The 72,089-nt window shown below is 44.2% G+C and overlaps 1 protein-coding gene across 1 annotated transcript; it reads right to left on the reverse strand.

The window, feature by feature from the left end:
• Positions 1-6,074: 6,074 nt before the first annotated feature.
• LOC132393821 (torsin-4A-like) lies at positions 6,075-51,676 on the reverse strand. Its single transcript, XM_059969211.1, has 3 exons — positions 51,649-51,676; positions 50,660-50,767; positions 6,075-7,256 (listed from the first exon to the last, which is right to left on the reverse strand). Exons 2-3 carry the CDS (start codon positions 50,764-50,766, stop codon positions 6,179-6,181), a joined length of 1,185 nt encoding a protein of 394 aa, XP_059825194.1. The 5' UTR covers position 50,767; positions 51,649-51,676; the 3' UTR covers positions 6,075-6,178.
• Between the last annotated feature and the right edge of the window lie 20,413 nt (positions 51,677-72,089).

The following is a 72,089-nucleotide window of genomic DNA, read 5'->3' on the forward strand; positions in this document are numbered from 1 at the left end:
CAGTCTCCCGCTGCCCGAGTCGAGAGACGTAAACTCACTCCAGTCTCCCGCTGCCCGAGTCGAGAGAGATGTAAACTCACTCCAGTCTCCCGCTGCCCGAGTCGAGAGAGATGTAAACTCACTCCAGTCTCCCGCTGCCCGAGTCGAGAGACGTAAACTCACTCCAGTCTCCCGCTGCCCGAGTCGAGAGACGTAAACTCACTCCAGTCTCCCGCTGCCCGAGTCGAGAGAGATGTAAACTCACTCCAGTCTCCCGCTGCCCGAGTCGAGAGAGATGTAAACTCACTCCAGTCTCCCGCTGCCCGAGTCGAGAGAGATGTAAGCTCACTCCAGTCTCCCGCTGCCCGAGACGAGAGACGTAAACTCACTCCAGTCTCCCGCTGCCCGAGTCGAGAGACGTAAACTCACTCCAGTCTCCCACTGCCTGAGTCAAGAGAGATGTAAACTCACTCCAGTCTCCCGCTGCCCGAGTCGAGAGACGTAAACTCACTCCAGTCTCCCGCTGCCCGAGTCGAGAGAGATGTAAACTCACTCCAGTCTCCCGCTGCCCGAGTCGAGAGAGATGTAAACTCACTCCAGTCTCCCGCTGCCCGAGTCGAGAGAGATGTAAACTCACTCCAGTCTCCCGCTGCCCGAGTCGAGAGACGTAAACTCACTCCAGTCTCCCGCTGCCCGAGTCGAGAGACGTAAACTCACTCCAGTCTCCCGCTGCCCGAGTCGAGAGATGTAAACTCACTCCAGTCTCCCGCTGCCCGAGTCGAGAGACGTAAACTCACTCCAGTCTCCCGCTGCCCGAGTCGAGAGACGTAAACTCACTCCAGTCTCCCGCTGCCCGAGTCGAGAGACGTAAACTCACTCCAGTCTCCCGCTGCCCGAGTCGAGAGACGTAAACTCACTCCAGTCTCCCGCTGCCCGAGTCGAGAGACGTAAACTCACTCCAGTCTCCCGCTGCCCGAGTCGAGAGACGTAAACTCACTCCAGTCTCCCGCTGCCCGAGTCGAGAGACGTAAACTCACTCCAGTCTCCCGCTGCCCGAGTCGAGAGACGTAAACTCACTCCAGTCTCCCGCTGCCCGAGTCGAGAGACGTAAACTCACTCCAGTCTCCCGCTGCCCGAGTCGAGAGATGTAAACTCACTCCAGTCTCCCGCTGCCCGAGTCGAGAGAGATGTAAACTCACTCCAGTCTCCCGCTGCCCGAGTCGAGAGACGTAAACTCACTCCAGTCTCCCGCTGCCCGAGTCGAGAGAGATGTAAACTCACTCCAGTCTCCCGCTGCCCGAGTCGAGAGATGTAAACTCACTCCAGTCTCCCGCTGCCCGAGTCGAGAGACGTAAACTCACTCCAGTCTCCCGCTGCCCGAGTCGAGAGATGTAAACTCACTCCAGTCTCCCGCTGCCCGAGTCGAGAGAGATGTAAACTCACTCCAGTCTCCCGCTGCCCGAGTCGAGAGACGTAAACTCACTCCAGTCTCCCGCTGCCCGAGTCGAGAGAGATGTAAACTCACTCCAGTCTCCCGCTGCCCGAGTCGAGAGAGATGTAAACTCACTCCAGTCTCCCGCTGCCCGAGTCGAGAGAGATGTAAACTCACTCCAGCCTCCTGCTGCCCGTGTCGAGAGAGATATAAACTCATTCCAGTCTCCCGCTGCCCGAGTCGAGAGAGATGTAAACTCACTCCAGTCTCCCGCTGCCCGAGTCAGAGTTGAGGATTCTCATCAGTGTTACCTGGGAGTTACACCTCAAAGTTGAGGAGTCTCATCAACTTACTGTTTACAATTTTTTCTGAATAAATTAGAATCTAATTGCTCAAGTTATATTTGCATTTTATGCACTGAGTTAAAAGCTTATTTTTTTAGGTTCAATTTGTTCAACCGCAGTATTGTATGTGGTTCAATTTGTGGTTCAAAAATTAGAAATTAGACTTCTTCATCTTCAAATGTGATATCACTTTTGTAGGGGGTGTGAACATTAATCAAACATTTCCTGGGGTGTGGGGCATAGAAAAGGTTGGGAACCATTGGTATAGAAAGATGCAGCTTAAGGAAAGAAATCAGCTTAAGGAAAGGAGCATAAGGTATATTTGAAATGGGTTGACTAATTGGTCCGTCTCCTTGGATGGTCAGACCATTTTAGGGAATCATTCTCGTGAATCTTCTCTGAACCCTCTCCAACGTCAGTATATCCTGTCTGAAATAAGGAGCCCAAAACTGCACACAATACTCCAAGTGTGGTCTCACACGTGTCTTATAGAGCCTCAACATCACATCCTTGCTCTTATATTCTATACCTCTAGAAATGAATGCCAACATTTCATTTGCCTTCTTCACCACTGATTCAACCTGGAGGTTAAACTTTAGGGTATCCTGCACAAGGACTCCCAAGTCCCTTTGCATCTCTGCAATTTGAATTCTCTCCCCATCTAAATAATAGTCTGCTCACTTATCTCTTCCACTAAAGTACATGACCATACACTTCCCAACATTGTATTTCATTTGCCACTTCTTTGCCCATTCCCCTGAACTATCTAAGTCTCTCAGCAGGCTCCCTGTTTCCTCAACACCATTCACTCCTCCACCTATCTTTGTATCATCGGCAAATTTAGCCACAAATCCATTGATACCATAGTCCCCAAATTATTGACGTACATCGTAAAAAGCAGCATTCCCAACACCAACCCCTGTGGAACTCCACTGGTAACCAGCAGCCAGCCAGAATAGGATCCCTTAATTCCCACTCTCTGCTAGTGACACTCACAGCCAATGCTCCATCACTGCTAGCAACTCCTCTGTAATTCCATGGGCTCTTACTTTGCTAAGCAGCCTCATGTGCGGCACCTTGTCAAAGGCCTTCTGAAAAGCCAATACACCACATCTACTGCATCTCCTTTGTCTACCCTGCTTGTAATTTCCTCACAGAATTGCAGTAGATTAGTCGGGCAGGATTTTCCTTTCAGGAAACCATGCTGGCTTTGGCCTATCTTGTCATGTGCCTCCAGGTATTCTGTAATCTCATCCCTAGCAATCGATTCCAACAACTTCGCAACCATTAATGTCAAGCTAACAGGTCTATAGTTTCCTTTCTGCTGCCTCCCACCCTTCTTAAATAGTGGAGCAACAGTTGCAATTTTCCAGTTATCTGCTACAATGTCAGAATCTATTGATTCTTGAAAGATCATTGTTAATGCTTCTGCAATTTCTCCAGGCACTTCTTTCAGAACCCAAGTGTGCATTCTATCACGTCTAGGAGATTTATCCACCCTCAGACCATTAAACTTCCTGGGCATCTTCTCAGTCGTAATTTTCAGTGCACGTACTTCAATTCACTGATGCTCTTGAATGTCCAGTATACCGCAGATGTCTTCCACTGTGAAGACTGATGCAAAATGCGCATTCAGTTCCTCTGCCATCTCTGCTTTTCTCATTAGAATATCTCCAGTATCATTTTCTATTGGTCCCGTATCTATTCTCAACTCTCTTTTACCCTTTATATACTTAAAAAAGCTTTTAGTATCCTCTTTGATATTAGTCACCAGCTTCCTTAGTTTCCTCCTGCAAGTTTTTAAAAATTTCCCAATGCTGCATCTTCCCACTAGCTCTGGCTTCCTTGTATGCCCTTTCTTTTGCTTTTACTTTGACTCCAACTTCACTTGTCAGCCACGGAAATGTCCTTCTTCCATTCAAAAATTTCTTCTTATTTGGAATGTCTCTGCCTTGCACTTCCCTCATTTTTCACAGAAACTCCAGCCACTGCTGCTCTGCTGTCCTTCGTGCTAGTGTCCCTTTCCAGTCAACTTTGGCGAGTTCCCCTCTCATGCCATTGTAATTTCCTTTATTTCACTGAAATACTGGCACACTGGAATTTTGTAGTTTCTCATTCTCAAATTTCAAAGTGGACTTGATCATATAGTGATCACTGTTCCCTAGGGGTTCCTTGACCTTAAGCTCTTGTTTCACCTCTGGATCATTGCACAACACCCAATCCAGCACAGCTGATCCCCTAGTGGGCTCAACAACAAGCTGTTCTAAAAAGCCATCCCTTAGATACTACAAATTCACTCTCTTGAGGTCCAGTACTGGCCTGGTTTTCCCAATCCACCTTCATATTAAAATCCCCAACAATTATCATAGCATTGCCCTTCTGACAAGCCTTTTCTATCTCCTGCTGTAATTTGTAATCCACATCCTGATTGCTGTTTGGAGGCCTGCATACAACTGCCATTAGGGTCCTTTTACCCTTGTCATTTCTCAACTCAACCCATAGAGACTCTACACCTTGCAATCGTATGTCATCCCTTTCTAATGACTTAATATTATTTCTTATACACAGAGGCATACCACCCCCTCTGCCTACTAACCTATCTTTCCGATGCACCATATATCTTTGGACATTCAATTCCCCAGTGTACTTTTGTCTAATCCGTCAATTTTGTTCGCGTTTTTGCAAATAGGTAATTGTTTTATTATTGTCACAGGTACCGAGGGATGGAGAAAACTTTGTTTTGCGTGTCAGATCATTTCAAAGCATCAGTACATCCAGCTGGTACAAAAGCGAAAGCAATCTGAGGAGGAATCTTTCCCATCTAGACAGCGATTGGAATCTAGAATGCACTCCCTGAGGGGTTGATGGAGACAGAGAGTCTCACGCATATTTAAGAAAGATCTGAACAAGCCTTTAGAATGGACAAGGAACAGAAGACTAAGGGTCGAGAAGTGGAAAATAAGGTTGGTACACATGGGTTAGCATGGGCACAACAAGGACCTATTTCCATGCTAACTGGGTCTATCAAGAGGCAAATAACTGCCTAGGTTCCAACAGTCTCACAAAAATACTTGCTACAGGGCAGAGATGCCAGGGAAAGTAATACAGAGTGCTTGTCTTCCCAGCACCCTCCTTCACTACCACATCTCTCACCTTGCTCATTAGGACAATGGCCTGAAACCAGATCCTTGGAATCCCTTTGCCTTGAGTTTGGATCAGAAATGGTCCTGCATCACAAGACCACTCTTCACTTTCCTTATCTCATTGCTTAAGCATATTCCTCTCCTTGCATTTAGCCTTAGTCCTGACGTTTCCTGTGGTCCTCCAGTCCTCATCTGCCCACCCCAACGAACATAAGCACACCCAGGACCCTACGGCTTCATCTGGCCACTGGCAGACTCACTACTACTATTTGGCACCCACTCCACAAGGAAAAGGAGCAGACACAGGCCACTTGGCCCTTCCAGCCTGACCTGACATTCGATACCATCGTGGCTTATCCATGCTGGTTTCAACACCTCCTCTGTTCCCTTCTTCCATATCCCACTACTCCATCAAATAATCCAGCTTCTTCCATCTACAGGGACAGAGAATTCCAGAGACTCACCATCCACCACCCTCTGCACCCTCTAGGATAAGAATTTTCTATGTACCTTATTTTTAAATGATCTGTCTATAGTTATGTCCTTTTACACTGGACTCCCCATCCAGTGAAAACATCTCAGCTTTTATCCTGTCAGTTGATCACCTGAAGGCAACCACTATTCTTCAAAACCCCAGAGAGATTTTGGTGCCTGATTCTCTTCCCAGCCTCACAACTCACAAAGACCATGAACAAACCCCTTCCATATCCTTGAGTTTTGCCCCTCTGTTGAGCCTTCAACTTCCTGGGCTTGTAGGCTACGTTCCTGAAACCTCGCCTGTCTCTCATTGCCATTAATATAAATCCTCACCATTCCATTCCGTGGATGATTCTCCTTGAATCTACACATGCTCCCCAGCTCTGGGTGGGTCAGTGGTTGATATGCTTTCCTCTGGGTGGGGAAATGGGTCACATATTGCCCTCTCCCCCCCTCTGGGTTTGGGTGGGACAGCGGTTTGCATATGTTCCTTTGGGTGGGACTGCAAGTTATACATTGTCCTCTCTCCCTCTAGGGCTGGTTGGGGCAGTGGGTCTCACACTGCCCTCTCCCCTTCTGGGATGAGGTGGGACAGTGGGTCACAAACTCTGTGTTCTTCCTCTACGACTGGTGGGGTGGTGGGTCACACACTGACTGCTCCCCCTCTGGGACTGGATGGGGCAGTGGGTCACAGATTGCCATCTTCTCCCCCTCCCCCCACCCCCCCAGGACCTGCTGGGAAATTCCATCAAGTGTATTTTTGGAACTGCATCACCCCCACCCCGAGTGAGCTATATGCTGCCTCACATCCAGCCCCTTTCCCATTGACCTCTCTTGATTTGCCTGACCCTCAACAGCACGGGCTTGCAGCCGTGCTTGGAATAGAGGTGCTGCCTGGCTTTGTAGTAGCTCAGACCATTGGCCATGGCCTCCGCCCGGGGGTCCTGAGGGTAGAAACCCTCCCGCTCCATCACCTGCCGGGCGCACTGTACCACGTGCAGCTGGTGCAGCGGGAAGAGGGGGATGAATTTCGCCTCCCTCCAGATTGGGTGCATCCCAGCCGTCAGCCTGGCCAGCTCTGCACTGAGCCTCTGCACCTGGCCAGTCACCCCATGGCCAAAGCCACGGTGGGTAGACTGGATGATCAGCTCGCTCCCGATGTTGGTTAGGAGGATGTAGACGGCTGTGGTGTGGTTGGGGGAGGCTACCAGCTGCCCAACAAAGTCCAGGAGCTGTGGGCCGGCATACTCCAGCTGGTCGAGCAGGAGCACCGGGACCTGGTCGGCCTGCCGAGCTCGGGAGAAGGTGTCCACGACCCGGGAGATCAGGTCCAGCGGGGAGTGGTGCTTGGCTGAGTGCTGAATGACCACGCAGGTCCCGAGGGTGGACCTGAAGTGTTTGGTGATGAGCCTCCCCAGGTAGCTCTTTCCAACGCCAGTGGGGCCATTGACAGAGAGGACCAACGGCTTGGAATGGAAGTTCGTGGCCAGGTAACCCCTCAGCAGCTTGGTCAGCTTGTTTATGGCCAGCGTCTGTCCCACGAGCTCCCTGTGTAGTGTCTTCTCGAGGTGGTCAATATCGTGGGCCTGGATATTCTTCTCCATGTCCTCGCCGTGGTACATCTGCACGGCCACAATTATGCACAGCAGATACAGCAGGCCCATCACCACCGTATCCGGGGCCAGCCACCCCTCACCACCCTGCCTCTGGGCCTGCTCCTTGACGGCAACAGTCTTCACCTTGCTCGGGTGCCGCGGAGGGTGCGGATCACCACCAACCTTCGTTCTCAAGAGGCGCCTGTGGCTGGTTAGCCGTAGTTTCACCAAGGTGCGCCGCAGGCGGTGCCTTCTCTCTGCCTCTATCTTCGATTGTCTCCTTTTGCTGAAAGGAAAGAGATGGCCTTCGTTAAAATATCAAACAGGCAAGCATGTTATGTGAAATGGTTGAGGTCAATTGCTCTGAGGTGCAGAGAGAAATATATATACACATATACACAGATTAAATCTATTGCATCTGTCATCGTGCTACCATGTGTTACATGAGCTACTCGCTTAAAGTAAACACGAAGTTAGACCTGTACTTTTGGGCTCTTGTGTATTCCTTTGAATTAGTTTAATGTTTTGAAGTTACAAAATGTAACACAGAGTTTGATGCTCGATACCCATAAGCGTCTGTAAGGCATTTACACATTCTCCCAGTGACCGCATGGGTTTCCTCCGGGTGCTCTGGTTTCTGCTCAAATTCCGACGGCGTTAGTGAGTTGAGGGAATGACATGCTGGCGCCGGAAGTGTGGTAACACTTGTGGGCTGCCCTCAGTGCTGATTGTTAACCCAAATGATGGATTTCACGGTATGTTTCAATGTATAGTAAATGTGACAAATGAAGCTAATCTTTAATGTCCATTGCGTCAGCTCTGCCATTTGATCAAGGCTGATTTATTTTTTCCTCTCCAGTTTTCTTCCCATGACACACTGACTAATTATGTATCTAGAATCTATATTCATATTTCTAGTACCTAGTACATGATATGTAACGTCTGGCATAATATTTAGTTGGCTGGGAAGATGCTGGAGTTGACTGTTAAGGATGTGGTTTCAGGGCACTTCAAGGCACATGACAGAACAGGCCATAGTCAGCATGGTTTCCTCAAGGGGAAATCTTGCCTGACAAATCTGTTGGAGTTCTTTGAAGAAATAGGAAGCAGGATAGACTAATGGAGAATTGATAGGTATTGTGTACTTGGATCTTCAGAAGGACTTTGACAAGGTGACACAGATGTGTCTGCTAAACAAGATAAGAGAAAATGATATTGCAGGAAAGATACTAGCATGGATAGTGCATTGGTGATTGGCAGGAGGCAAATAGTGAGAATAAAGGGAGCCTTTTCTGGTTGACTCGCAGTGACTAGTGGTGTTCTACAGGGATCTGTGTTGGGACTGATTCTTTTTATGTTATATATCAATGATTTGGATGATGAAATTGATGTGTTTGTGGCCACGTTTGTAGATGATATGAATATAGTGGAGGGCAGGTAGTGTTGAGGAAGCAAAGGCTACAGAACTTTGACAGAATAGGAGAATGGGCAAGAAGGCGGCAGATGGAATGCAGTGTTGGGGAGTGTATGATCATGCACTTTGGTAGAAGAAATGAAAGGGTTAACTACTTTCTAAATGAAGAGAAGATTCAAAAACCTGAGTTGCGAAGGGACTGGTAGTCCTCATGCAGGATTCCCTAAAGGTTAAATCATTGAATTAGGCTGAATCATTGGTGAGGATGACAAATGCAATGTTAGCATTCATATCAAGAGGATTAGAATATAAAAGCAAGGATGTAATGTTAAGGCTTAATAAGGCACTCGTGAAACCTTATTTGGAGTACTGAGAGCAGTTTTCAGCACCTTATCTAAGAACAGATGTGCTGACATTGGAGACGGTTCAAAGGAGTTTCACATAAACTATTCTGGGATTGAAAGGCTTATCATATGAGGAGTGTTTGATGGCTCTGGGCCTGCAGGCAGTGGAATTCAGAAGAATGAGAGGCGATCTTATTGAAACCTATTGAATGTTAATAACCCTCTATAGAGTAGATGTGGAGAGGATATTTCCTATGGTGGGGGAGTCTAAGACCAGAGGAGACAGCCTCAGAATAGCAGAAGGTCCATTTAGAACAAGAGATAAGGAAGATTTGTTTGTCAGAGAATGGTGAATCTGTGGAATTTGTTTCCACAGCTTTGGAGGCCAGGTTATGGATATACTTAATGGAGAGGTTGATATATTCTTGATTCGTCAGGGCATGAAGGGATACAGGGAGAGGGCAGGAGATTAAGGCTGAGAAGGAAATTGATCAGCCAAGATGAAATGATGGAGAGTCTCAATGGTTCAATTCTGCTCCGATATCTAATGGCTTGTGGTTCATCCTATCCAGATGCACCTCGGCTTGCTATGACAACTAATGATCTGCTGGAGGAACAGCACAGTGAGGAGCATCTATGGGGAAAAGTAACCGACAATGTTTCAATTCCTGTCTCCGCATAGATGCAGTTTGACCCACTGAATTCCTCCAGCAGATTGCTTGTTACTCCAGTGTCTGCGGTCTCTTGTGTCTTGATTGGCAATGGCACCTGCTCTCTCCAAAGCCTGAAGAAATTGGAGAGAACTGTGAACACAGCCATTCCACTGGGCAGAGCTGGTCTTCCCTCCATTGGCTCTGACTACACTTCCCACTGCCTAGGAGAAGCAGTAAATATAATCAGGGACCCCTTCCACCCCAGTCATTCTCTCTCGTCCTTCTCCCATCAGGCAAAAGATACAAAAGTCTGAAAAATCCAAGAACATATTATAAGTCTCAGGACAACATAGGACAAGAGATCAGGACAAGAGGTCAAGACTCTTTCCAGACTCTTGAACAGACTTCTTGAGCAAAAAGAGGAATCCTTACTCTTGACCTCCCACTTAAGCTTGTCATGGTGATTTCTTGTTACAACTCTACCTGTGCCTACCTGCAACAGCACTTCCAAAGTAACTGTAACATGATATTCTGCAATCTGTTTACTTTTTATTGCTCAATACAATTACAGATGTTGTAATCTTTCTGGAAGGCATGGAAAACAGCTTTTCTCTGAAATTTGATATACAGTATGTGGTAACATCATAATTAATCATTCGGCCCCCAAGGGAAGCTAATGGAATATTTCCTGGGCATTTTTACAGATTGAGTGAGATCATAGCATCTGGGGCACTGAAAAGATCACACGAGGTACTGTGTTCAGTATTATTCTCCTTCGAGTTATATACTGTATTGAATTGATTCTTGGAACAGGGAAATAGAAAACGTAGAAAACCTGCGGCACAATACAGGTCATTTGGCCCACAAAGCTGTGCCAAACATGTCCTTACCTTAGAACCACCTAGGCTTGCCCACAGCCCTCTATTTTTCTAAGCTCCATGTATCCATCCAGGAGTCTCTTAAAGGACCCTATCGTTTCCGCCTCCACCACCGTCGCCAGCAACCCATTCCACACACTCACCACTGTCTACGTAAAAAACTTACCACTGACATCTCCTCTGTACCTACTTCCAAGCACCTTAAAACTATACCCTCTCATGCTAGCCATTTCAGCCCTGGGGAAAAGCCTCTGACTATCCACATAATCAATGCCTCATTGCCTCTCATTATCTTATACACCTATATCAGGTCAACTCACATCCTCTGATGCTCCAAGGAGAAAGGGCCGAGTTCACACAACCTATTCCCATAAGGCATGCTGCCCAATCAGGCAACATCCTTGTAAATCTCCTCTGCGCACTTTCTATGTTTCCACATCCTTCCCATAGTGAGGTGACAAGAACTGAGCACAGTACTCCAAGTGGGGTCTGACCAGGGTCCTATATAGCTGCAACATTACCTCTTGGCTCTTAAACTCAATCCCACGGTTGATGAACGTTAATGCACCGTATTCCTTCTTAACCACAGAGTGAACCTGCACAGCAGCTTTCAATGTACTATGGACTCGGACCCCAAGATCCTGTTGGTCCACACTGCCAGGAGTCTTTCCATTAATGCTACATTCTGCCACCAATGTGATCAGGTTTGGGCCATTTTTCTTAGAAGGGATATGCTGAACCTGGAGAGGGTTCAAAAGAGGTTCACAAAAATGATTCCAGGATTGTCATAGGAAGAGCATTTGACGGCTCTGGGTCTGTATTCACTAGAATTCAGAAGAATGAGGAGAGACCCCTTTAAAGCCTATCAAATAGTGAAAGCCCTTGATAGAGTGGATGTGGAGAGGATGCTTCCTATGGTGAGAGAATCTGAGACCAGAGGGCACTGCCTCAGAAAAGAGGAGAGTCCTTTTAGAAGGGAAATGAGGAGGAACTTCTTTAACTAGAGAGTGGTAAATCTGTGGAAATCTTTGCTACAGGAAGCTTTGTTTGACAAACCTTTTTGAATTTTTTGAAGAAGTTACGAGGAATGTTGACGAGGGTAAGGCAGTGGATGTAGTCTATATGGACATGGAAGGTTAGTTAAGAAGGTTCAGTCATTAAGAAGGTTAAGAAGGTTAGTTAAGAAGGTTCAGTCGTTAGGTATTAATGCTGGAGTAATAAAATGGATTCAACAGTGGCTAGATGGGAGATGCCAGAGAGTAGTGGTGGATAATTGTTTATCGGGATGGAGGCCGGTGACTAGCGGGGTGCCTCAGGGATCTGTTTTGGGCCCAATGTTGTTTGTAATATACATAAATGATCTCGATGATGGGGTGGTAAATTGGATTAGTAAGTATGCCGATGATACTAAGGTAGGAGGTGTTGTGGATAATGAGGTGGGTTTTCAAAGCTTGCAGGGAGATTTATGCCGGTTAGAAGAATGGGCTGAACGTTGGCAGATGGAGTTTAATGCTGAGAAGTGTGAGATTCTACATTTTGGCAGGAATAATCCAAATAGAACATACAGGGTAAATGATAGGGCATTGAGGAATGCAGAGGAACAGAGAGATCTAGGAATAACAGTGCATAGTTCCCTGAAGGTGGAGTCTCATGTAGATAGGGTGGTGAAGAAGGCTTTTGGAACGCTGGCCTTTATAAATCAAAGCATTGAGTACAGAAGTTGGAATGTAATGTTAAAATTGTACAAGGCATTGGTAAGGCCAAATTTAGAATATTGTGTGCAGTTCTGGTCACCGAATTATAGGAAAGATATCAATAAATTAGAAAGATATCAATAAATTAGAGAGAGTGCAGAGACGATTTACTAGGATGTTACCTGGGTTTCAGCACTTAAGTAACAGAGAAAGGTTGAACAAGTTCGGTCTCTATTCATTGGAGCGTAGAAGGTTGAGGGGGGATTTGATCGAGGTATTTAAAATTTTGAGAGGGGTAGATAGAGTTGACGTGAATAGGCTGTTTCCATTGAGAGTAGGGGAGATTCAAACGAGAGGACATGAGAGTTGGGGGCAGAAGTTTAAGGGAAACATGAGGGGGTATTTCTTTACTCAGAGAGTGATAGATGTGTGGAATGAGTTTCCTGTAGAAGTAGTAGAGGCCAGTTCAGTTGTGTCATTTAAGGTAAAATTGGATAGGTATATGGACAGGAAAGGAGTGGAGGGTTATGGGCTGAGTGCGGGTAGGTGGGACTAGGTGAGATTAAGAGTTCGGCACTGACTAGGAGGGCCGAGATGGCCTGTTTCCATGCTGTGATTGTTATATGGTTAAGCTGTGGAGGCTGTCTTTATGTATATTTAAGACCATAAGACATGGGAGCAGAATTAGGCCATCTGGCCCATTGAATCAACTCCGCCATTCAAAAATGGCTGATCCTTTTTTTAAAATCTCCTCCTCTACCCCAGTTGCTGGCCTTCTCCCTGTAACCTCTGATGCCATGTCCAATCAAGAACCTATCAATCTCTGCCTTAAATACCCCCAACGACCTGGCCTCCACAGTTGCATGTGGCAACAAATTCCAGAAATTCACCACCCTTTGGCTAAAGAAATTTCTCCACAACTCTGTCTCGGCCTTTCAACATTCAAAAGGTTTCAATGAGATCTCCCCTCATCCTTCTGAATTCCAGTGAGTGCAGACTCAGAGCCATCAAAAGTTCCTTGTATGATAACCCTTTCATTCCTGGAATCATCCTTGTGAACCTCCTCTGAACCCTCTCCAATGCCAGCACAGCTTTTCTCAGATGTGGGGCCCAAAACTGTTCACAATACTCAAGGTGAGGCCTCATCAGTGCCTTATAAAGCCTCAGCATCACATCCTTGCTCTTGTATTCTGAATGAATGCTAACATGGCATTTGCCTTCCTCACCACTGACTCAACCTGCAAGTTAAAGACAAAGGTTGATAGAGTTTTGATCGGTCAGGGCATGAAGGGATACAGAGAGAAGCGAGGAGACTGGGGCTGAGAGGGAAACTGGATCAGCCGTGATGAAATGGCAGAGCAGACTTGATGGGCCAAATGGCCTACTTCTGTTCCAATATCTTATGCTCTTTTGGAATTGCACAAGCAAGTAGTGTAGCTGTTAGCGTAATGCTTTGCAGTGCCAGTTTCACCAATCAGGATTCGATTCCTGCCATTGTCTGTAGGGAGTTTGGTTAGAAAGGTGTACGGTTAGGGTTAGTAAGTTGTGCCAGTTGAGTCCAGCACGATCTTTGCTGATTTGGTTTGACAAAACTGAGGGACAACTTTTTTTTTATCCTGAGCAACTGAGTGCAGGAGGAACTCAGCAAATCAGGCAGCATCTATGGAAATGAATAAATAGTCTCTGTTTCGGGCCGAGAGCCTTACTCAGGACTGGATGGCAAGGGGAAAGTCACTAAAATAAAAAGGTGAGGGGAAGGGACATAGGATACTTAAAAAGTGACAGTAAAGCCAGGTGGGTAGGAAAAGGGCTAGAGAGGAAGGAATTTGATAGGAGAGGAGAGTGGACCATTGAAGAAAAGGAAGGAGGAGGTGATAAGCAGGAGAGAAGAGGTAAGTGGCCAGAATGGGGAATAGAATTAAAAACAATAATGGTATTTAAAGGCACTTGGTCTGGTACATGGATAGGAAAGGTTTAGAGGTTTAAATACAGGAAATGGGACTAGGTTAGATGGGAATCTAAGCTGGCATGGGCCAGTTTGGCTGAGGGTCTGCTTCCCTGCTGTATGATCCTCTAAGACAGCAATGGTCATACCAAATGGCAGAGACAGCTTGAGGGAGAGGAGGACCTCTTCCTGCTCCTGATACATGTCCATTTGATCAGGGACTCTGCTGCATGTTTTGGAAACAGACTCAATCAGAGGGGTAGTTATAGAGGCAACTGGGGAACAACAGGCTGCACAGCTAGTGGGGAAAGGACTGCAATGAGGAGAATTTGGTGCGATTGTCAAGCCTGGTCTACCAAGAGCTAGCACAGACACGAAGGGCCAAAGGGCCTCCCACTGTAATTCCAGGATATGCTGGGTGACCGAGGTGCTCACCTGTATCTAGACAAATGTCTGGCAGCCTTCACCTGCAGGTGGCCCTGCAAGAAAATGTTCCTTTTGCTCAAGGATCTTCTGGATTCCAGCCTCTGTCCTTCTCCAAAGGGGCTTCGATCCCAGCTGGAAATCTGTCCGTAGGACATATTCCAAGAAGGAGACTAGGTAATGTGACTGCAAACCCTCTTCTTCCTTAATCTAATGGCAGTGGCATCAAACTTCTCTCTGGACCTCAGCACTAACTCCTGAACCTCTTGGAAGACCCTACCTCTCCCACAATGAGCGTTGTCCTCACTTGGCTCACACAAAGTCTTTTGCTGGTCATTCTAGAAGCAAAATGTTGCCAGTGTTTAACAATAACCTTTTGTTCCTTTTATGAACTAAAGTAACTTCCTCTTATGTAACCTAATGTTCCTGCGCTAAGGGTCCCCAACCACCCACTTTCGATCACCAGCTCTGTCTTGAACTTTTTTGCTGGTTAAACTTCTGTACAACCATGTTGGAGAAATGTTGTTCCTTGGTGGGGAGCTGAGGATCTGAATGAAGTACATAGAACAAAGCAGCAATGATCAGGCCATTCACCTCAAGATTATATGCTGATCTTGATGCCCTGCCACCAACATATCCTCCTGTGTATCATCCGTATCCCCACTTCCTGATTTCCGCAGGGATTGCTCCCTACACGACTCCCTTGTCCATTCGTCCCTCCTCGCAGATCTCCCTTCTGGCACTTCGCCTTGCAAGTGGAACAAGCACTACTCCTGCCCCTACATCTCCTCCCTCACTACCATACAGTGCCCTAAACAGTCCTTCCAGGTGAGGTGACACTTCCCCTATGAGTCTGTTAGGGTTATCTACTGGATTCAGATACCACTTCACTGAGTACTTATGCTCCGTCGTCCAGAAAAAGCGGGATCTCTCAGTGGTCACCATTTTAATTCCACTTCCCATTCCCATTCCGACATTTCGGTACATGGCCTCCTCAACTGCCATGATGAAGCCTCACTCAGGTTGGAGGAGTAACAGTTTATGTTCCATCTGGGTAGTCTCCAACCTGATGGCATGAACATCAATTTCTCAAACTTCCAGTCATGCCCCACCTCACCTTTCCCCATTCCCACTCTCACCTTATCACTTCCCTCTGGTGCTCCTCCCCCCTTTTCTTTCTTCCATGGCCTTCTATCCACTCCTATCAGATTTCCCCTTCACCAGCTCTCTATCTCTTTCACCAATCAAGTTCCCAGCTCTTTTCTCCAACCCCCCTCCTTCTCGGTTTCACTTATCACCTTGTGTTTCTTCCTTCCTTCCCTCCACTCCTCATCTTTTTTTTATCTCGTCCTGATAATGGGTCTTGGCTGGAAACATCGGCTATACACTTTTCCATAGATGCTGCCTGGCCTGCTGAGTTCCTCCAGCATTTTGTGTGTGTTGCTCAGAGCTCCAGCATTGCAGATTTTCTCTTGTTTGTATCATCCATATCCCTCCATTCTCTGCATATTCATGTGTTTATTCAAGCTCCACCAAATTGCCTGCTTCCATTAATACCTGTGGTAAACCATTCCAGGCACCTGACACTCTCTGCCTGTAAACTTCCTCCCTCTAACCTTGAAAACACGTGCTCTGGTGCTTGACATGTCTATCCTGGGAGTCTACCTCTCTGTGATACACTTCTTTCATGCTCCCTTCCCCCAGCCTCCAACACTCTCGGGAGAACAACACAAGTTCGTCCAACTCTGAACTCCAGGCAGTAACCTAGTGAACCTGTTCTGCCCCCTCTCCACGCTCTCCACATCCTTCCTGTTAAGAGGGGACTGGAACTGCACACAATACTCCAAGTGTGGTTTGACTGAAGCTTTATATTTCTGGTAAGATGGCAGTGTGTTTGATTGCAGCAGCTTCTAAGGGGTCAACCAAAGATGTTGTTATCCTTTTTAAATGTAATTTTTTAACGATCGCAAGAGCCTGCTGGACCTTAAGGAGTTAAAGTACTGCAGGTCAATTCCATCAGCGAGTTACTTGTTGGTGAAGAAGCTGCAGGAGTTGCACGTTGCGGATGATACCACTGACTGCATCGCAGAGGAGTCAATGGGCAACAGCAGTGGACAGTCTAATGGTGGGTTGCTTTTCTTGTGATTGCAAGACCCCATTGGACGTTTACTCATTCATTGGCGAACTGCGTAGCCTTGATCATTGTGAGGACTAGCCCTCAAGCCGAGATGCTGCCTGTTTACAGCTGCCCGGTATAGAGGCGTTGGAGTCGAAGATCTCCGCCGGAGGCAGTGTGGCGCGGTGTCCAAACTGGAGTCAGTGCTGCCTCCTAGTGTTCGCTTGGCAGAAGTCAAGCCGTATTGTCTTTCACAGCAGACTGCTGCAAAATTCATGGACTCAGGGTCTTGGGCTGTATTTTTTTGTGTGATTGTATTTTACTGCTATCTTTTATGTGCTAAAATACAGAAAGGTGTTGGGAAAAGGCCAGCAATACCATGAAAGACCCCACACACCCTGCTCATGGTCTGTTTGTCCCACTCCCATCAGGGAAGGTGCTACGCAGCATGAACACCTCCCTCAAGCCATCAGGCTCATCAACACCTCCACCAATTAACCCACGCTATTTCCACTACAACACTACATACACATCACCCACATCTAAGCACATCTCCCTCAGGGCTCTTCATTACCACTCCTCCAATGCCCTGTCACTTTAAGAAACTCCACACCTCATACCTACACCAACACAGTCACTATCTTAATGTGTTTTCCATATGCCCTTCAGTTATCCAGAAGAATTCCTTTTGCCAAGAGTCACTTAATCTCTCTATCATTTTTCGTCATTCATCTTATGTACAGATACTCCCACACCTAGAGTCACTTTATGCATATACAATTAGTCCATGTAAATAAGTTAAACACACAGTCACACTCAAACTTGTACATTGGGTTGTACAGGATTGCTTTTATATTTATTGTATTTTTCTACTTATTGTGTTTTTTATGCCGTACTCGATCCAAAGTAACAAAGATTTCATGCCCCTTTACACTTGAAGAATGACAATAAACAATCTTGAATCTTGAAAGGAGAATCCTTAACACAATTTAAGATTAAAGTACTTGGTCGACAACGTTCCCTCTGAGGTGTACGCATGTACACATCTTTTGCTGCTGGAGCACAAAGGAACTTAAACTGCGTTCAAATGGTTGTTACCCTCTACCTCATCGGCATATTCAGTATATTTTCACGATTGTACATAGTCACATTTCCTTTTCTGGTTTCTGAGGCTGACGGTGTTAACAACATGGAGTTTGCGATGATTTGTCTGTGGATTTTAGAACTGGCTGATTTATATTGTTTTATTGAAGAAGTTATTCCGTGCACACAAGTTGTTGTCACTGGGCAAAAAAAATTGCACAGCACAAGATTTTATTGCACACTGGTCATTACAAATTAGAGAACATTGGTGGTCATAACATTTTTTCATGGTAGGGGCATCAAAAACAAGAGGGTGCTGGTTCAAAGTGAGAGGAAGAAGTTTTAAATGGGATCAGAGGGGTAAATTTTTTACAAGGACATCAACTGATACCTGGAACATGCTGTCAGCGGAAATGGTGAAAACAGCCACAATTATGATGCCTTCCATTTGTCTTATATTCAATATCTCTGGAGGAACTCAACAGGTCAGGCAGCATTAGGAAGATCTCGGCTGAAACATTTTCTGTTTATTCCTCTTCATAGATGCTTCCTGACCCGCCTAAGTTCCTCCAGCATTTTGTGCGTGTTACTGTCGACTTGCAGCATCTGTACAGTCTCCTGTGTTTAAATGTCCCTAGTGTAAATGTGTCTGGAGTACCGACCCGGCAGTGCGTTCTATGCACTCACCACTCTCTGTGCAGAAAAAACTTTGCCCTGTCATACACCCCCACCCCACCCCCCCAAACTTTCCTCACATTGGCTTAAAGTTATGCCCTTGTACAAGCTATTTCTGCTCTGGGAACAAATCTCTGGCTGTTCACTCAATCTATGCTTTTCATCAACTCTATCAAGTCTCCTCCCATCTTCCTTTGCACTAGAGAGAAAAGCCCTAATTCGCACAGCCTTTCTTCATAACGCACGCTCTCTAATCCAGACAGCATCCTGGCAAATGTCCGCTGCAGTCTTTCTAAAGCTTTCAGGTCCTTCCTATAATGAGGTGACCAGAACTGAACACAATACTGCAAGTGTGTTTTATCCTTTCATAAAGCTGCAACATTACCTTGAGGCTCTTGAACTCACTCCCCTGACAAATGAAGGCCACACACCATATATCTTCTTAACAACCTTATCAACTGCCTTGGCAACCTTGAGGGATCTATGAATGTGATCCCTGCTGAACTGGGGATTCCCACCATTGGCCCAGTGTGCTGCCTTCAGATTCAACCTTCCAAAGTGAATCACTTCACACTTTTTAGGGTGAACTCCATCTGCCCTTTTCCAGCCCAGTTCTGCATCCTGTTAGTGTCATGTTGTAACCTATGGCAACCTTCTATATGATCCACAACTTTCTACCTGACCTCTCTATCATCTGCAAACTTACTAACCCACCCTTCATTTATAAAAACTACAGAGAGGAGGGGTCCCAGAATAGATCCTGGTGGAACATCACAGACCAGCAGGCAGAATATGCTCCATCTACAACCATGCTCTGCCCTCTATGGGCAAACCTATTCTAAATCCACACAGCCAATATTCCCTTGATTCTGCAGCACTGAATGAGCCTACAATGGGGAACTTTATCAAATAAATGCCTTTCAAACATCCATATCCTCCAGGAATACAGGGCTTTGTGATTTGGCTTTGATCAGGTCACCCATATGAAAGAAGTCAAAGGGTAGGGGCCAAATGAAGAGTGGTTCAGCTCAGCACTAACAACCCTGATGGGTCAAAAAACAACTTGTTAAAGAAACAGCAATGAAGAATCCTCCTTAATCTTTGTGTGTAGGTACGGACGGAGATGGAGGTCCTTTATTGCTGCCTGGAATGATCGTGATGTAATTGGCAACCTATATCATCCATATAGGTTGAAAGCACAACAATGGTAAGGAAGAATATGTCCCAACAGTATTCTCTGCATATATTCAGAATGAAGTATAATTTTAAAGTAAGAGCAAGGAATGTGAGATCAAGAATCAAGTGAGGCTTTGCACTTCAAATCTGCTGCTCCACTGATTAAAATCATGCTGAAACTAGTCCTGTACTCCACTCTCCTATCCAATATGTAGATTAAAACTCAGTTATTTTGGTTTTGGTATTTCCTAACACTCGTCTTCAACGGTACTGAAATGATATGGATCTTCAGCTGACAGCTGCAAAATGATATTAAACAAAAGATGATTCACCAGATAAAGTCGTTCATGGTACTGCAGGTTCAGTAACTGTAAAATGTTAGACTAATTCAAAGGAAGACACAGGAGTCTGAAATGTGAGTCTAACTTCAAGTTTAAACTTTAACTTTAACTTCATGTTTACTTTAAGCGAGGTGTGCACATATCACATGGCAGTGTGGTAACATATGCAATGTGTACGTTATTATATATAACCCCAAATTAATTATTTAAAAAAACAAGGATGCTTAATCAAACAATACATATACAAAATTGCTGAAATATTACTGAAATGTAAAATACCCTGCTTAGCTGTAAACAACTCAACAGAGAATGCATCTCAACTATATACACATTTTATTAAATAATACAATTACTTTATACAGACTTCCATAGCAGAGTAGATCTTAAATTGTCCCATTCAGGCCTAAAGATGTAATCACTGTGGAGGATTTCTTATTCTTCTAGGAAAATGACTTTCCTGATGGGAGATGGGGGATCACTCCGCTTGGCATGTGAAAAATTCTTCGGTTCTGGGAACTCCTCCGTGGCAGTTAATTCTGAGACTGCAGGAAGTGGTTCTAACAGCTCTGGACACCTTCTCGTTTTCTCTCTCTGGATCTACTTACCTCCCTTTCTTTTTCACATTCCTTCACTTTCACACCATTCTCTTTCTCATTAACACTCTTTTTCTCCATCTCCTCCTTCCTTTTCCTTCTCATTTGTGCATCTTGATCTTCGCTGGAGTATTCTCTTATTAATCTTCAGACCATAAGACCATAAGACATAGGAGCAGAATTAGGCCATTCAGCCCATTCAGTCTGCTCTGCCATTCCATCATGGCTGATCCCGGATCCCACTCAACCCCATACACCTGCCTTCTTGCCAAGTCCTTTGATGTCCTGACCGATCAGGAAACTATTAATATCCTCCTGGAATATACCCACAGACTTGACTTCCACTGCCGTCTGTGGCAGAGCAATTCACAGATTCACCACTCTCAAGCTAAAAAAAAATTCCTCCTTACCTCTGTTCTGGAGGTCACCCCTCAGTTTTGAGGCTGTGCCCTCTAATTATGGATACCCTCACCATTGGAATCCTTCTATTGCTCCCTTTACAATCTGATCTCTCCTCTTGGTTTTCTCATCCACAAAATTATCTGATGAATCCTCTGCTTTTGTATCTCCTTTGACTCCTTTCTTTTAGCCTTCCATTCACCCAGCTGGGGCTTGGACTTTGCATCTACTTTTACCAGCAGCCTTACCAGCAGTTGAAATTCATGCATGCAGAGTGGATTCTGGGTCTTTATACTCACAAAATCCAAATACTTGCCTCTTTCCTGAAGCTCCTTGAACTCTCCTCTGGCTTAAAACCAAGCTACATTTTTCAAGTAACTGCCTTGCAGAAGTTTTCTCAGATATGTCGCCTATGTTGACTGATGGTTGGACCACTGCTTTAGTCACTTTCACAGTTCTGCTGCGCAGCATGGCCCTTCCTTGGCTCAACTTGCTTTCCATCCAGAGGCACAGAGTTCGGCACCAACTCCTATTTGTCTACCGTTGGGCAACATGAAGACAGTTGTGACCTCATCTGGTACTTTTCTTAATTTGCTTTCAGTCGGCCTCATTGCAGGGTATGTGGCATGCAAATGGTGAATGGATCTCTAATCAAATTGGATTTGTATCAGCCAATCATGCCCCCAACAATACTGGTCCTTCAGTTTTTACTATATTTAAGCTCAATGTGGCTTATTGATGGTGTATTTCAGTGTTACCGATGGGAGTTGGGGGTCTTCTCTTTTCTCCAGTGTAAGTTCTTAGTTGGATATCAGCAGGCTTCAGTTCAGTATCTCTGAAATTCTGTTCAAACATATTCTGTGGGATGACTGAAGCAGCCAACCTGGCCTCCAATTCCATTTTAACTAATTTGCCATTCACTCTGGTGTAGGCCATATTGCTTGTCCATTCTTAATTTTCACATTGTAAATGTCAAAGCTACACAGTCCTGGGTCACTCTCGTCAGTATCAGATTAGTGCTCTTTTTGAAACTACAACTTGCACTTTTATCTTTTTCTCTTCTCTGTGCAGTCCATTTATTTTTATTTGCCCAACATGCTCCATAAGACACAGGAACAGATTCAGCCCATTGAGTCTGTTCTGCCATTCCATTATGGCTGATCCTGGATCCCACTCAACCTCAAATATACCCGTGGACTTGATCTCCACCACAGTCTGCAGCAGAGCATTCCACTGAGTAACTACTCTCAAGCTAAAAAAAATCCTCCTTACATCTGTTCTGAAAGGTCACCCCTCAATTTTGAGGCTGTGCCCTCTAGTCCTGGTTACCCCCACCACAGGAAATGTCTTCTCCACATCCACCCTATCTAGTTCTTTCAACATTTGGTAGGTTTCGACGAGATTCCCCTGCATTCTGCTGAATTCCAGTGAGCACAGGCCCAAATTTGCCAAATGCTCCTCATACTTTAACCTCTTCATTCTCAGAATCATCCTTGTGAACCTCCTCTCGACTCCCTCCAATGACAACACATCCTTTCCGAGATATGGGGCCCAAAACTGTTGACAATAATCCAGGTGTGGTTGACCAGTGTCTTATAAAGGCTCAACATTATCTTTCATGCTTTTAGTATGTATCCTACTTTGTTGGATTTTCTGCAAGTTTTGCCTTTAAATCTACTTTTGTTTGCTATACATAAGCCCCTGCCACAATGGTAATACAATTTGCTTGGCCAGGCCAGTTACTGTATAGGCAATGGACTTTCATTCTTGATAGCAACTCAATGGCGTCTCTGTCTGTGGTTACCATTGAGACAGCAATTTCCCCTGCTGTTTTAAGTGTAAGCTGTGCTTCAGTTTGGGGCCATTTTTGAATAGGCCCTTGTAAGATTCCACAAACTAGACAATCTCTTAGTGCTTCACTGAGCTCATTATCAAACGGACAATGCACAGACAATGTCTTCAATTCAGCCACATAAAATGGACTCCTTTTTGATTCCACTTCTGAAACCTAAAGAATTCTGCAATCAACAACAGCTTTAGTTCTAAGTGATCCTGTATCACTTTTACAATAGCAGCAAAGATCATTTCTGCAGGCTTGATTGAGTCAAACTTCAAAGCCAAATGTATTGCCTAACAGAATTGGCACTTGCTTCACATTAGCTATTTCATTTGCTTCAAAATACTGTTTCAATAGCTCAGCTTACATGAGCCAACTACCTGTTGTGTAATCAAATTCATCAAGTTTGCCAGTGTAGTGGGTACCACTTCTGCTTTTTTTTAATGATTATCACTCACTCTTTATGAACCCATGAATTCTTCCGTTTTTAAAAATCTTTTGTTTTAAACTCAGCCATGCCTTCCCTCTGAATATGAGCTGTGCTGCTTTTATAACTCGACCATCTGCATAGCTGGGCTGCCTTATTTACGTAATGTTCTTCGCTGCATTTGTTTTAGTTCAAATGTCCCATTACACAAATCGGTAGCCATGTCGAGTTTGTTTTCAAAATACCTCATTGCCAATGTTATATCTTGTAACCTCAAAACATCAGACTAATTCAAAGGACGATATGGGGGGTCCAAAATGTGAGTCTAACTTCGGGTTTACTTTAAACGTGGTAAGCACGTACCATGTGGTAGCGTGACGATGTGTGCGATATATGTGTTTTCAATCCATTATAACCTGTAAGTCATTATTTAAAGAAATATGAATGATTAATCAAAGTATATATACACACACACACAAGATTACTCAAATATTATTGAAATATTAAATACACACCAATTATGTTTGTCAACTTTTTGTAAATCCTTATTTTTTAGTAAAAAGTGATGGAAAATTACGCGAAGCCTAGATGATGTAGATAGTCAGAATCTGTGTCAAATAGCAGAGGGAAAAGCTATTGGTGAGAAGAGGAATACTTAAAGCGAATTAACAGGCAAATTTGTTTACACAGAGTTCAAAGTCCAAATGATCCAAAGTCCAAGTATGAATAGGCCACCAAATGCTACCCTGAGATTCATTTTCTTGCAAACATTCACAGTAGAATAAAGAAGTGCAATAGAATCAATGAAAAGCTACACACAAAACTGACAAGCAACCAATGTGCAAAAGAGATGAAATTTAAAAAGAAACTAGTAATTATCATAATGATAATAATAACAATGAAAAGAAAAAAAAGAAAACAATCCAGCACATTACAGGATCCTGTAGCAGTTTAACTCAATCTGATTACTTGCATAGGCAGAATCAAGTGGCAAACGTCATCCACCAAAATCTTGCTTTAAAATACAAACTTGTAAAAGAAATCATACCTTACTATAAATACAAGCCTGATTTAGTTTTAGAATCAGAATACCACAAATTATATTCTGACCGATCAGTTATTACAGATAGTACAATTCATAATAGCCATACAGATAGAGCATAAGCCAGTAAGGACAACATAGAACAGAGAACATAAAAATCTACATCACATTACAGGCCCTTCAGCCCACAATGTTGTGCCAACCAGATAACCTCCTCTAGAAGCTGCCTAGAATTTCCCTACCACATAGCCCTCTATTTTCTAAGCTCTCGGAGTCTTTATCGAAAAGCCTCTTAAAAGACACTATTGTATCTGCCTCCACCACTGTCTCTGGCAGTGCATTCCATGCACCACCACTCTGTGTGGAAGAACTTGCCCCTGATGTCCACTCTGTACCTACTTCCAAGCACCTTAAAACTATGCCCCCTCATGTTGGCCATTTCAGCCCTGGAAAAACACCTCTGCTGTCCGCACCATCAATGCCTCTCATCATCTTATACACATTTTTAATAGAAGTTGCCATTCCAAACACACATAACTTACAGAAAGCAATAAGCAAAAAACACCAGAGTTATGTTGAATTAAAAGAGGAAATTTAAAGACTTTGGAACATGAACAGGGTACATACATTGTCCTGATGGTAATATCTGCAAATGGTACCATGCCAAAGGCACTACACAATTGCTTTAAACAATTCAGCCTACACAGCAATCTCCAGAAAGCCACAATACTAAGCACCATGAGAACAGTCTGAAAGCTCTTAGCAAATGATCATGCTTAGTCTTGCCTGTATCTTAGGTTTTACCAGCTTGAGCTGAGAAAAAGTAGAAGTAATACTGGAATAGATAAGTAAATAAATAGTGCTGAGAACATGAGTTGTAAAGTCCTTAAATGTGAGTCTATAGGCTGTGGAATCAGTTCAGTGTTGAGGTGAGTGATTTCAGAGGCCTGATGGTCGTAGGGTGGTAACTGTTCCTGAACCTGGTGATATGGGATCTAAGGTATGGCACCTCCTTTGTGAGTGGCACATGCCGCGAATGTGCTGCCATGGGTGGTGGTGGTGCTGAAAGCAAATAAAATGGCAACATTTAGGAGGCACCCAGACTGACGCAAACAAATTTACAAAGCAAGCTCTTTTCACACTGAGCGCGTTAGGTGGCTGGAACTTGCTGACATGAGAGGTGGTTAACGTTCCCCCTCATTTGTAATAACCAGTGTGCACAAAAATCTTGTGCTGTGCGATGTTTTGCCCAGTGGCAACAACTGGTGCGCACTGAATTTTGTATGTAGAGGCATTCGTTTTAACAGCTAGCAAAATATCGTCAATAAGAACTTTGATCTCTTCTGGGTTTGATCATTTTCTCTCTCATTCACCTCCACTCTCACAAAGCATATGCAGCAGGCCTCCAACTGGTAATGAAGGATTTTCTTGCCAGAGCTTTTACACACCGTCCATATGTGATTTACGTGCTAAATAATGCTTTGAAAAGTCAAGTTTCCGAATATCACTCCACTTCTTCCCACTTGCAAATTCTCCAGCAACTTTTGCATTGTGACAATACATGCAGGTAACAACTTTCTGTACTGTACATAAATATTTCTCATAGCTGTACGTTCCTGACCTCATGAGCTTTCAGTGCAGCCATTTCTACTGTTTCATTAAGCCATTTCACTTTAAATAAGTTGGCATTTCTTTTGCACTTCACGCTCTTTGGAATTTGACATAGTGAACCAATAATTTCTTCAATAAAAACAATGTAAGTCCACCAGTTCTAAAATCTGCAGACAAATAATTGCAAACTCCACGTTGTCAGCATCAGAAACAGTAAAAGGAAACGTGATTGTGTACAATCATGAAATATACTTAACATGCCACTGAGGTAGAGGGTGATGAACTTTTGTGCGCAGTTTTAATTGCTTTGTGTGCTAGTAGCAAAAGCACACACCTGAGAAGGAACCTTGGAGGTGGTGGCAGCAGATATAATAGCAAGGAATAATACAAGTGGCATTGAGACTGGGAGGGACTTGAACAAACAATGAAGGGATGTGGGACCATGTGCAAATACATGGGATCAGTTTAATTTGGCAGCATGGCTGGCATAGGCATTGTGGGCTGTAATTCCTGCTCTTGCACCTTGCTGTTCGATGTTCTAAAGTGGTTTAACTATCTGATGGGAGGGCAGTGGACAAATTGAAAGAGAGCTTCACTGTACAAAGCAATGCTTATTTCAAAGTTCAAAGTAAATTTATTATAAAAGTACATCTGTCACCGTATACTGCCCTGAGATGCATTTCTTTTCACAGTAGAATGAAGAAATACAACAGAATCAATGAAAAACTACACACACAAAGACTGACAAGCAACCAATGTGATAAACTGTGCAAATGCATGGATGGGATGGCTATGGGCCAGAGCAACATACATAAAATGCCAAAGGAACTCAGCAGGTCAGGCAGCATCTATGGAAATGAATAAACAGTCGATGTTTCAGGACTAGAAAGGAAGGGGGAAGATGCCAGAATAGAAAGGCGGAGGGGAAGGAGGAGAGCTAGAAGGTGACTGGTGAAGCCAGGTGGGTTAGAAAGATAATGGGCTGGTGAAGAAGTAATCTGATAGGAGAGGAGAACGAACCATAGGAGAAAGGGAAGGAGGGGTGATAGGCAGGTGAGAAGAGGTAAGAGGCCAGACAGTATGTGTTTTAGAGTCCTTGAAAGTGAATCCATAGATTGCTATATGATGTAGCAGCTTTACAGGGACACAAGAATGCTGCAATCGAGCACAAAACACAAGCGTTGGAAGAACTCAACGGGTCAGGCAGCATCTGTGGAAGGTAATCCACTGTCCATTTCCCTCCACGGATGCTTCCTGACTTGTTGAATAATTGATAGACATGGTATTAATGAGCATTTGTCTGCTTACAAGTTCGCAGTGACCACGTCACATTGTAGCAAACAGAGGGCTGGGATTGGGAATGCCAAGAGAGGCTGCCAAGGCGAAGGTGGAGGGAATGACTTCAAAATTGGAACCAAGCTCTGCATGGAAAGGGGAATATTGAGCTCTCACCCGGAGAACTGAAGGCAGGACTGGTAGGATGAAGGGATTGACTGTCACAGAGTGATTTATGGTGGAAACGAGCCCTTCAGCCCATCGAATCTGCACTAAACATCAACCACCTATTTGTTGTTCTCCAGCAGGAATCCATTCTTTTTTTTATTCCTGATTTGTCTGTTCACAGACACCCTGGGGAAATTTAAAAGTGGCCAATTAACCCACTGACCCACCTGTCTTTGGGATATGGCAGGAAAGCAGAGCACCTGGTGGAGCCCGCAGGGTTACACGGAGAACGGGCAAACTCCGGCACAGGGAGGCTGAGGTGGGTATCGAAGGTGGGTCTCTGGAGCTAACAGGCAGTGGCTCTATGAACTGCACCACCATGTCACTTAGCTGTTCCTGCTCCCAGATGCAACCTTTTAGAATAAAGAACAGCAAATAAAGATTGGGTTCTTCAGCCCATGATGCTGTTCTGACTTTTAAAGGCCATGATCAACCTAACCCTTGTCTCCTACACAGCCCATAAACCATCATTTCTCTTTCTTCCATGTGCCTATCTCAGAGTCCCTGGTGTATCACCACCACCTCCTGCAGTGTGCTTCAGGCATCCACCTATGGGCCATCACCCTCCTCTAAGACCTCCTCCTCCTTCCCTTTCTTCCATGGCCCACTGTCCTCTCCTATTAGATTCCATCTTCTGCCCTTCTAGCTATCCCCTACTGACTTCTTAATTCCATCCCCCCTCCCCCTCTCACCTTTGATACCTTCCCTTCCCCCTCACCGGGCTTCACCTATCGCTTTCTAACATGCCCCTTCCTTCTCCCCCCCCCCCGCTTCATATTCGGTTTCTGCCCCCTTCATTCCCAGTCCCGATGAAGGGCTTCAGCACCAAACATTGATTCTTTCTTTCCTCCAGTCCGGCACAAGCCCAAGGAGCAGCTTTTCCAGGAGTGGTAGACTCGGCCGGTTCTATCACAGGGATCGCCACTGAGGGGATGTCCATCAGCAGGAACCCCCACCATCTGGGCCGTACCCCCTTCTCAAAGAGCTGCCACCAGGCAGGTGGTACATGAATTTGAAGACTCACACCTCACGGTTTAACAACAGCTTCTTTGTCATTGGCATCAGCTTCCTGAACCCACTTGGAAATCCCTAAAAATACCTTGGGCTCTATTTTCCTTTTCTCTCCCTTAACTGGCACTCTGTTCATTTTGCATGTGTGAGCAATGTGTAATTTATACTCATCTATTATTTTTATGTTTTTTCCAAGATACAGCATGTTAACCGGCCCAATGAGCCTCCGCCTATTTGACCAATTAACTCACTAATCCATACATCCTTGGAATGTGGGAAGAAACCAGGGCACTGGGAGGAAACCCACACATCACGGGGAGATAATCCTAATTCCTGACTGACAGCAATGGGATTGAACCCCAGTCACTGGCATTGTAACTGTGTTACACCAACTGCCACTCTACCATGCCAACTTTAGTTTATGTTGAGTTTGATGCTAACTTTTGTCTTGTAATATGCTGCACATTTGCTACAGAAAGATAGTTTTCGTGGTTTGTATCCCACATGCTGACGTCTTTAGCAACATACTATTGAACAGAATAGTAAACGGGGTGGTGGGATTGGCTGGGGTGGAAGGATGCAGAGGGGTACACGTGCATTGCTCCCTCTCTCACCCCCATGCTTCCACTGCAGAAAATCAGAACATAAAGGATCAATAAAGAAAGCAACTTTGAGTGATTTCTTCAAAACAGGCCCGAAGATGTTCGGCCAAGGGGAATGATTACGCTCTCTGCACTTAACCTGTGGACTGGGGGCACTCTACCCTCTGCAAGTTGAGTGCAATGACCCTTCAAACTAGTAAATTGGTCTATTGTTGTCACATGTACAGTGAAAAGCTTGTCTTGCTTAGCATCTATACAGATCAATTCGTTACTCAGACCACTGAGGTAAAACAATAAGAGTACAGGAGGAAATCTAGTAGTTTCCGAGAAAGTGCAGTGCAGGACTTCTCCATGGATTGTCACCTTGTCGTGGTGGAGAAGCTTGTGTGGTCCTGAGATCCCAAGAGTGATGCCATGCCATCTGGGGCTATGCTCCTGGTAGGGTCACCCATGGAGGTAAGGTCAAGGGTGAGGTCCCTGACAAAGAACAATGCTACTAAGACCTCAATGGTGGAACAGGTGGACAAAGTTACTTTGAACTCAACGGCCATCCTATTGAAACAGTGAAACATTCAATTGTCTCTTAATAGTTGGGTAAAAGCTGCCCTTGAGCCTGGACGTATGTGCTACCATCAAAGTGGGGGGGGGGTGGTACAGAAGCCTGAAGACACATGCTTAGCAGTTTAGGGACAGCTTGAGGATGGGGCGGGAGAGGTTGCGGTGGATTGGAGGGTTGCAGATGTTGTTTCCTTATTCAAGAAAGGGAGTGGAGATAGCCCAAGAAATTATAGACCAGTGAGTCTTACTTCAGTGATTGGTAAGTTGATGGAGAAGATCCTGAGAGGCAGGATTTATGAACATTTGGAGAGGCATAACATGACTAGGAATAGTCAGCATGGCTTGTCAAAAGCAGGTGATCCAGAACTGGCTTGCCCACAGAAGGCAAAGAGTGGTTGTAGACGGGTCATATTCTGCATGGAGGACAGTGACCAGTGGTATGCCTCAGGGAGCTGTTCTGGGACCCTTACTCTTCATGATTTTTAAAAATGACGGATTAGTGAAGTTGCTAATGACACAAAGGTTGAGGGTTTTGTGGATAGTGTGGAGGGCTGTCAGAGGGTACAACGGGACATTGATATGATGCAAAACGGGGCTGAGAAGTGGCAGATGGAGTTCAACCCAGATAAGTGTGAGGTGGTTCACTTTGGTAGGTCAAATATGTTGGCAGAATATAGTATTATTGGTAAGACTCTTGGCAGTGTGGAGGATCAGAGGGATCTTGGGGTCCAAGTCCATAGGACAAGCAAAGTTGCTACGCAGATTGTCTCTGTGGTTGATGCATTGGTATTCATCAATCGTGGGATTGAGTTTAAGAGCCGAGAGGTAATGTTGCAGTTATATAGGACCCTGGTCAGACCCCACTTGGAGTACTGTGCTCAATTCTGGTTGCGTCACTACAGGAAGGACGTGGAAACTATAGCAAGGGTACAGAGGAGGTTTACAAGGATGTTGTCTGGATTGGGGAGCATGCCTAATGAGAATAGGTTGATTGAACTCAGCCTTTTCTCCTTGGAGCGAAGGATGACGAGAGGTGACTTGATAGAGATATACAAGGTAATGAGAGGCATTGATCAAGCGGATAGTCAGGGGCTTTTCCCCCAGGGCTGATTTGGCTAGCACTAGAGGGCACAGTGATAAGGTGCTTGGAAGTGGGTACGGAGGAAATGTCAGGGGTAAGTTGTTTTACGCAGAGAGTGGTGAGTGCGTGGAATGGGTTGCCAGCGGCAGCGGTGAAGGCGGAAACAATAGGGTCTTTTAAAAGACTCCTGGATGGCTACATGGAGGTTAGAAAAATAGAGGGCGATGAGTAAAGCCTAGGTAGTTATAAGATAGGGACATGTTCGGCACAGCTTTGTGGGCTGAACGGCCTGTATTGTGCTGTAGGCTTTCTATGTTTCTAGCTTCTCCTCCTCTACCATCAGATTTCTGAATGAACAATGAACCCATGGACATTAACTTAGTATTTTCCCCTCTCTTTTTGCACTACTTATTTCATTTGTTTGATATATATCTATGCCCCTATATATATGTGTGTGTATATATATATATATATAGTATACCTTGTAGTAATTTATATATATATATATAAAAATTTATACTAATTTATTGTTTTTGTTATCATGTATTGCACTATACTGCTGCTGCAAAAGAACAAATTTCCTGATATATGCCAGGGGTATTAAACCTGATTCCGCTGTCAGGGTTCTGTATCTTCTGCCCGATGAGAGAGGGGAAGGGGGAGCAGAGAGAATGTCCAGGGACGGGGGGGTCAGGATCTTTGACTGTGCTGGCTACTGAGGCAGCAGACAGACAGCGTCCGCGGAGGGGAGGCTGGTTCTGGTGAGGTGCTGAGCTGTACCCACGATGTTCTGCAGTTTCTTGCGGTCAGGTGCAGAGCAGTTACCGTACCAAGCCATGATAGAATTCTTTCCATGGAGTATCAACACAATTTGGTGAGGGTCAACAGGGACATATCTCATTCTCCGTCACTTCAAGGAGAAAAGGCCGAGTTCACTTATGTTTTCATAAGGCATGCTCCCCAATCTAGGCAACATCCTTGTAAATCTCCTCTGCACCCTTACTATAGTTTCCACATCCTTCCTGTAGTGAGGTCACCAGAACTGAGCACAGAACTCCAAGTGGGGTCTGACCAGGGTCCTATATAGCTGCAACATTACCTCTTGGCTCCTAAGTTCAATTCTACAATTGATGCTTCCTGTAAATCCATTTGAGTCCTGTCCAGCAACCCCTGTGGCAATGAGCTCCACATTCCCACTACTGACCCGATAAAGGGCTTCCTGCTGTAACAAACAACAGAAAATCTGCAGATGCTGGAAATCCGAGCAACACATGCAAAATGCTGGAGGATCTCAGCAGGCCAGGCAGCATCTAGGAAAAGAGTACAGTCAATGTTTTGGGCCGAAACCCTTCGGCAGGACTGAGTTGCTCCTGCATTTCCTTTTGTACGACTTTATACTTGTAGATGATATTTTCTACGCATAGTCCTTATTTTTAAACTTGGACTTAATGTGATAAACTTCCTTCATTAATCTTTAAAGAACAGAGTGAACTGTCCTGGTCATTCTGGAGATGAACTTTGTGTTCTGGGAAAATCCTATTGCAATTGCCACTAACCTCCGCAGATGAAATGATTAGCGTATGCGGAGAGATTAATGCCTGTGCTGGGACTCATAGTGCATGATACAGAAGAGTACGGCATGGGAACAAGCGATTTGGGCCCACAGCTTTGAGCCAAACTAATTAAACATCTAATCAAACTCATCCTTTCTGTCTAGATCATGAAGATATCCCTCTGTTAGGGTGTTTTTTTGGGATTAGCACATATAGCAAATAACTTCAGCAACTGACTTCAACAACTAATCTTCAAATATGAATATGGGCTGTAGATTAAATTTAAAATGCAGCTCTGAACAGTGGATTCCTAAAAATTGTGAGGCATACATTGGTAATTGGAAGATCAGGCGAGGAAGGAGGTGCAAAGGCTCTGTGTAGTTGAAAGGAAGCATTGTGGATGCATTGTTAATACGGAATTGTCGTTTGATTTTTAGCATATGAAATATCATGTAGTGTTGGGTCAAGCAGGCCCTTTTCCTCCGAAAGGGGTCTCAATACAATGCCTGGTCAGTCTCATTTTGTTGAATAAAAAGGCTGCTTCATATCTACCAGTACTTCTCTCCGGTGACTTTATTCACACGGCAACATAATTCTCAGTGCCTACCTGAGAACATTGATGGAGATCAGAATGATAAGAGCATATAGATAAAGGTCTGTCTGGGTAGAGTGGATGTGGAGAAAATGTTTCCACTAGTCGGAGAGTGTGAAATCTTAGGGCACAGCCTCCAAGTAAAGGAACATCCCTTTAGCACAAGAACATAAGAACATAGGATCAAGGGTCAGCCATCTGGCCCGTCGAGCCTGCTCCTCCATTCAATAAGATCATGGCTGATCTGACCATGGACTCATCTCCATCTACCTGCCTTTTGCCCATAACCCTTAATTCCCCTACTTTGCAAAAATCTATCCAACCTTATCTTAAATATATTTACTGAGGTAGCCTCCATTGCTTCATTGGGTAGAGAATTCCACAGATTCACCAGTCTCTGACTGGGGGCGGGGATCAGTGCCTTGCTGGGGGGGGGGGGTGATCATTCCCTTGCTGGGGGGGGTGATCGTTGCCTTTCTGGGGGGGGTGATCATTTCCTTGCTGGGGGGGTGATCATTGCCTTGCTGGGGGGGGGGGGGGGGTGATCATTGCCTTGCTGGGGGTGGGTGATCGTTGCCTTGCTGGGGGTGGGTGATCGTTGCCTTGCTGGGAGGGGGGGGGGATCGTTGCCTTTCTGGGGGGGGGTGATCATTCCCTTGCTGGGGGGGTGATCATTGCCTTGCTGGGGGGGGTGATCATTGCCTTGCTGTGGGGGGTGATCGTTGTCTTGCTGGGGGGGGAATGATCGTTGCCTTGCTGGGGGGGGTGATCATTCCCTTGCTGGGGGGGTGATCATTGCCTTTCTGGGGGGGGTGATCATTGCCTTGCTGGGGGATGATGATCGTTGCCTTGCTGGGGGAGGTGATCATTCCCTTGCTGGGGGGGGTGATCATTACCTTTCTGGGGGGGGTGATCATTGCCTTGCTGGGGGTGGGTGATCGTTGCCTTGCTGGGGGTGGGTGATCATTGCCTTTCTGGGGGGGGTGGTCATTGCCTTTCTGGGGGGGGTGATCATTGCCTTGCTGGGGGATGGTGATCGTTGCCTTGCTGGGGGATGGTGATCGTTGCCTTGCTGGGGGTGGGTGATCGTTGCCTTGCTGGGAGGGGGGGGATCATTGCCTTGCTGGGAGGGGGGGTCATATGCCTTGCTGCTGCCTTTGCATCAGATGGGGAGCTGGGGGGGTTTGGTGTTTTAACATTTTAGTTGTCTTTCATTCTTTGGGGGGCACCCCTCTGTTTTTGTGGATGTCTGCAAAGAAAAAGAATTTCCGGATGTATATCGTATGCATTTCTCTGACATTAAATGTACCTATTGAACCTACTGAAAACCAGTTCCTCCTCATCTCTGTCCTAAATCTACTCCCTGAATCTTGAGGCTATTTCCCCTAGTTCTAGTCTCACCTATCAGTTGAAGTAATTTCCCCCTCCATCTTATCTATCGCTTTCATAATTTTATGTGCTTCTACAAGATGTCCTCTCATTCTCCTGAATTGCAGTGAGTACAGTCCCAGGCAACTCCATCTCTCAGAGAGAAGGAGAAGGGATTTCTTCGGAGTGCAGTGAAGCTGTGAAATTCACTGCCACCATGGGCTGTGGATGCCAAATCACTGGGTGTCTTTAAGGCAGAGGTTGATAGGCTTCTGACTGATTAGCAGGTAAAGGGGTATGTGGAAGAGGAGGGAGAATCAGGTTGCGAGAGAGAAAAATCTCTCATGATTGGATGGCAGGGCAAGTATGAAGGGCTGAATAGTCTTACTCTGCTCCTATACCTTTTGCTCTTATGAAATGTGCATTCTGTAAATATACAGTGGCAGAAGCTGAGGGAGCTTCTGACTGAAGTTTATTTTTTACATGTCAAAATGGCTGCCACGGTAGCACAGTGGTTAGCTCGACACTATTACAGCTCAGGGCGCTCCAGAGTTCAGAGTTCAGAGTTCAATTCCAGCACCGTTCTGTAAGGAGTCCCTGTACTCATGGAATACATGGGTTTTCTCTCATCCTCTGGTTTCCTCTGACAGTCAAAAGAAATACCAGGTAGGTTCATTGGTGTTCATTGGTCAGTGTAAATTGTCCTGTTATTAGGTTAGGGTTAATGGAGTTTGTTGGGGTTGCTGGGGTGGAATGACTCAAAGGGCCTGAAGGGTCCACTCCTCCCTATATCACTAAATAAAGTAAAATAAACTTTATTTATTATAAAAAGTATAAATCATGCAATGCCTTTCCATTCTCACATTCATAGTCAATGATGTCATAGTAGTGTTTGATTATATCTGTGATTTAGGAACAGTTTCTTCCCTTCTGCCATCTGACTCCAAAATGAACATTAAATCCCACTTTTTCATATATTGTTCTGTTTTTGCACTTTTAAAATTTAACTACTTAATATAATATATATACTTACTGTAATTCAGTTTTTTTCTATATCGTCATGTATTGCATTGTACTGCTGCCCCAACATTAACAAGTTTCACGATATATGCTGGTGATATTAAACCTGATTCTGATATTCCTTAAAACTAATGGGACTTTTGCCAATCATGAGGACCCTGCTGTGTGATAGACAAGGTTTATAAGACTATGAGAAGCATAGACAGAGTGGACAGCTTGTAGCCTTCTATCTGGGCCAAAATGCCAAATACTGGAAGGCAAACATGAGGAAATCTGCAGATGCTGGAAATTCAAGCAACACACACAAAATGCTGGTGGAACGCAGCAGGCCAGGCAGCATCTATAGGGAGAAGTACAGCTGATGTTTCGGGCCAAGACCCTTCGTCAGTACTAACTGAAAAAAGAGATAGTAAGAGATTTGAAAGTGGGAGGGGGAGGGGAGACCTGAAATGATAGGAGAAGACCGGAGGTGGAGGGATGATGCTAAGAGCTGGAAAGTTGAAAGGGGGTGTATCATAGGACGGAAGGCCTTGGAAGAAAGAAAGGGGGAGGAGAGCACCAGAGGAAGATGGAGAACAGATAAGGAGTTTTTGTGAGAGGGAAAGACAGAGAAAAAAATTAGGACGGGGTAAGAAGGGGAGGAGGGGCATTAACAGAAGTTAGAGAAATCAGTTTTCATGCCATCAGGTTGGAGGCTACCCAGAAGGAATATAAGGTGTTGTTCCACCAATCTGAGTGTGGCATCATATTACAGCCGAGGAGGCCATGAATAGAAAAATCAGAATGGGACTGGGACGTGGAATTAAAATGTGTGGCCACTGGGAGATCCTGCTTTCTCTGGCAGGCAGAGCATAGGTGTTCAGCGAAATGGTCTCCCAGTCTGCGTCGGATCTCACCAATATATAAAAGGCCACACCGGGAGCACTGGACACAGTATACCACACCAGCCGACTCACAGGTGAAGTGTCGCCTCACCTGGAAGGACTGTCTGAGGCCCTGAATGGTGGTGAGGGAGGAATTGGAAGGGCAGGTGTAGCACTTGATCCGCTTACAAGGATAAGTGCCGGGAAGGAGATCGGTGGGAAGGGATGTGGGGACCGAATGGACAAGGAAGTCACTTAGGGAGGGCATACATTTAAGTTCAGAGGCGTAAGTTGAAAGGAGATGTGAGGGACAAGATTCTTCTATAACACAGAGACTCATGGGCATCTGAAATGCACTACCTGGGGTGGTGGAGGAGGCAAAAACAATAGGCGTGTTCAAGATGCTCTTAGATAGGTACATGAATATACCAGGACTGGACAAATGTGCAACTTGTGGAGGCAGAAGGGATTAGTTGAATTAGGCATACAATCACTAGCTTAATTAACACACACAAGATGCTAGAGGAACTCAGCAGGCCAGGCAGCATCTATGGAAAAGAGTAAACAGTCAACGTTTCAGGCCGAGACCCTTCATCAGGACTGGAGCGAAAGATGAGAAGTCAGAATAGGAAGGTGGAAGAAGTGATAGGTGATAGGTGAAACCGGGAGAGGGGGAGAGGGTGAAGTTGAGAGCTGAGAGGTAGACTAGTGAAAAAGATAAAGGGCTGGAGGAGGGGGAATCTGATAGAAGAAGGTTGAAGACCATGGAAGAAAGGGAAGGAGGAGGAGCACTAGAGGGAGGTGAGGGAGGGAAACAGGAATGGGGAACAGAGAAGGGAGGAGGTGGGGCAGTTACTGGAATTTTGAGAAACCGATGTTCATGCCATCGGGTTAGAGGCTACCCAAAAGGAATATAAGGCATTGCTCCTCCAACCTGAGTGTGGCCTAATGTAATTCACTTGGGACAGCATCCTGGGCGCGTTCCTGCGTTGCACAGTTCTACGTAGTATGTGAATCCTCCAAGTACAGAAATCTGTCATCCCAAAGGAAATAACTCAAGGGGCTTACTGAATTGACTGACACCTGTCAGTCACCATGACCACTCAAACCCTTCAGCAAAATGCACAATTTACAGGCAGCACTGCAGTTAGTTTCCCGGGCTGTTCCCTATATAGCTCCACGAGGTACAACTTTGCACTCCTCACCTCTGGTGCTGCCTACCCAAAATTCTGACCACGTGGAGTCCCACCACATGCCCAGTTTCTTTCCCTCTTCCAAAGGCGTGCAGGTTGGTAGGTTAACTGGCTGCAGTAAGTGCTTTGGTGAGGGGCAGATTCTAGGGGAAGGTGGTGGGAACATGGGGAGAGTAGCATAGGACTATGGTGGTCAATGATTGATGGCATGCACTCGATGGGCCGAATGACCTCTCTGCATGCTCTATTACTCACTGATTGCACACTACTAAGGACAAATGGAGCAGGTACAGAACATATATTTTAGGAACAGCGTGGCCAGGTGTTTAAGGCGTTGATCTAGTGATCTGAAGGTCGCTAGTTCGAGCGTCAGCTAAGGCAGCGTGTTGTGTCCTTGAGCAAGGCACTTAACCACACATTGCTCTGTGACGACAACGGTGACAAGCTGTACCTGCCCTTGCCCTTCCCTTGAACAACATCAGTGGCATGCAGAAGGGAGACTTGCAGCATGGGCAGCTGCCGGTCTCCCAAACAAACCTGCCCAGGCCTCCTCCCTGGAAACGTTCCAAGGCGCAAATCCATGGTCCCTCGATGCCTATTATATATATCATCCTCTCAGCCATCAGATTTCTGAATGGATGATGAACCAACTCATGAACACGGTTATTTGTTTTTGCTCTCTTTTTTTATATTTACAGCGGATTCTGGTTAACCGGGATGCATTGTGACCAGTACATTTTGGCTTAATTAAGTGGCTGCCCTATTTAGTCAAAGTTTCGTGGAAATAGTTAAAAGGTATGTTAAAAAAAACTACTGTTTAACTGAGTAGCAAGTTGTTTATTAAATGAAATACAGAACAAACTAGAACACTACTAATAACTGCAGTACTAGAAAACTGTGTATTAGTGCCTAATAGTTATCGAGGGAGGAATTCATCTGCCATGTTCATTTGATTCACTGTAAATGAACAAAATCAATGCACAGACATAATGCAGATAATTGGCTGCCTTCATCGAACACTTTCAATGAATACATACTCAAAATCTTCATTTTCCTTGTGACATTCAAGATGATTGAATATACTTTATTATTTCCTAACCTGTTGAAGTAGTGAAATCAGATTATTTTCACTCCCAACCGTTTCTGGCAAGTCTAAGCCAGAACTTTTCCTAACCTGTTGAAGTAGTGAAATCAGATTAATTTCACTCCCAACCGTTTCTGGCAAGTCTAAGCCAGAACTTTTCCTAATCTGTTGAAGTAGTGAAATCAGATTATTTTCACTTGCAGCTGCCTCTGGCATGTCTAAGCCTGAATGCTTGGAACCCCAGTGAGAAAAACAGTTCTGAATTGTCGTAATGCTTATTTCTTGCTGTCGATCAGTGACAAAAATCACTGCTTTTTGAACACAAACACACACAACTGGCACTTTTTAAAAAGTGATCATGCTGAGCATGGTGTAGTGCCAAGTGGATGCAATACCTTACCTGCTCCTTCATCATCCCAACTGATGACCAGATGAGAGAAAAATGCTAGAATAAGACAGCAAATGCCTGGGAAATAAGTTAGGTTCTGAGGAGGAAATTAAAGAGAGAAAGAGAGAGAGAGAAAAACAGGGAAAGAGAAAGGGAGTGAGAGAGATGGAGGTAGATAAATATAGATTACGTTTGTGTGTGTGTGTATGTATATGTATATATATATATAGAGAGAGAGAGAGAGAGAGTCAGTTATGATCCTGGCGATGGAGCTACAGGAGCCTAAAGACCCACACTCAGTGATTCAGTAACAGCTTCTTCAAAGTATGAAGAAGGATCAGGATTAATACCACCAGCATATGATGTGAAGTTTGTTGACTTTATGGCAGCAGTATAATGCAATTCATAATAACAGAGAAAAAAATAGTGAATTACAGTAAGTATAATTAATTACATTAAATAAGTAGTGGAAAAATAGAAATTAAAAACTAGTGAGGTTGTGTTAATGGGTTCAATGTTCATGTGGAATTCGGATGGCAGAGGGGAAGTTATTTCTGAATCGCTGAGTGTGTGCCCTTGGGCTTCTGTACCTCCTTCCTGATGATACGAATTAGAACAAAGCACAACCTGGGTGATGGAGGTCCTTAATGATGGATGCTGCCTTTCTGAGGCATTGTTCCTTAAAGATGTCCTGGATACTATGGAGGCTAGTACTCATGATGGAGTTGACAGAGTTTAAAGCTCTCTGCAGCTCACTTTGATTCTGTGCAGTAGATATTTGCGAGTGCTTTTGGTGACATAGAAAATCTTCTCAAGCTCCTAATGAAATATTGCTGCTGCCATGCTGTCTTTCTAGCTGCTTTGATATATTGGGTCCAGCTCAGATCCTCAGAGATATTGACACCCAGGAACTTGAAACTGTTCACTCCTTCCATTTCTAATCCCTCTATAAGGACTGGTATGTGTTACCTCATGTTACCCTTCCTGAAGTCCACAATCAGTTCTTTGGTCTTACTGATATTGAGCGCAAGATTGTTGCTGTGACACCACTCAACGTTGATATATCTCACTCCTGTATCTCTGCTCATCACCATTTGAAATTCTGTCAACAATGGCTGTAGCATCAGCAAATTTATAGATGGCATTTGAACTGTGCTGATCTGCACAGATTGTGGTCTTTCAGTTATAGGAGGTTAAGGATCCAATTGTAGAGAGAGGTACAGAAGCCCACTTTCTGGAGCTTTTTGACCAGAACTGTAGAAATAATTGCGTTGTGCTTGAGCTATAGTCAATAAATAGCATCCTGAGGTAAGTACTTATATTGTTCAGGTGATCCAAGGTCACGTGAGGAGCCAATGAGATCATGACTGAAATCGACCTTTTGTGGCGATAGGCACAATGGGTCCCAGTCTTTGCTGAGATAGGAGTTCATTCTAGCCATGGCCAACCTCTCCATCACCATTAGACCTGAGTGCTACTACATAACGGTCACGCTGAGGCAGATCACGCTGCCCTTCTCGGGCACTGGTATAATCGTTGCCCTTTTGAAGCAGGTGGGAATTTCCTACTGTAGCAGTGAGAGACTGCAACTGTCTTTGAACAGCTGCACCAGTTAGTTGGCACAGGTTTTCAGAGCCCTACCAGGTACTCCATCAGAGCCTGTACATCCGGCACTGGACTTTAGAACATTTCAAGAATCAATTTACGTTATTCTATATTTTTGCATGATATTTTTTGTTATCTGCAGATACTTTATGTCATTGCACTCCCCTGCTGCCACCAAACAACAAATTCCATGTCATATAAGACAGTGATAATGAACCCGATTCTGTTCAGTTTCAGAGGGAGGGAGAGGTAGTGGAAACTAGTTGATAAAAAGAAATGAAAAATGACAGGTAAAATCATGAAGGGCTGTCAGGCTAGAAATCATGGATCGCATACAGGTGAAGTCTCAACAAGCCATAATTTGTCAGAAGCCAGGATTACGGAGGAGAGTGACTTCTGTCTGATGTCATATCAAGAGAATCAGTTTTGAAATAGGCCCTCTAGCCATTGCAGTTCACAGTGACGTTCATATTATAGACAGATTGACTTTCTTGGATTCCATATGACTTAACTTCTAAGTAACATATTCAGACTCTTTGTCTGCCTTGGTTGTTCGCCAGTCTTTGGCTATATTTTTAGCGAATTATACTGTGTTGATTTTCTTACTTTTAAATACCTGAAAGAAATTCAATCTCAAGGCAGAGTATGATAACATCAGGATACTTTGATGATAAATCTGTTTTGAATGTTGAACTTTGAATGTCTTCGACATTGGAAGAAGTTGTCACAGAGGGCAGAAGATGGCACTGGACCTTTGAGAGTGCATGACCCATTCCCACGTAGCCACCGTCCCAATTTGTATTCCCTTTCTGCATTCTCCCATCGGAATTCATTGCCTTTCTGCTGATGAATCTCTGAAGCAACAGAATGGGGCTCCACCAGCATTCGATAAGTTCCCGTGCCCAGGAGCTGATGGCTATCTTGAGCTCCCAAACACAAGTTACTTCGATCCACTTTGTATTCCCATGCTCACATGTCTGTCCTCAGCCTTCTCCAAACATAGACAGTCCTGTAAACCCCAGAACGAACCCCGTTCCACTCGCACTCACACCCACACACATAGACAGTCCTGTAAACCCCAGAACGAACCCCGTTCCACTCGCACTCACACCCACACACATAGACAGTCCTGTAAACACCAGAACGAACCCCATTCCACTCGCACTCACACCCACACACGTACACAGTCCTGTAAACCCCAGAACGAACCCCGTTCCACTCGCACTCACACCCACACACATAGACAGTCCTGTAAACACCAGAACGAACCCCATTCCACTCGCACTCACACCCACACACGTACACAGTCCTGTAAACCCCAGAACGAACCCCGTTCCACTCGCACTCACACCCACACACATACACAGTCCTGTAAACCCCAGAACGAACCCCGTTCCACTCGCACTCACACCCACACACATAGACAGTCCTGTAAACCCCAGAACGAACCCCATTCCACTCGCACTCACACCCACACACGTACACAGTCCTGTAAACCCCAGGACAAACCCCATTCCACTCGCACTCACACCCACACACATACACAGTCCTGTAAACCCCAGGACAAACCCCATTCCACTCGCACTCACACCCACACACATAGACAGTCCTGTAAACCCCAGGACAAACCCCATTCCACTTGCCCTCACACCCACACACATAGACAGTCCTGTAAACCCCAGGACAAACCCCATTCCACTTGCCCTCACACCCACACACATACACAGTCCTGTAAACCCCAGAACGAACCCCGTTCCACTCGCACTCACACCCACACACGTACACAGTCCTGTAAACCCCAGAACGAACCCCGTTCCACTCGCACTCACACCCACACACGTACACAGTCCTGTAAACCCCAGGACAAACCCCATTCCACTCGCTCACCCACCCACACACATAGTGACTAGTGGAGTACTGCAGGGATCTGTACTGGGACCCCTGCTCTTTGTGATTTTTATAAATGACCTGGATGAAGAGGCCGAAAGATGGGTGAGTAAATTTGCAGATGAGACAAGGATTGGAGGAGTTGTGGATGGAGTTGCAGGTTGTAGAAGGTAACAAGATGTAGTCTGGATGTAGAGTTGGGCAGAAATGTGGCAGATGGAGTTCAATCTGGATGAGTGTGAGGTGATGCATTTTGGAAGGATAAATCAGAAGGCTGAGTACAGGGTTAATGGTTGGTTACTTAAGAGTGTGGATGAACATAGGGACTTTGGGGTTTAAATCCATACATGCCTGAAGGTCACTGCACAGGTTGATAGGGTAGTTAAGAAGGCCAATGGGATGCTAGGCTTCATTAGTAGGGGGATTGAGTTCAGGAGTAGATAGGTCATGTTACAACTCTACTCTAAGTGTGGTGAGACCAAATGACTCATAGGAAGGATGTGGAAGCTATGGAGAGGGTGCAGAAGAGATTTACCAGGATATTGCCTGGATTAGAAAGTCTTATGAGGCAAGGTTAGCAGAGTTGGGACCTTTCTCTTTGGAGCGTAGAAGGATGAGAGGGGACCTGATAGAGGTCTACAAGATTATGAGAGGCATAGACAGGGTGGATAGCCAGTACCTGTTTTCCAGTGCAAAAATAGCAAACACCAGAGGGCATATGTACAAAGTTAATGGAGGGAAGTTTAGGGGAGACATCAGGGGTAAGTTTTTTTACACAGAGGGTTGTGAGCGCCTGGAATGACTTGCCAGGGATGGTGGTGGAGGCTAAAACATTGGGGGTATTTAAGAGCCTCTTGGACAGGTACATGGATGAAAGAAAAATAGAGGGTTACAGGGTAGTGTGGGTTTAGTAATTTTTTAAAGGAATATATGGGTCTGCACAACATTGAGGGCCAAAGGGCCTGCACTGTGCTGTAGTGTTCTAGTGTCTAGTGTCTAGTGTCAATGATTCAGGCACAACCTCTTCCCCTCTTCTATCAGGATTCTGAATTCACCATGAATACTGCCCCGCTATTCCATATTTTTTGTACTCATTTTTTTATAATAATTTCATATGTTTTGTACATATTTTATATCTTTGCACCATTCAATCAATTCCATGTCACATAAGACTAAGATAGTAAGCCTGGTTCTGATTCTGACTCAGAGGTGGTGGGGGGCGGGGAGAGAAAAGCTCCAGGAGAGAGAGTCAGACAAAGGAATGGAAAATGGCAAGTAAAATCATGTAGAGCTGTAGGGTTGAAATTCTTGAGTCCTGGACTGGTGAAATCTCAGCAAGCCATAATTACTCAGAAACCAGGATTATGGAAGAGAGTGGTTTTCATTTGATATTGTATCGAGAGAAAACCATGAGCAAACAACCCTCTGGCCATTGTGCTTTTGCCAAGCCAAATTTACATCAATCCTTCAAATCCCTAGAATGCTATTTTAACCCAATTTACTCTCCCCACATTCCTGAGATATTTTACCGATTAAATTTACAAGAATAGGGCTGGGACATGAGGACCTGAGTTACGGGGAAAGGGTGAATTAATTAGGGTTTTATTCCTGAGAACATAAGTGAATGAAGGGAGACTTGAAAGTGGCGTGCAAAATTATGAAGGGTACATATAACCATATAACAATCACAGCGCGGAAACAGGCCATCTTGGCCCTCCTAGTCCGTGCCGAACCCTTAATCTCACCTAGTCCCACCTACCCGCACTCAGCCCATAACCCTCCACTCCTTTCCTGTCCATATACCTATCCAATTTTACCTTAAATGACACAACTGAACTGGCCTCTACTACTTCTACAGGAAGCTCATTCCACACAGCTATCACTCTTTGAGTAAAGAAATACCCCCTCGTGTTTCCCTTAAAATTCTGCCCCCTAACTCTCAAATCATGTCCTCTCGTTTGAATCTCCCCTACTCTCAATGGAAACAGCCTGTTCACGTCAACTCTATCTATCCCTCTCAAAATTTTAAATACCTCGATCAATTCCCCCCTCAACCTTCTATGCTCCAATGAATAGAGACCGAACTTGTTCAACCTTTCTCTGTAACTTAATTGCTGAAACCCAGGTAACATCCTAGTAAATCGTCTCTGCACTCTCTCTAATTTATTGATATCTTTCCTATAATTCGGTGACCAGAACTGCACACAATATTCCAAATTTGGCCTTACCAATGCCTTGTACAACTTTAGCATTACATCCCAACTTCTGTACTCAATGCTTTGATTTAAACATGTCATGTCGAGTAAATGCAAGCAGACTTTTTCAATATTTTTGCTTAAACTAGAATAAAAGGTCTTCACTTCTTCACTGTGACTGCGAAATGAGCTTCCAGTGGAAGTGATGAATGTGGGCTTGATTCCACCAGTTAAGAGAGATTTGTAAAGTACCTGGAATTATGATGTTGTAGCTATTAGTGAAACATGGTTGCAGGAAGGGTGTGATTGGCAACTAAATATTCCTGGATTTAGTTGCTTCAGGTGTGATAGAGTAGGAGGGGCCAGAGGAGGAGGTGTTGCATTGCTTATCCGAGAAAATCTTATGGCGGTTCTTTGGAAGGATAGATTAGAGAGCTCCTCTAGGGAGGCTATTTGGGTGGAATTGAGGAATGGGAAAGGTGTAGTAACACTGATAGGAGTGTTTTATAGGCCACCTAATGGGGAGCGTGAGTTGGAAGAGCAAATGTGTAAGGAGATAGCAGATATTTGTAGTAAACACAAGGTGGTGATTGTGGGAGATTTTAATTTTCCACATGTAGATTGGGAAGCTCATTCTGTAAAAGGGCTGGATGGTTTAGAGTTTGTGAAATGTGTGCAGGATAGTTTTTTGCAACAATACATAGAAGTACCAACTCGAGATGGGGCAGTGTTGGATCTCCTGTTAGGGAATGCGATAGGTCAGCTGACAGATGTATGTGTTGGGGAGCACTTCAGATCCAGTGATCACAATAGCATTAGCTTCAATATAATTATGGAGAAGGACAGGACTGGACCTAGAGTTGAGATTTTTGATTGGAGAGAGGCTAACTTTGAGGAGATGCGAAGGGATTTAGAGAGAGTGGATTGGGTCAAGTTGTTTTATGGGAAGGATGTAATAGAGAAATGGAGGTCATTTAAGGGTGAAATTATGAGGGTACAGAATCTTTATGTTCCTGTTAGGTTGAAAGGAAAGGTTAAAGGTTTGAAAGCACCATGGTTTTCAAGGGATATTAGAAACTTGGTTTGGAAAAAGAGGGATGTCTACAATAGATATAGGCAGCATGGAGTAAAGGAATTGCTCGAGGAATATAAAGAATGTAAAAGGAATCTTAAGAAAGGGATCAGAAAAGCTAAAAGAAGATACGAGGTTGGTTTGGCAAATAAGGTGAAAGTAAATCCGAAAGGTATCTACAGTTATATTAAAAGCAAGAGGATAGTGAGGGATAAAATTGGTCCCTTAGAGAATCAGGGTGGTCAGCTATATGTGGAGCTGAGGGAGATGGGAGAGATTTTGAATGATTTCTTCTCTTCGGTATTCACTAAGGAGAAGGATATTAAATTGTGTAAGGTGTGGGAAACAAGTAAGGAAGTTATAGAACCTATGACAATTAAAGAGGTGGAAGTACTGGCGCTTTTAAGAAATTTAAAAGTGGATAAATCTCCGGATCCTGACAGGATAGTCCCCAGGACCTTGAGAGAAGTTTGTGTAGAGATAGCAGGAGCTCTGACGGAGATCTTTCAAATGTCATTAGAAACGGGGATTGTGCCAGAGGATTGGCGTATTGCTCATGTGGTTCCATTGTTTAAAAAGGGTTCTAGAAGTAAGCCTAGCAATTATAGACCTGTCAGTTTGACATCAGTGGTGGGTAAATTAATGGAAAGTATTCTTAGAGATAGTATTTATAATTATCTGGATAGACAGGATCTGATTAGGAGTAGCCAGCATGGATTTGTGCGTGGAAGGTCATGTTTGACAAACCTCATTGAATTTTTTGAAGAAGTTACGAGAAATGTTGAAGCGGGTAAGGCAGTGGATGTAGTCTATATGGACTTCAGCAAGGCCTTTGACAAAGTTCCACATGGAAGGTTAGTTAAGAAGGTTCAGTCGTTAGGTATTAATGCTGGAGTAACAAAATGGATTCAACAGTGGCTAGATGGGAGATGCCAGAGAGTAGTGGTGGATAATTGTTTATCAGGATGGAGGCCAGTGACTAGCGGGGTGCCTCAGGGATCTGTTTTGGGCCCAATGTTGTTTGTAATATACATAAATGATCTGGATGATGGGGTGGTAAATTGGATTAGTAAGTATGCCGATGATACTAAGGTAGGAGGTATTGTGGATAATGAGGTGGGTTTTCAAAGCTTGCAGGGAGATTTATGCCGGTTAGAAGAATGGGCTGAACGTTGGCAGATGGAATTTAATGCTGAGAAGTGTGAGGTTCTACATTTTGGCAGGAATAATCCAAAAAGAACATACAGGTAAATGGTAGGGCATTGAGGAATGCAGTGGAACAGAGAGATCTAGGAATAACAGTGCACAGTTCCCTGAAGGTGGAGTCTCATGTAGATAGGGTGGTGAAGAAGGCTTTCGGAATGCTGGCCTTTATAAATCAAAGCATTGAGTACAGAAGTTGGGATGTAATGTTAAAATTGTACAAGGCATTGGTAAGGCCAAATTTAGAATATTGTGTGCAGTTCTGGTCACCGAATTATAGGAAAAATATCAATAAATTAGAAAGAGTGCAGAGACGATTTACTAGGATGTTACCTGGGTTTCAGCACTTAAGTAACAGAGAAAGGTTGAACAAGTTCGGTCTCTATTCATTGGAGTGTAGGAGGTTGAGGGGGGATTTGATCGAGGTATTTAAAATTTTGAGAGGGATAGATAGAGTTGACGTGTATAGGCTGTTTCCATTGAGAGTAGGGGAGATTCAAATGAGAGGACATGATTTGAGAGTTAGGGGGCAGAAGTTTAAGGGAAACATGAGGGGGTATTTCTTTACTCAGAGAGTGATAGCTGTGTGGAATGAGCTTCCTGTAGAAGTAGTAGAGGCCAGTTCAGTTGTGTCATTTAAGGTAAAATTGGATAGGTATATGGACAGGAAAGGAGTGGAGGGTTATGGGCTGAGTGCGGGTAGGTGGGAATAGGTGAGATTAAGAGTTTGGCACAGACGAGGAGTTTCGTGTCCTAGTGTAAATATAAGAAAGGATGTGCTGGTGTTGGAGGGGACCAGAAGTGGTTTACAAGAATCATCCTAGGAATGCAAAGGTTAACATATGAAGACAATTTGATGATTCTGGACCGCACTTAATGGAGTTTAAAGGAATGACAGGAGATCTCATTGAAACCTATTGAATATTGAAAGGCCTAGAGACAAGTGGACATGGAGAGGACGTTTTCAGTAGAAAGAGAGTCTAGGACGAGAGGGCACAACTTACGATTGGAAGAATATCCCTTTATAACATATGGGGAAGAATTTAGTTTGCCAGTGAATCTGTGGAATTCATTGCCACAGATGGCTGAGGAGGCCAAGTCATTTAAAGGAAAGATTGATTAATTAGTAAGGGTGACAAAGGTAATGAGGAAAAGCCAGGAGAATGGAGTTAAGAGGGAAAATAACTCAGTCATGGAACAGGCGTAATGGGCTGAAAGGCCTAATTCTGATTTGAACATGTTCTTATAGATGCCTTCATCCTGCACATGTCCCTATTGCTCCAGTCACATGCTTATCTACAAGCTTCTTAAGTGGCACTGTTGTATCTGGCTCCAGCACCACCCCTGGCAGGGCATTCCAGGAACACACCACTCTGTCATGACAGAAATGTTTCCCTCAATGTCAATTAAAATAGCTCGGTATTGACTTCAGAAAGTGTGTGTGTGTGTGTGGGTGGTGGGGGGGTGGTGGGATGGTGCCCATATTCCTGTCCACAACAATCATGTTGAGATTGAGTTGAAAGGCGTGGACATCGTCAATAGTCTATCCTAGGCCAATCGTGCTGATATCACCCTAAACATTGGCTGCTTACTCTTTTCCATAGATACTGCCTGACCTGCTGAGTTCCTCCAGCATTTTGTGTATTAGCTCACAGTCAGGAAGCTGTCTGGTGAGCCTAGAGAAAGTGATGGGTACAGCCCAGCCCATCACAAACAAAGCCCTTTATTTTACTTTTTACTTTATTGTCGCCAAAAATTGATACTAGAGCGAACAATCATCACAGTGATATTTGATTCTGCACTTCACGCTCCCTGGAGTACAAATCAATAGTCAATATAATAAAAATTTAAATTATAGATCATAAATAAAAAATAGAAAAGAGAATGTAAGGTAGTGCAAAAAAAAACTGAGAGACAGGTCCGGATATTTGGAAGGTACGGCTCAGATCTGGGACAGGATCCATTCAGCAATCTTATCAAAGTTGGAAAGAAGCTGTTCCCAAATCTGGCCGTATGAGTTTTCAAGCTCCTGAACCTTGTCCCGGAGGGAAGTGTGTTGGTTGAGTGGGTCGTATCCTTGATTATCCTGGCAGTCCTGCTCCAACAGCGTGCAGTGTAAAGTGAGTCCAAGAATGGAAGATTGGTTTGTGGGATGTGCTGGGCTAGGTTCATGATCTTCTGCAGCTTCTTCTGGTCTTGGACAGGACAATTTCCATACCAGGTTGTGATGCACCCTAGAAGAATGCTTTCTACGGTGCACCTATAAAAATTAGTGAGGGTTTTAGGGGACAGGCCAAATTTCTTCAGCTTTCTCAGGAAGTAAAGGCACTGGTGGGCCTTCTTGGCAGTGGACTCTGCTTGGTTAGACCAAGTCAAGTCATTTGTGATATTCATCCGGAGGAACTTAAAGCTTTTGACCTGTTCCACCTGCGCACCACCGATGCAGATGGGGTTGTGCGGTCCGCTACTCCTTCTGAAGTCAACAACCAATTCCTTCGTCTTGCTAACGCTGGGGATAGGTTATTGTCTTTGCCACCAAGTTCTTAATTTCCTTCCTGCAGTCAAACTTGTCATTACCTGAGATATGGCCTACAATTGTGGTGTCATCAGCAAACTTATATATTGAGTCTGATGGAAACTTGGCTACACAATCATGGGTGTACAGTGAGTACAGCAGGGGGCTGAGTACACAGCCTTGTGGGGCACCGGTGCTCAGAGTGATTGTAGAGGAGAGCTTGTCCCCTATCTTTACAGCCTGGGTCCTGTCTGAGGAAGTTGAATATCCAGCTGCAGATCTGAGTGCTGAGACCCAGGTTCCAGAGCTTAGGTATCAGTTTATTTGGAATGATGGTACTAAAGGCAGAGCTGTAGTCAATGAAAAGGAGCCTTACATCTGCATCTTTATTCTCCAGGTGTTCCAAGGAGGAACGTAGTGCCAGAGAGATGTCATCTGCTGTTGACCTGTTGCTCCGATAGGTGATTTGCAAAGCGTTGAGGTTGACCGGTAGGCTATGGTTGATGTGTGCACTTCATAGCAATTGATGTCAGAGCCACAGGACCCTCCCCATCAATGAGCACGTTTGTAAGGAGCACTATCACAACAACGCAATATCCATCATCAAGGACACTCACCATCCAGTCCATGCCCACTTCTTGCTACTACCATTGGACTAAGGAATGGAACCTTAGCTCCCACCCCACCAAGTCAGGGAGAGTTATTACACTACAAGCAACAGGCTCTTGAACTCGTGTGGATAACTTCATTCACCTTGTTATGTACCAGCAGCAGTAGATCACAAATTGATGTTTTAATGATTTTAATGTTAAAACTACTATATTTATTAGTATCTACTCAAAAATATAGAAAATTAAACAAAATGAACAGAAGTTATCAGTGTTATGTTTGTGTGTGGCTCCCAAACTGTCAGGCTTGGGAACAGTTCTTAAAGTCTTAGGATGCCAAACTAGAAAGGTCCAGTAATCCAAGGAATAAGTGAGGGAGGGACTGGTAAATCCACGTTTAAATGTAGAGAGGAGGCGATCACAAAGAATTCCATAGGTTCTACGCTGGGAAAACGAAGTAGCAGTCGCCAAAGATCTTATCCGTTCAGTTACCCGGAAATCCACATAGAAATATCACAAGGTGACAGTCACAGAATATACCATAGCACAGGTGGTTAAGTGACAGTCTTGTTAGCAGCTTGCAGTCCAAAACACTTACTTACTTTCTCTCTCTCTGTCTCTCCTCTCTGCCTCTCCCCCCCCCCCCCCCCATAGTCCAGCCTCACCCAGGCATTTTAAAGTAACACCCACAGTAAACAAAACAGTGGTCACTTTAACAAACTCAACTCCGAACTGATTTTATGACCTACAGACTCACTTTCAAGGACTCTTTACAATTCATGCTCTCAGTATTATTTTCGTCTGCACATTGTACGGTTGCCTGTCTCTGCTTATGTATAGTTTTTCATGCATTTTATTGTATTTCTTTATTTTCCTGTAAATTCTTGCAAGAAAAGCAGCAAGGGGAATTGAACCCGGATCACCTGTACTGAAGAGTGGTGTGCTAACCATTATGCTATCTTGCCACCCGTATACCTGTGTGTACTTTGATAGTACATCTCTTTGACTTTGTTTTTGAATTGTGGTCACTGTTCTACTGTGGGAGACATAGCAGCCAGTTCACCTAGGGGACATCTGAGCTGTGGGAAGTTAGGTGTATTCATTGGCAACCCCCTGATTGAACTTCTAAATTTTTACCTGGGAGTTACTTCTTTCTCTGACCTTGTAACCTCCTGGGCAGACTCATGGAGTGGGGTCCTCACAACATTTCGCTCCCGCCTTGTTTCTGCTGTTCTGCTTTCCATCCTGCAGATTAGAATCGAGCTGTAGTCATAAGTAGGGTGTAGTAGTCGGATGATTCTGGCCCTGAGAGTCAGCAGATTGTGTTCACACCCTGTCCCGAGGCTGATTCCTGCACTTTAATGGAAAACAAGCTTCTGAGGAAATTGGACACTTCCAAAGAGCTGTCAATCACTGTGTTCCCATCACTCCCCCGGCACTGTATTCCCTCCTAAACTTCTTACACCTCTCCCCTCTCTCTTCACCACTTACCCTCAATCCTATCCTCATGGGAAATCTACCTCTGTTATGGGGTATTGTTTTCCTGAAGACTCAAGAGACCATTAGACTACAAGACATAGGAGCAGCAGAGTTAGGCTATTCAGCCCATCGAGTCTGCTCTGTTATTCAATCATGGCTGTTTTATGTTCCCTCAACTCCATTCTCCTGCCTTCTTTTTTATGCGCTTATTAATATATTTAACTCCACTTTAAATTTACCCATTGCTATCTGTGGCAATGAATTCCATAGACTCACCGCCCTCTGGCTAAAGAAATTCCTCCTCATCTCTGTTCTAAAGGGACATCTTTCTGTACCAAGGATGTGCCCTCTGATCCTAGATCCACACACTATTGGAAGCATCTTCTCCACATCCACTCTATCCAAGCATTTAAATAGTTGGTAGGTTTTCAATGGGAGTAGGCAGTTTAAATAGTTTGGCATGCACCCAGGTCCTTTCCTATGACTTCTATTTTCAATGAAATTGGATGCGCCTCACGTGTTAACCCTTTCCTTCCCAGAATCACTATTGCAAGCTTTCTCAGGATCCCCTCCAATGCCAACACATCCTTCCTTAGATATGGGGCACAAAACCACATGCAGTATTTCAAATATGCGCTGATAAATACCTTATAAAGCTGCAGCACTACGTCCTTGCAGTCCTCGCAGGATGAATGCTAACATTGCGTTTCCTTCTGGGACTACTCCTCCGTAGGAGGAGCTCACTGTGGTTGAGCTGCTTCGTTGGGGCGGGGTGAGAGGTTGTTCTCTGCATTCTATGTTTTGACCCAGAATGTTGACAATTGTACCCTGGAAGTCTAATCAACTACTCTAGTTAGCCACCCCACCCTCCCCATCTACTACCTCGGTCACTGCACTGTAAACACTTTAAAACACTTTTCACAGTGCTGTTTACATTGTAAATATGAGCTGGTACTTATGCATTTATGCACATTTTATTCCACATCCATATTTTAACCTCTAAGCTCTATTCTTATAAATGGTTCCTTAAGGGTGTTAGAGCTGGGGTGGTAATGGAGCCAAGCTCCCACTATCTAGTAAATGCTCCCAAACTTGATCTGACTGTACGTACATCTACACAAAACAATTATACAAGCTTGGTGCTTGGGCAATATCCTCCCACATTTCCCCTCTTTATTGCTTGAACAAAGCGACGGAAATGCAAGATAACGATTTTTACTCCCTCATACTGTGAGATGGTTGTAAGAAATAAAGTTCCAATTCTACTTCTAATTCAATGGTGTGCGCCTCAGATAGCTTTTGTCAACCAAGTCCAGCTTCTAGCCTTCACATGTGGCTTAGCTACTAAGTCCAGTGAGACCGTTTCTCCTGACACGAGAAGTGGCAAAGGCAGGTTGCCGGCACCTTAAAACCAGTTGCTTCAGGCAGATGGGGCTCGCCTGAATGGGATTGGCAGCTCACCTAGGAGAAGGAAAACTCTGATCTCAAGCCTCCACTACCTAGCGGCTGGACCCACTCATGGGAGGACATCCTGAGAGAAATATCCAGAGCTGCAGCCCCTAAGTCAGTCTTACGTTAAGTTCAACACTGATTGGCAACTCCTGCGATGCTGCTGCTAACAAACTGTACCGGTCGCAGCCGTTCCTTTGGGTTCATCACATGCGTAGAGAGGTGGAGCCAGCTATATGGGCAACAGTTTGCTCTTCAGTCGTGCTGCCCAGCAACCCCCAGTTTAATCCTAGCCTAATCAAGGGACGATTTACAATGACTAATTAACCCACCAGCCAGTACATCTGTGGACTGTGGGAGGAAACCGGAGCAGCTGGGGGTAAACCCACACCAGGGAAGGGGCACCAGGGTTTCGCAGTCAACCCCCACTGCTGATTTCACAAGACTGCTTCAGAATCTTGAAGTTAGTTGCTTTCAAAAACCCTGGCATCCAACTGAACAGTATCGCTTTACAACTCACAGAATTCACTCAGGGCTCTAGGGGCTGCATCTTGCTTACCATTCATAGGGAACAATTCTTTGCACAGAGCATTGAGACAGAAAAGGGCACAACAACAGCAATGCAGAAAAGAGTGTGACAGCTACAGAGGAAGTACAGAGCAGGTAAATGATAAGGTGCAAAATCATAATGAGCTAGTTCTGAGGCTAAGAGTCCAACCTGTTGTACTGGGGATCTATTGAATAATATTATAACAGTATTGTAGAAGGGGTCCTTGAACTTGGTACTATTTCTCAGGCCTTTGTATCTTCTGCCTGATGGGAGGGTGAAGAAAAGAGAACATCCAGGGTGGGTGGGGTCCCTCACTGAGGAAGCTGGAAGTATAGACGAGTCCATTGAGTGGAGGCTATTTCCTCTGATGTGCTGAGATGTGTCCACAACTCTCTGCAGCTCCTTACATCCTTGGGCAGAGCAGCTGCTGTGCTAAGCCATGATAACTTGTCATCAGAGTTAAAACTAACCATGACACAAGGAGAGGCCATTGGGTCTATCAAGTTGATGGTAGCCCATCAATCCAACTCCCTTCTCCTTATTTACCTGTAACTCTCCAATTACTCTCCACCCCAACTCCCCCTCAGATTCTTCCCCTCACAAACACACACCAGGGGCAATTTACAGCATCCAACTAACCTACTGGCCCATACGTTTTTGGGATGTGGGATGACACCGGAGCACCTGGGCGAAATTTAGCCGGCCACAGGGAGAACACGCCAACTCCACACTGGCAGCACAGGAGCTTGAGACAGAACCGGGCCCGAACACCCACAATGAGGCAGAGGTACCGCCTGCCGCCACACTGTGTCACACGTTCCATCTGAGGCCAGCAGGCCAGGCACGGAAGGGTGAACAATCTGCAGGATTATAGGTGAGAGCAATGCAGCAGCACTGGGTGGGATTAGGGGATTGTTCTGCAGGAGGTTAGCATAGACATGATGGGCAGGTTGGTCTCGTGTTGTGGCAGGTGATGAATGCTTGGTTCTGATGAAAGGTCATTAACATGTCTCTGGCTCCCTCCCAGCAGACTGTTATAGAATATAAGATATAGGAGCAGAGTTAAGCCATTCAGCCCATCAGGTCTGTTCCTCCATTTTCAATCATGGCTGATCCTTTCTCTCAACTCATTCTGCTGCCTTCATCTCATAACCCTTAAACCCCCTACCAATGGAGAACCTGCCCATCTCTGCCTTGAATAAACCCTCTGTGGTGGTAACAAAGTCCACAGATTCCTCACCATTTAGCTGAAGAACTTCAACTTCTTCCTCACATCAGTTTTGAAGGGACAGCCTTCTATTCTGAGGCTGTGCCCTCATATCCTAGATTCTCCTACTAGCTGATACATCCCCTTCATGTCCACTCTATCCAGGCCTTTCAGTACCCAGAGGGATCCAATGAGATTTCCCCAGCGAGTACAGGCCCAGAGATATTAAATGCTCCTCACTCTGAGGTCCCCTCTGAACCCTCTCCACGGCCAGTGCATCTTTCTGAAAAGCTTCCTCTGTTAGAAGCCAGCATGCAGCCTGTGGGGAGAATGGTCTCCATCTGCTGCCCACCAATCTGAGCTTTCCATATTGGGTCCTTCATGTCAGTGCAGATGGAGCAAAGGGTACCATAGGAAGCAGCTGACTTAAACTCCTTCTGCCGTTTGCCTTAGGGTCATGAACGAGCATCTGTCAGGATGTTGGGTCATCGATGATTTGGAGCTTACGCAAGGGTTGGGAGCCGGAAACGTGTTAGCAATTTCACCTTGTTGTCATCACTCAGTTCCTCTGATCAACCTCTTAGTTAGCTCCCGCCCCTCAGCTGACTGGAGCAGAAGTACGAGAAGAAAGGTTATGAACGCTTTCACCACACTGTCCTAAGTGGCCAGCGTCCTACTGATAGCCACGTCCCACCCACACCCATTACGCTGGCCCACACTGGTAGAGTTGTAGAGGATACTGCACACAGAAACAGGCCCTTTGGCCCAACTCATCCATTCTGACCAAGTTTGGCCCACTCTATATTATGTCCCTGCACGAATGTGCTTTAAGTGTTGCTGTGGAGTCATAGAGCCATAGTCACAGAAATAGGCCCTTCAGCCCATCAAGCCAGTGCCAAACCATTAATTAGCCTAGTCCCCATCGACCTGTACCCGTACAATAATCCCTGCCATTACCCCTCCCATTGCCATCCATTACAGCATCTATACCGATTTCTCTTAATTGTTGACATCAAACCCATGCCCACCATGTGATAGCAGCTCATTCCACATTCTCACCATTCTCTGCATGAAGATACCTCTCATGCTGCCCTTAAACATTTCACCTTTTATCCTTAACCCATGACCTCTAGTTGTCTCATCCAACCTCAATGGAAAAAACTTGCTTTCATTTACCCCTCATAATTTTGTATACCTCTATCAAATCTTCCCTCAATCTCCTACATTCCAGGGAATAAAGTCCTAACTAATTCAATCTTTCCTTGTAACTGAGGTGCTCAAGTCCCAGCAACATCCATGTAAACTTTCTCTGCACTCTTTCAGTCTTATTTACATCTTCCTTGCAGGTAGATTACCAAAACTGGACACAATACTCCAAATTAGGTCTCACCAACATCTTATCCAGATCCTGCTGTAAGCTCTGATGTGGGGGAATGTGTTTGGAATATTATCTAAAGTTATAGATGTGGATGTTCAACCTAATTCACTTACAGCAATTTTTGGGATTATTCCAGAGGAAGCAAGCAAAGTGTCTGCTTCCGCCCAACATCTGATAGCCTTTTCAACTTTACTGGCTAGGAGAGCTATTTTGCTACACTGGAAAGAACCTAACCCACCTACTGCTTCTTATTGGCTCTCCTCCATTATGTCATGTCTAAGCTTGGAGAAAATTAGAAGCTGGACATTTGATACATCCTTTAATTTTGAACAAGTCTGGCAACCCTTTATTTAATACTTTCACATGATTTAATTTATTTTAATTTATTTATTTTTCCTTACTCTTTTTGGAAAATCCTTATCCGTGAAGGTTCGGAGATGACTGGAAAGATGTTTTTTTTTCCCCCTCTCTCTTTTTTAAATTTTATCCTCAAGTGGACTGCACAATCTTTCTTTTTCTTTCTTTTTTCTTTCTCTTTTCTTTCGTCTTAGTTAGTTAGTGGGTTTTTTTCCCTTTGTCAAATAAAATTTCCGATCTTTTTTTTATGATTGCTATGAGGAGTTGTAGTTTTTTTTTGACCATTGTATATATAACAGCGTAATATTTTACCTATCTGATTCTGACATTATATATTTTCTGTTTTTTTATTGCTGTTTATATGTCTTTTATATAATCTGTTTGCTAAACTCTTCCTCTGATCTGTATATTCTTTATTTAAAAATCAGTAAAAAGCTTGATGAATGAAATGAAATTCTGACTCTGATGGTCGTCCACTACACCTCCAACCTAGCAAATTTGCTGATCTAGTTCACCACATTATCATCCAGACCATTGATACGGATGACAAACAACAATAGACCCAGCACCGATCCCTGCAGCACATCACTAGCCTCAGGCCTAAGGTCAAAGAGGCAACCATCTACTACCATTGTCTGGCTTCTCCCACAAAGCCAATGCTAATCCAATTTACTACCTCATCTTGAATGACAAGTGACAGAACCTTCCTGATCAATCTCCCATCTAGTACCTTGTCAAAGTCCATGTAGACAATATCACTGCCTTGTCTTCAGCAACTTTCTTGGTTACTTCTTTGAAAAAGTTTATAAGATTAGTTAGACACTGGCTAACACATACAAAGCCATGCTGACTATCCCTAATCATTCCATATTCATCCAAATACTCTTAGAATACCTCCAATAACATTCCCACTATTGATGTCTGGTTCACTGGCTTATAATTTCCTGGCTATTTTTAGAGCCTTACTTAAAAAAAAACTCACATTAGCTTTCCTCCAGTCCTCTGACAGTGCACCTGTGGTTAAGGATGTGTTAAGTATCTCTGCTAGGGCCTCTGCAGTTTCTACACTTGCCTCCAACTGGGTCTGAGGGAACACCTTGTCAGGCCCTGGGAATTTATCCACCCGAATTTGCCTCAAGACAGCAAACACCTCCTCCTCTGTAATCCGTATCGGGCCCATGACTTCACAGCCACACTTTCTCACATCTGTAAACTCTGTGTCACTCTCCCTAATAAATACAGATGCAAAAATATCCACTTACCATCTCCGCTACCTCTTTTGGCTCCACGCATAGATTACCATTTTGACCTTCCAGAGGATCGATTTTGTCCCTTGCAATCCTTTTCCTCGTAATATATCCTTAAAGGCCCTTAGTATTCTTCTTCACCTTGTCTGCTGGAGCAACTTCATGCCTTCTTTCAATCCTCCTGATTTCTTTCATAAGTATTCTCTTGAATTTCTTATACTGCTCAAGTACCTCATTTGTTCCTGCCTACATATACCTGCTATCGTCTCCTTATTTTTCTTAATCAGAGCCTCAATATCTCTTGAAAACCAAGGCTTCCTAAACCTGTTATCCTTGCCTTTTATTCTGACAGGAACAAACAACCTCTGTACTGTTAACATTTCGCTTTTTATTTGGTAAGGTCCACTCACCAGCACACTTTTGCCAGAAAACAGCCTGTCCCGATACACATTTGCCCCGATACACATCTGTTCTGATACTATCAAAATTGGCCTTTTTTGAATTTAGAATCTCAATCCAATAACCAGACCTTGAAACTAATGGCACTATGATTATGAAATTCAAAGTGCTTCCCTACACAAACTTCTGTCACCTATCCTGTCTCATCCCCTAACATGATTATCTGGTATCACACTGTCTCTCGTTGGGATGTCTATATATTGTCTATGGAAATTTTCCTGACAACTTTTGACGTACTGTTTCCCATCCTGCAATTTTACAGTGTGGGAGTCCCAGCCAATATCTGGAAAGTTAAAATCACCTACTATCACAACCTTGTGTTTCTTGCAACAGTCTGCAACCTTTCTACAAATTTGCTCCTCCAAATCCTGCAGACTGTTGGGTGATTTTTAATATAATCCCATTAACGTAGTCATACCTTGTTTCTCAGTTCCACCAATAAAGGTTCACTAGTCCCTCTCTCCTGTCTGTCCTGATTGATCACAGCTGTGACATTGTCATTATACCTGACTCTAACACTTCCTCTGGAAGCCTGTTTCAAATACAGACCATGCCCTGCATGAAGAGGTTACCCCTCAGGTTCCTTTCAAACCTTGCCCATCTCCCCTTAAACCTTCACTCTCCTGTTTTTGATGCCCCTTCTCTGGGGAAACGATTGTACGCTCACCCTATCGATGCTCCTCGTGATTTTACACACCTCTATCGAGTGTTCCTTCAATCCCCCACATTCCGAGCAGTGGAGCCCCAGCCAGCCCCAGCTCTCCCTATCTCAGGCTCTCAAGTCCCGGCAATATTCTAAAGTTTGAAGGGTTTCAACCCAAAATGTTCATTTTGAGCACCATCCCTGGCAGTGCATTCCAGGCACTTAATATGTCTATCTTAAAAAACTACCTCTGGCATCTCCCCCTATACTTTCCTCAAATTACTGTATCTTAAAACTATGCCCTCTTGTAGTAGCCATTTCTTCTCTGGGATAGAAGTCCTGGCTGTGCACCTAATTTATGCATCTTATGTACTTATACACCTCCAGCAAGTCACCTCTCATGTTACTTTGCTCCAGGGAAAAAGCCCAAGCTTGCTCAACCTTTCCTCAGAAGACATTCCCTCTAAGACAGGCAGCATCCCGGTAAATGCCCTCCGCACACTCTCTAAATCTTCTCTATCCTTCCTGTAATGAGGCGGCCAGAACTGAACACAATACTCCAAGTGTGGTCTTACCGAGGTTTTATAGAGCTGCAACGTTACCACGCGGCCTTTGCACAAATCCCCCGGTTATGAAGGTGAACCCACATCGGGTGTTAACCACCCGATCAGACTGTGGCAACGTCAATGGGCATGGGCCCCAGAATCCCTCTGTTTCTCCACACTGCTAAGAATTCTGCCATTGACCCTGTGCTCTGCCTTCAGGTACCTGATGTACAGCACAGATATGATGGACCAAAGGGCCTGTTTCTGTGCTATTCTGTACATTATCTATTACCATTAAATCATAGGGATCCATGGGGTTAGAATGAGGCCATTCATACTACTGTGCCTATGCCATCTAAAGGAAGAGCTGGAGAGACGAGTCCAACCCCGCCCCCCCAGTTAGAAGATTATCCAGGCTTGTAATATGAAAGCCTGAGAGCAGGTTATAGGATTATTGAACCACCATCCATCCTAGGCTGCTCTTTACCTCACTATCTACCTCATTGCGATCCTTACTGCCTACCCGCACTTCTCTCTCACTGTACCACTGACAGTCTGTTTTCCTTTACACTGTCTCACTTCATCCAAAATATTTTGAGATTTGTTCTTTGTTCTTTCCTGATCCAGCAGCAAGAAGTATCAGCAAACAAACGAGCCTCTGCACATAGTTTGAAGGTTAGAAACGTAGAAAACCTACAGCACAATACAGGCCCTTCAGCCCACAAAGTTGTGCCAGACATGTCCTTACCTTAGAACTACGTAGGCTTACCCATAGCCCTTTTTTGTTCTGAGCTCCATGTATCCATCCAGGAGTCTCTTAAAAGAACCCTGTCATTTCCGTCTCCACCACCATCGCTGGCAGCCCATTCTACACACTCGCCACCCTCTGCGTACAAAACCTATCCCTGACATTTCCTCTGTACCTACTTCCAAGCACCTTAAAACTATGCCCTCACATGCTAGCCATTTCAGCCCTGGGGAAAAGCATCTGACTATCCACACAATCAATGCCTCTCATTATCTTGTGCATCTTTATCAGATCACCTCTCATCTTCTGTCGCCTCAAGGAAAAAAGGCTGAGTTCACTCAACCTGTTTTCATAAAGCATTCCATAACAGGTTATAACAGAGTATATTACAGTCATAGAAAGAATATAACACAATAGAAAGCAGAATGGTTAGTGAAGTGGTGAAGGAAACAAAATAGTAACTATTTTAGGCTGCCACAGAGCCAATCTATACAATGTCAGAGGGAAGCGTAAGTGTCTTACAGCCTTTTGCTCCCTCTCTCTCACCCACACACACTCTCTCTCTCTCACCCACACACACTCTCTCTCTCTCTCTCTCACCCACACACACCTCTCTCTCTCACCCACACACTCCCTCTCTCTCACCCACACACTCTCTCTCTCACCCACACACACTCTCTCTCTCTCTCTCACCCACACACACACTCTCTCTCTCTCTCACACCCACACATTCTCTCTCTCTCACCCACACACTCTCTCTCACCCACACACACACTCTCACTCTCTCTCTCACCCTCACACTCTCTCTCTCTCTCTCTCTCTCTCACCCACACACACTCTCTCTCTCTCACCCACACACACTCTCTCTCTCTCTCTCACCCACACACACACTCTCTCTCTCACCCACACACACTCTCTCTCTCTCTCACCCACACACACATTCTCTCTCTCTCACCCACACACACACTCTCCCACACTCTCTCTCTCTCTCTCTCTCTCACCCACACACACACTCTCTCTCTCTCACCCACACACACACACTCTCTCTCTCTCACCCACACACACACTCTCTCTCTCTCTCCCGCACACCAGCTTTGATCCACGTTCTCTTTCTCACCCATTCTCTCTCACCCACTCTCTCTCACATTCTCTCACTCACACTCTCTCTGTCACCCACACACACTGTCTCTCACATACACTCTCTGCCATTGTCTATACCCCGTCCTTGCCCTGCAACTACCCTCCACACCTCCACATACCAACTGCTTGTGTTGTGATCTTCACCTCCCCCAGCCCACACCTCCACCAACTCCCCAGTCATCATGGACTCACCTTCACTCCTGCGCGGGTGAGAAGGGCTCTGGGGAAACTCAGACACGGCAAAGCACTGGGATTGGATGGTGTGACTCCCAGGGTCCTGAGGGAGTGTGAGGAGCAGCTGTGCGGAGTTCTCCAGCGCATTCTCAGCCTGGAAAGGGTCCCAGCTGTGTGGAAAACATAACGTGTGGTCCCAGTACCCAAGAAGGGCTGACCGAAGGTCTTGAATGACTACCATTTAGTGGCCCTGACCTCACACGTCATGACGACCGTAGAGAGGTTGGTCCTGGCTCACCTCTGACCCCTGGTCACATCAGCACTGGAATCTGTGCAGTTTGCCTACCAGGAGCACATTGGAGACGATGATGCTGTCATCTGCCTGCTGAACAGAGCCTCCTCCCATTAGGACAGGCAGGCCAGCACTGTGAGGATCATGCTTTTTTTATTTCTTAAGTGCCTTCAATACCACACAGCCCTCATGTCTGGGGGAAAAGCTCCATTCAATGTAGGTTGTCACTTCCATTGTATCCTGGATAATGGACCACCTGACTGGCAGACCACAGTTTGTGCGGCTTCAGAGCTGTGTGTCAGACATGGCTATAAGCAGCACTGGGGCTTCACATTGACTCCCTTCCTGTTTCGCTTGTACACCTCAGACTTTAGATACAATAGACAATAGACAATAGGTGCAGAAGTAGACCATTCAGCCCCTCGAGTCTGCACCACCATTCTGAGATCATGGCTGATCATTCACTATCAATACCCAGTCCCTGCCTTGTCCCCATATCCCTTGATTCCCCTATCCATCAGATATCTATCTAGCTCCTTCTTGAAAGCATCCAGAGAATTGGCCTCCACCGTCTTCCGAGGCAGTGCATTCCACACCTCCACAACTCTCTGGGAGAAGAAGCTCTTCCTCAACTCTGTTTTAAATAACTGACCTCTTATTCTCAATCCATGCCCTCTGGTACTGGACTCTCCCAACATCTGGAACATATTTCCTGCCTCAATCCTATCAAATCCTTTAATTATCTTAAATGTTTCAATCAGATCCCCTCTCAATCTCCTCAATTCCAGTGTGTACAAGCCCAATCTCTCCAATCTCTCTGCGTAAGAGCCCTGCCATCCCAGGAATCAACCTAGTGAATCTACGCTGCACTTCCTCAATTGCCAGAATGTCCTTCCTTAAACCTGGAGACCAAAACTGTACACAATATTCCAGGTGTGGTCTCACCAGGGCCCTGTACAAATGCAAAAGGACATCCTTGCTCTTGTATTCAATTCCCCTTGTAACAAAGGCTAACATTCCATTTGCCCTCTTCACTGCCTGTTGCACTTGCTCATTCACCTTCATTGACTGGTGAACTAGGACTCCTAGGTCTCTTTGCATTTCTCCCTTACCTAACTCTACACCGTTCAGACAATACTCTGTCCTCTTGTTTCTGCTTCCAAAGTGGATAACTTCACATTTATTCACATTGAATGACATCTGCCAAGTATCTGCCCACTCACCCAGCCTATCCAAGTCTCCCTGTATTCTCCTAACGTCCTCTTCGCATGTCACACTGCCACCCAGTTTAGTATTGTCAGCAAACTTGCTGATATAGTTTTCAATGCCCTCACCTAAATCATTGACATAAATCGTAAAGAGCTGTGGTCCCAATACAGAGCCCTGTGGTACCCCACTAGTCACCTCCAGCCAGTCTGAGAAACACCCATTCACTGCTACCCTTTGCTTTCTATCTGCCAACCAGTTTTCAATCCATGTTGAAACCCTGCCCCCAATGCCATGAGCTCTGATTTTACTCACCAATCTCCTATGTGGCACCTTATCGAATGCCTTCTGAAAATCTAGGTATACAACATCCACTGGCTTACCCTCGTCTAACATCCTTGTTACACCCTCAAAAAACTCCAACAGATTAGTCAAGCATGATTTGCCCTTGGTAAATCCATGCTGGCTCGGCCTAATCCTATTTCTGCCATCTAGATGTGCCACTATTTCGTCCTTAATAATGGACTCAAGCATCTTCCCCACGACTGACGTTAGGCTAACAGGGCGATAGTTCTCCGTTTTCTCCTTCCCTCCCTTCTTGAAAAGTGGGATAACATTAGCCACTCTCCAACCTTCAGGAACTGATCTTGAATCTAAGGAACATTGGAAAATGATTACCAATGCATCCGCAATTTCCTGAGCCACCTCTTTTAGAACCCTTGGATGCAGACCATCTGGACCCGGGGATTTATTAGCCTTCAGTCCTACCAGTCTACTCATCACAGTTTCTTTCCTAATGTCAATCTGTCTCAATTCCTCTGATATCTTATGACCCTGGCCCATCCATACATCTGGGAGATTGCTTGTGTCCTCCCTGGTGAAGAGAGATCTAAAGAATGCATTAAATTCTGTTGCGATTTCCCTGTTTCCCATAACAATTTCTCCCAATTCATTCTTCAAGGGGCCAACATTGTTCTTAACTATCTTCTTTCTCTTCACATATCTAAAAAAGCTTTTGCTATCCCCTTTTATATAATACAATGCCGTCATTTCATCTGCAGAAATTCTGTGACGTCTCAGCAATAGTTGGGTGTATAAAGGGAGGACGGGAGGATGAACATGGGGCCCTGGTGGAGAACTTTATCAAATGGTGCAAGCTGAATCATCAGCAGCTCAACACCAGTACGACAAAGGAGATGGTGATGGACTTTAGGAAGGCCAAGCCTGCACTGCTCCATGTCACTATTGATGGTGAAGATGTAATGTGGTCAGAACCTACAAGTACCTGCGGGTGCAGCTGGATGACACACTTGAGTGGAGCACCAACACGGAGTCTGTGTATAAGGAGCGCCAGAGCCTGAGGGGATTAAGGTCCTTTGGAGAATGCAGGCCTCTCCTTCACATGTTCTACCGGTCTGTTGTCACCAGTACAATCTTCACTGTGGTGGTGTGCTGAGGCAATGGCATCAACATGGGTGATGCCAACAGGCTCAATAAACTGATCAGAAAGGCTGGCTGGCTCAGTTTTAGGAGTCAAAATGGACACACCGGAGTTTATAGTAGAACAAAGGACCCTACGGAAGATCCTGGCAATTCTGGAGAATGTTTCTCACCCTCTGAAAGCTACCTTGGCTGAACAGAGGAGCACGTATAGTAACAGACTAAGACATCTGTGCTGCTCCAAAGAGCGCTATACAAGGTCATTCTTACCCTCGGCCATTAGGCTCTATAATGAGTCAGCCTAAAGCTGGGGAAGTGATGACCCCTCCTGTTAGACCGTTTGTGGTCACTTATTTTTTATTCTTTCTTACTTCTCTTCTAATGTTTATATCTGTGCATTGGTGATGCTGCTGTGACACCATAATTTCTTTTGGAATCAATAAAGTATCTATCTATCTATCTATCTATCTCACCTCTCTCTCTCTCTCTCTCTCTCTCTCTCTCACCCATTCTCTCTCACACTCTCTCTCACTTCCTTGCTATCTCTCTCTCCCTCCTTATCTCTCTCTCCCCCTCCCTTTCTCTCTCCCTCCCTCTATCTCCCTCTCTTTATCCCTCTCTATCTCCCTCTCTCTTACTCCTTCAGTCTCTTTCTCAGTCTCTCACTCTCGTTCTCTCTTCGCATATTTTTGCATCATTTGTGACCCAGATGAAGAGAAAATCCTCAAAGATTCCGAGATGTACACAGAAATTGCCCCATGTTTATACCCTTCAGAACCCCTTACCGCAGTACTTTGCCAAGCAGCACTGTAGCATACCAGTTAATCTAACACTATTACAACACCATTGATCCAGGTTAAATTCTGACACTGTCTGTTAGGAGCTTACGCACTCTCCCCCAGTAACTATGCGTCTTACCTCTGGGCGCTCCGGTTTCCTCGCACAATGCAAAGGCGTAAAGATTAGAATGCAGAGTACCTGCTAGGTTAGCACCCGAATGTTACTGACAGCCGAGGGCAGCTCCCATCACATTCTCCTTAACGCAAACACCGCATTTCTCTGTAGCTTCCAATCTTTCAGCATGGTCCGCCAAGTAAAGCTTATCTTTCTTTACCTTTACTTTCCCATGGCACAGTACCTGGTGGAACCTGCACCTACACAAACATGTTCCTTTCACCAAAAAAGCATGGCTTTCACCGTTATCTACTCTCAGAGCTGTAGGCTCATGCTCTTGCTCGTTCTCAGAGCTCTCACTGTGGAATGGTCCCCTTTTACTTTCTCACAACAGCTCCACATTTCAGGCAAACGCCACTTTATCTTAGAAATCTCCAATTTTGTGTTATACTGATCCATGTACCAAGATCATAAGACATAGGAGCAGAACTAGGCCATTCAGCCCATCGAGTCTGCTCCGCCATTCCATCATGGCTGATCCTGGATCCCACTCAACCCATACACCTGCCTTGGCGCCATGTCCTTTGATGTCCTGTCCAATCAGGAAACTATCAACTTCCACCTTAAATGTACCCACAGACTTGGGCTCCACCACAGTCTGTAACAGTGCACTACTCTCTGGCTAAAATATGACTTCTGGCAAATTTAACTCTTTCCTATTTTATGACTTTTGCTTTATCTCGAAGGCCGATTCTCCTGCCTTCCCTTGTTTAGGAGACTAGTTTCAAATGCTTGGGGATGTTGAGGATGAACTCTTGACCTCACAATCTACCTCGCCGTGTCTCTTGCACCTTTTTGTCGTCCTGTGCCGCACTTTCTCTGTAACGGTAACACTTTATTCAGTGCTCAGTTATCAGTTTTCCCTTGTGCTGATGTGGGGAAATGGTCAGTCAATCTTCAGGCCAGGCCGCTCAGGGACTTGTGCTAAGATTATTTTCTGACGACTGTATGTGCTGGATCGTAACTATATGTGCTGTGTGTGACGGTCTGTACTGTGTTTTGCACCTTGGCCCAAGAGGAACGATGTTTCGTTTATCTGTCTACACGTGTACGGTTGAATAGAAATTAAACTTAAACTTGAACTTGAAGATCTATATGGACTGCATGCAAAATAAAGATTTTCACTCTCCCTCAGTACCTGTGACATCAATTGACTAATTTACCAATGTCTTTACAGAATGATAGAACAGGCACGAGAGGCCGAATGGCTTTTTATTTGCTGTCATTCCTTCCACTAATTTCTTGAGTTATTGACCCCCTTCTGCCTTGTGAAAAACGTCCAACGATATATGATACAATACTTACGTCTGCAGTCACCACACTACATCACACCTGACCTTCTAATACTACCTGGTACGATCTGAGACATCACGATAGCGACACAGGAGACTGCCTTTGCCAAGTGAGTGAAGTGTTTGGAATGAGCACTCCCTTTAATGAAACGAGGGAACCCACTCCTACGCAGTGTGTAACTCTTCATTCCATTATTTCAAAAATAAACTTGATTCACATCTAAAGGTATATATGAAAGAAAAACAGTGCAAGATTCTTTGCATTCTTAGTATTAGTTAGTCAATACATTTCACAATGTTAACTCAATTGCATTTACAGATGCGTGGTAGCCTAGGGTGGTGGGGTGGGAATGTGATTCTACCGACAGAGGTGTGAGGTGCTCCTTCCCTCCGCTAGCCTGCAGGTCACCCTTGGGCAAAGTGTAGCACCTGCTTAGCCCTCCCGCTCAGGGTCATGTGAACACGTGGGAACACATAGTGGATGAACATATGAGAAGCTGGTACATGTCAGCTTGCCCTCATAGCATTACTGAAATCGGGCTTGAAGACACATATCTAAAACATTTCTTCCCCTCGGCAGTGAAGATGATCAACCATTCTAACTGAATGAACCCACTACCCTCGATCTATTATGTCAGTCACTGCACTGTAAGCACCTTAAATCAATTTACATAATGATGTTTACATTGTAAATACTTGCTGTGTAATGTATTTATGCACAGTTTAGTCTGTATCTGTGCTTCTAACTTTAATTTTATATCATTCTTTATTCTACATGAATGTTGCTGTTTCTTTGAATCAGAATCAGGTTTGAAATCACCGGCATAATTGTTGTTATGTGGCAGCACTATATAATAATAAAACTGTGAATTACTAAGAGGTATAAGTATTAAAAAAGGTAAATTAAATAAGTAGTGCAAAAAATAGTGAGGTGGTGTTCGGGGGTCCAATGTCTATTTAGAAATCGGTTGGTAGAGGGGAAGAAGCTGTTCCTGAATCGCAGAGTGCTTGCCTTCAGGCATCTGGACATCCTTCCTGATGTAGCATCGAGAAGAGGACATGCCTTGGGTGATGGGGGTCCTGAATGACGGATGCTGCCTTTTTGAGGCATCGCTCCTTGAAGATGTCCTGGATGCTGGGGAGGTCAGTGCCTGCGAAGGGGCTGGCTGAGTTTACAACTTTCTGTAGCTTATTTTAATCCTGTGCAGTGGCTCCTCTACTCTTCCAGACGGCAATGTCAGAATGCTCTCCATGGTACATCTGTAGAAATTTACAAGTGTCTTTGGTAACAAACCAAATCTCCTAAAATTCTTGAAGAAATATAACTGCTGTTGGGCCTTCTCCTTCATATCGATATGTTGGGCCCAGGATAAATCCTCAGAAATGCTGACACACAAGAACATCAAGTTGCTCACTCTTTCCAATTCTGATCCCTCGGTGAGGACTGGTGTGTGTTACCTCGTCTTACCCTTTCTGAAGCCCACAGTGTTCTTTGGTCTTACTGATACTGAGTGCAAGGTTCACACTGCAACACCACTCATCCAGCTGATATAAGACCATAAGAGATAGGAGCAGAATTTGGCCATTTGGCCCATCAAGTCTGTACCAGCATTTCATCATGGCAGATCCATTGTTCCTCTCAGCCCCAATCTCCTGCCTTCATGTCCTGACTCATCAAGAATCTATAAACATCTGCCTTAAAAGTACATAAAGACTTGGCCTCCACAGCCGCCTGTGGCAATGAATTCCACAGATTCACCATTCTGTGCCTAAAGAAATTCCTCTTCATCTTCATCCTAAAAGGACTCCACCCTCTGTTCTGAGGCTGTATCTTCCGGTCCTAGACTCTCCCACCATAGGAAACATTCTCTCCACATCCACTCTATCAAGACCTTTCTACATTTGATAAGTTTCAATTAGGTCACCCTCATTCTTCTGAATTCTAGTGAATACAGGCCCAGAGCCGTCAAACATTCCTCATGTGACAAGCCGTTCAATCCCGGAATCATTTTCATGAACCTCCTTGGAACCCTCTCCTGTGTCAGCGCATAAGGAACCCAAAACTGCTCACAATACTCCAAGTGAGCCTCACCAGTCTATTGAACTGACTTTATTTCTTACATCCTTCACATACATGAGCAAAAATCTTTACATTGCGTCTCTGTCTAAAGTGCAATGTCTCTGTCATATAAAGCCCCAACATTATGTCCTTGCTCTTATATTCTAGTTCTCTTGAAATGAATGCTAAAGTTGGATTTGCCTTCCTCACCAGACTCAACCTGCAAATTAACATTTAGCAAATCCGGCACAAGGACTCCCAAGTCTCCTTGCACCTCGGATTTTTGAATTTTCTCTCCATTTAGTCAATAGCCTACTCTTTCATTTTTTATGACAAAGTGCATGATCATACACTTGCCAACACTGTATTCCATCTTCCACTGATTTGCCATTCTCATAATCTTCCTAAACCCTTCTGTAGCCTCTCTGCTTCCTCAAAACTACCTGCCCCTCTACCTGCAAATGTTGCAACAAAACCATCAATTCTGTCATCCAAGTCAGGGGTCACCAACCTTTTTGCACCACGGACCGGATTAATATTGACAATATTCTTGTGGACTGGCCAAAAGGGGGTGAGTGTGATGGGTGCTGTGGGCTTTTGCTTTGATGTGATTGATAATTTCAAATACATCGCTCAATATGCTATTAAGATCAGGTGACATTTTTCAGCTAGCCAGCATTTCCCTGTGTATTACACAGTGTGTAGCCTGGCATTCAGGAGCAACCTCTTTGACTCGGGTAGTGAAACCAGACAGCCGTCTAGTCATAGCTGCAGCCCCGTCTGTGCAAATTCCAACACAGAATGACCAGTCCAGTTTGTCTGACATGTAGTCATTCAAAGACTAGAATAGTTCGGCCACAGTTGTGTTAGTTGGCAGCGGCAGTGCACACAACATATCATCGTGCACATCGTCTTGAAATATATATCGCACATAAACCAGCAGTATTGCCTTGTTGTCGACATCGGTAGACTTGTCAACCTGTATAGCATATCATAGTGACTCGTTAAGCCGTTCAAACAGCTGTGCTTCAATGTCCTCCGCTATGTCATCAATTCTCCTTGAAACTATGGTAGCTGAAAGAGAAATCTGTGCCATCTTGTTAGCTGCAGCTTCTCCCAACAGTTCACAACACACATCCTTGGCAGCAGGTAGAATCAATTCTTCACCAACAGTGAAAGGCTTCTTAGCCTTAGCGATATGGCTGGCCACTTAGTACGACGCTCTCAGAGCAGCATCATCTGTGGAGGTGGTGGCTCTCAGCACTTGCTTCTGTTCCGCTTGCTCATGCTTTTTTTCTGCTCAAAAAACTCAATGGGTATATGATAGAAATAGATCAATTGGAAAAAGAAATTACAAAACTAGAAAAAGAATCTCAAAGAAATATGATGAAGAAAAACAAAGACAACTTATTAATAACAAGTTACAATATAAAACACTTCAGACATATCAAACAGAAAAAGCAATTATGAGAACTAAACAGAGCTATTATGAGCGAGGTGAAAGATCACATAAGGTCCTTGCATGGCAGTTAAAAACAGACCAGACTTCTAAAACAGTAAATGCAATTCGAACAAGAGTAAATAAAATTATTTATAAACCTTTAGAAATTAATGAAATTTTAAAGAATTTTCATTCTGAATTGTATAAATCAGAATCACAAAATGATAATGTCAAGATAGAAAGGTTTTTATCACAAATAACTCTTCCAAAATTAAATTCGGAAGAACAGAAGGGATTAGATATGCCTTTTACATTGAAAGAGGTCGAAGAAGCTTTAGGATCACTTCAAAGTAATAAATCTCCAGGAGAAGATGGTTTTCTGTCTGAATTTTATAAAAAGTTTAAAGATTTATTAATTCCTTCCTTTTATGAAGTTAATACATCAAACGGAAAGAACGCATAAACTTCCAGAATCTTTTTCGACAGCTATTTTAATAGTATTGCCAAAAAAAAGAGATCTTTTAAAGCCAGCATTATATAGACCTATTTCTTTATTAAACACTGATTATAAAATAATAGCAAAAATCTTATCTAACAGACTATCTAAATACTTATCAAAATTAGTACATATGGATCAACAGGATTTATTAAAAATAGAAAATCGGCTGATAATGTAACTCGGTTATTTAGTATAATTCATTTGGCGCAAAAGTGGGAGGAAATGAGTGTGGCAGTTGCTTTAGATGCAGAAAAAGCATTTGATAGATTGGAATGGGATTTTGTATTTAAGTATTGGAAAAATATGGATTAGGAGTGTTTTTTATAAAATGGATTAAAACCTTAAATACTAATCCCAAAGCTAAAGTAGTGACAAATGGTCAAATTTCAACACCATTTCAGTTATCAAGGTCAACTAGGCAAGGTTGTCCATTATCACCTGCTTTATTTGTCTTGGAGATAGAGCCATTAGCTGAACTAATTAGAATGGACCCAGATATTAAGGGTTTCAGAGTTAATCAGGAAAAATACAAGAGTAACTTATTTGCTGATGATGTTCTGCTTTATTTAACAAACCCATTGCACTCGTTGCGTAAATTATCCTATAGATTAGAAGAATATGGGAAAATATCAGGGTATAAAATAAATTGGGATAAAAGTGAAATTTTACCTCTTACTAAAGGAGATTATAGTCAATGTCGATTAATAACTCAATTTAGTTGGCCGGCAAATGGTATAAAATATTTAGGTATAAGAGTTGACAATGATATAAAGAACATATATAAATTAAATTACTTACCATTATTGAAAAAAATTCAAGAAGATCTTGATAAATGGATGGTATTATCAATAACATTAGTAGGTAGAGTAAATACCATAAAAATGAATATATTCCCTAGACTACAATACTTATTTCAATCACTACCAATACAACTACCCCAGAAGTTTTTTCAAGAGTTAAATAAATATGTGAGGAAGTTTCTTTGGAAAGGTAAGATGTCAAGAATATCGTTGGAAAAATTGACATGGAAATTTGATCTAGGAGGGTTACAACTTCCAAATTTTAAGAATTATTATGAAGCGAATCAACTTAGATTTATTGCATCTTTTTTTGAGAAAGATAGACCGGCATGGATTAGAATAGAACTAGATAAAATAGGAGAAAATACACCAGAAGATTTTATATATAAATGGGAATCTGAATGGATACGGGAAAAGAAAGAATCTCCTATATTAAAACATTTGATTGACTTAAGGAATAAGATAAATGTTGATGATGAGACAAAGAAATCTTTATTAGCAAAGAGATCTTTAATTCAAAATAGACTTATTCCTTTTACAATGGATAATCAACTTTTATATAATTGATTTCAAAAAGGAATTAGATGTATAGGAGATTGTTTTGAAGGAGGTATATTAATGTCATTTGATCAATTAAAGAATAAATATAAAGTATCAAACAACACTCTTTTTTGTTACTTCCAGTTAAGGGCTTCTTTAAAAGAAAAATTAGGTCAAACAATGTTATTGCCGAAATCTAATGAAATAGAAACTTTAATTCAAAAAGGAAAGACTAAAAAAATTTATTTCTTGTATGTATAGCTTGATTCTAAAACAGGCAATTAAACAAGGAGTCTATAAGTCAAGACAAAAATGGGGAAGTGACTTGAATATTAAAATTGAAGAAACAGATTGGTCAAGACTATGTCTTGAGAGTATGACAAATACGATAAATGTCCGGTTAAGATTAGTGCAATATAATTTTCTACATCAATTATATATTACACCACAAAAAATAAATAAATTAAACCCAAATTTATCCAATCAGTGTTTCCGATGTAACCAAGAAATCGGTACTTTTTTACATTCTACTTGGTCTTGTTCTAAAATTCAACCTTTTTGGACAAATTTAAGAGTTTTATTGGAACAAATTATTGGAACACAACTTCCCCATAATCCAATATTATTTTTATTAGGTGATATTGAAGGGATAAAATCGAAACCCAAAT

This window comes from Hypanus sabinus, chromosome 5, assembly GCF_030144855.1.
Source record: "Hypanus sabinus isolate sHypSab1 chromosome 5, sHypSab1.hap1, whole genome shotgun sequence".
NCBI lineage: Eukaryota > Metazoa > Chordata > Chondrichthyes > Myliobatiformes > Dasyatidae > Hypanus > Hypanus sabinus.

Excerpts from the sequence above, each read along its gene's own strand:
- LOC132393821 (XM_059969211.1), bottom strand. The coding sequence starts at position 50,766 with ATGGAAAGCAGAACAGCAGAAACAAGGCGGGAGCGAAATGTTGTGAGG. Across the intron at positions 7,257-50,659 it reads GAGAAAGAAGTAACTCCCAG|CAAAAGGAGACAATCGAAGA; the intron begins GTAAAAATTTAG and ends CTTTCCTTTCAG.